Consider the following 72,089-nt stretch of genomic DNA (forward strand, 5'->3'; position numbering starts at 1 on the left):
ATCTATCAACACACATAGCTAACAACCCATGAGGCTGGTCGGGGACGTTACTGGATAATGCATGTGTGCATATACGTATCTGCACGCATGCATTCATGAGCATTTAAACACAGTGACACACGCACACAGTTGTTGCTAAAAGGCTGGATTTCCACGCAGAGCTCGTCTATTTACTTGTGATGAACCCCAAAAAAGTCCAGGATTGTAGATTTGAAAATCTGCGTGGAACAATTTATCCAGAAAATGTTCAAAATAATTTCAACATTTCCTTCAAGTCCTTTCACTTTTTATAGTGTAATTTAATGCAAGCCAGAAATATACAACCCGACACTGACAACGGTGCAAGAGGCCCTGCTTCTTGACATCAAACAACGAGTCTGCTTTGAATAGTCAGAGGCTTCAAATTCATTTTCCTGGTTTACTGGAAAAAGAGAATGACGAGGCCACGCCAGACCTAGGTGGAGTGATCCCTCCTCACTTGTTACAGAGCCCTTTTTCTTTTCACCTGTAATACTAACTCCGACCAAAAGAGGGCTCCCTCAACCTCTGGTGGCCCTCAGGCAGATTGCAACTGCAAAAAGGGGGGTGGGGGGCGGCATCTGAGCAAGCTGAGCTCTCGGAGAGGGTTTATCGGCTGGAAAATTTGAGTAGATCGATCAAGTGTATTCAAAGTAGGTATGTGCAGAAGCAGAAGAGGGAGAGAAAAGGCTGCAGGGAGGAGGAGAATGTGATTGCTTTTGCTGGGGAATAGACATCTGTATGTTGTGAATTAGTAAAGCTGAGGAAAAATGTAGTTTAAGCACGTTGCCATATTATAAGAATGTTAAATGTAAAAAAAACAAATGGCACCAAATGTGTTAAATACTGTGAAAAAAGCCACACACACCAACCTGGTCGTTTATGATATACTTGCAATTGCGCGGAGACCATTACAGAGGTCAGTGGCTGCCACCATCCGAGCAGTCAGTGTGCTTTAATGGCCCCACTGTTGGTGACACTGATCTGACACACCTCACATCCCTGTCAATTGGTATAACGTGGGGGTGGTGTGACAGAACATGTCCCCCCCCCCCCCCCCACCACCCTCCCCTCCCGCTTATATCTCGTTCCCCCAACGGCGCCATCCGACAGTAAGAGTCGCCGCTCCGTGGAGAGCAGGTCTTTATAATTGTAACCACATCTAATTAAGTTCCAATCCAGTCCCCTATTAATCAGGCCAGTGATCAGAAGCAGGACGCTGCTGCAGACCTGAGCGGGGAGGGAGCGCAGTTGCAGTTTGCATTCGCGGCATCATAAGGTTTTAGTTCATTTTTAAACCAAAATGAGTGTAAAAGTTTGAATACAAAAAAAAAAAAAACTTACTAAACATTGTGTGAAATAAACAGTTCTGTGCTTTAATCCGTCAGTACACTGTATATGTACAGTATACATGGTCTATTTCCTGAGCTGCACATCTCATTACCTCATCATGGCCGTTTGTGACCTTTGTTTAATTGCATAGTTTTCTCTGTCTGTGTTAAGTACGTTTATGGATGTGACAATCAGGTTGTTAATTAAAGGGGAAGTTCAGCAGGTAAAAATGAGATAAACTCAGATATGTTGACTTTCAGTGTGATAGTCAGCACTCATGTTATCACATTTCTCATTCCTGTCATCAACATCTGTGAAGTTTTGTGGAATCTGTGTTTATTTCTGTAGCGGCCCTTTGGCAAATGCCCCACCAGTCGTGCAAACACCATTACAAATATCGAATGCGTGTAACAGAGCGACCAACGTATCGATGCAGTTCCCATATGTAACCCCGCGCATCGGAAGAGTGGCAACTAAAAAGTATTGGGGCGCGGTAATAATCATAATCCATCGAGTGGATCAAGCTGATCTAATCCACACACACAGTTACAGTTGAGCCGAGAGCTGCTAAATCCGCATGCAGCTGCCTGCTGTAAAACAATAACAGAAATTAAAGTCAGTGTGGCCGTGTACCTTTTTATTTTAGTAATAATCCCCGTGATGAGTTGAAGTGTAGGAGAAAGAGCTTTTTGTTGTCGGACAGAGTGTAATCTGTGCGACAGTGGGGGTCAGTCACCCCATCATCTCTGAGGGAATCTAGAACCAGCTTTTGTCTAAACCGCCGTGCATTTATCACCTCATAGAAAGAATATCTTTTAATTTTTAAAAATTTTCAGTTAGATGTCAGATTCAGTGCACGAACCGTCACGCTTTTGCACCATCAAATGCAAAAAGAAAAAGCTATTTCCCAGTCTTTTTAAACCTAATTTATTTGATTTTTGGAGTTTTGTTGCTAGGTTAAACACCGAGAACTTAGTCAGACAAGGAATAAGTGCTCAGATTGCAAAGTAGCCGCACCAAAATGTGATTTATCAACACTTGCAGAAGCTTAACATGCTACTGATAAGAATGTGATGCACGGTAAGAAGCTGCAGAGGCCAACTGGGCTGACTCATGGGGTCCATTGTCACTCAGAATGTCAAACATGGATAAGCCTTCAGTCTGAACAATGGGTCGGGCCCCCTGTAAAGGCATCTGACATCCTTTAGCCCGGATTAGCGTGTAAAATATAGGTTATCCTCTGATTTAGGTGCCACGGCCACTCCATAGAGATGCGACCGGTGATGCCAATTTTACAAAGTGCCATTGTTTTAAAGCCCCCTCGACAATAAGGCTGTTTGTTTGTTTGTTTATGGACAATATGCAGGCAAGTGTGTGTGTGTGCAAATATCTTTCCCATGACCACAATGCATTGCAAAAATACCGTTTAGCGTAAATGCTTGTTACTTTAATTGTCAGGAGGTCAAAGGGAGCCGCCATAACAATAATAAATAATGATCTTGGCGCTGCTGGAAAATAAAAATATAGTAGTAAACCATTATATAATTACAGTTGGTTGCAACTTGGTGGGAACACCATGGCTGAGGCATGAATTAGTAGATGCACTAATGTTAAGTTAAGCAACCGGGCAGAGAAATTAATTTTCACCATTAATTGTTCAATAACTCAGTAACTGTACATAAAATATTAGCCTTGTAAAGTAGCTCTATTGTTTTACTACCCGTTGCTTTTAATTCACACATTTGCATTTGTGATATGGGGTAATTAGGATCTATGTATTATTCAAACAATCCCTCATAAAAGGCTAATGAGCATTTGTTTTGACGACAGTAAAAATGCAGGAGAAAACGATTTGTATTTGTTAGCACCCACAGGTCATTATGCTGTAGCCATTTGTCAGGGGCGTAGCATCCGCCGCTTGGTCTGAGTCGGCGGAGAGAGCTCGCTCATTTACTCCTCCTCTGCACTGATGCACTGACCTGCCCACCACGTGTCCTCTCACCACGAACGCACCAGGGATTCATTTGTCTGGTTCCACTTCAAGTTTTAACTATTTAACGTGTCATATGTGTAATCATGAAAACCAGCAAGCTTTTAAAGGAGCGAAACAGCATCCAAAAAAGGAAGGAAAAAAAAAACTAGAGTCAGACATAATTCGGCAAATGCTGGCGAGCACAGATCATCTAAGAGGCCTGTCAATCAAACACATTTAGAAATATAACTTCTTTTAAACGATTAAATATCTATTGAATCAAACTTTGACATCACCTCATGGACACTTTGTATTTGTGGTGCACATTGCTGCCCTCTGCACCACTGCTTTAACTTGCTCAGACTTGAACATTGCTTTACACACATTAAACAAGAAATTTGTTCTCAGTCCACAAACTATTGGTTGTTATATTTACTGAGTATTTCAAGGAGGTGGAGATTATTAGTCCCCTCTGCTACCGAGCTAATCCATAAGTTAGTTTAAATTTTCCGGAAACTGCGATTTGGCTGCACATTGGTCCAAAGGCTACACATTAAAATTAAGATTGTGGTTTCTAACTGAAAACTAAATGCAAATACTGAATATTTAGCTAGTTAGCCTGGTCAGTACAGTTAGCTTCAGGCTCTTGTAGAACAAAATCTCAGACAAATTTGAAATTGTTGAGTTCTGAGAGACATTTTTAGGTCTCAAAAAGAGGACATGTCCAAGCAAAAGAGGACGCCTGGTCACCTTAGATTTGCTGATCACAAGCCGTCTTACTGGGTAGCTCAACTTCAAACTGGTCAAAAAAATAACTGTGGCCCAAACATTACATGCTTTGCTTTTACAAGCAAAGATATGTAAATAAAAGGCAGGAAACACTTTATGTGTCACTTTTTTTGTTTTCAGCTAAATCTGCAAAAACAAACTATATAAAATGTGACTATATTACTCCTGTGTGTATCTCCACTGCACTGGAAATTAAAAAATGCTGACGTGCCTAAGTAGTAAGTTGTCCTATTTGGTGAAATAGGATTTGCATCTTTGATTTGATATAAAGTCCGTACGTAGCCTTTCGCAATATATCCATGTGGGTAGAAACCATTTGGAGTGATGATTGAGGGCAAATATCAGAAAAAGCTTCCCCCCTCGATGCATAGCCAAGACATTAATGGCTCAAAGGTCAGAGGGCGGGTGAACTAGCATGTCTTCACTCTCCCGGCGGACTGCCGGCCTTCACCTGTTCCCTGTCCTCTTCTCCTCCACAGAGTTTCCCTCCTGCCCCACAACAGACATCTTATCAAACGTGACTGATTGCTGTAATCTGGACTCTAGGCAGTCATTAAGCAAATTACCTGAATCATTGCGAGGATTAGTCTCATTAACACATGATTAGCATCAAATTAAAATAATGAGTGTTTAACTTGTGATGTGTTCCAGTTGTTGGAACAGCTTGATCAGCCACGCCAGGTTGACGGAGGGGGCAGCCCTGTGAGTCAGGGATCCTGAAGTGGCAGAAGTGCAGAGACAGACCTCGTCTGAACCCCAAAGAGTCAACCAGTCCAAGGTGAGTCTCACCCTCATGACCAGAAAATGTAAAATGTTGGGGTGTTATATTAGGCGTGAACATAAAACATGAGGCATCACAGAAGTTTGGCTCCAGTGTTTAAAATCTAGTTAAAACTAATCAATCTTCACCATTCATTGGAGAAAGAGGACAGGGTCAAACAGTTTGCCCCAATGACAACTAAGTATCTAGCTGTTTCTGATAAACACCCCGAGACCCCACCAGGTTAGAACTGAAGAAGCTACTTGGATGAAACATCTTTAAGAAACTCTACCAGCCTTTTTTTTTTTTTTTAATTTATTTATTTATTTTTACATTTTTGGATATAGAGCATATGCATTTATGTCACACCATGCCCCCCTGAGTGGCAAAAACACCAATGTATCAGTAAATACAGCGGGAAAATGTGGATTATCATACCAATCTAAGGACAAATGGACTCAACAATGATCCATACGAACTATTATGGATTTGGAAAAGCAGATTAGCCTTCAGTTAATTTAAGTTAATTTTAGGTCCTTTCATTATGATAAATGTAGCTAAGTAAAAGATGCTAACGCTAAGAGCTTTACTGAGAAGTAACATTAGCCATACAATTGTCATGGTTCTGTCTTTTATTTTGTGCCACGTTTTGTGTTTCCTGTTTTATTTTGTCAAGTTTCCTAGTTTCCTGCATGTCATGTCTCTTTGGGGTTTGTCATGTCTGTGTCATGTGTTCTGTTTCCTGTTTTATTTTCTTAAGTTCTGGATTTCCTGTCTTTTGCCACCTTTTCCCTCGATTGCTTATTGGTCTCACCTGTGTTGATTTTCCTCATGCGTCTCACCTGTGTCTTGTCAGCCCTGAGCTCTCTGGTGTATATATAGCCCTGCCCTTCCCTTTGTTCCTTGTTGCTTCGTTTTATGTTTCCTCCATGTTGCCACGGTCCTTGATACCATGTAATGTTTCATGATTTCTTTTTGTTTTGTGTTTTCCTGCCTTGTGCAGTGCTTTTTGTTGATCACTAAATACTAAATACTAAATACACTAAATACTAAATACGTTTTCACTTCGTCCCTCATCGTTTGATGAGGAATGATCGCAAAATGTTTATTATTTTATTTTTTTATTTACTGACACAAAATGTGAACCACAACACCAGGTTTTGAGCAGCATGGAACTGAATTTGGAAGCATGCAAACTTTAGACTTTAAACCCTGAAGTATGAGCTCTAGAGGATGGTCATTGGGTAAACATCAGTGAACATCAGTGTTCATGATGACGGCCACGAAATGCATTCTAGGATACTGTCAGTCCCTCTGTTCTTTCCTACTTGTTAATACTCAAACCACTTCACAGTCACTATTACACATCTACCCACTGGTTCACTGGGAGCAACTTGGGGTCCATGTACCAGGGATTGTGTGTGATGTGCCTTTATAACCTGACTTGTTCAGTGCGGATAACAGGATCACATGAGGCTTTCACCGTTGTCTCAAATCCCAGACTCTGCAGACATTCAGTAACATCTGTCAAACCATAATTAATCAACATTCACAGATGTTGCCGTCCTGCAACCTGTTGACATTACCCCAAAAAGCCTTTGCAACAGAGAACATCTGATTGCTTGAATAAATAGTAAAATGTTGTATCATCATCAGACTCGCAATCCGCCGTCAATCCCCGTTCACTTTTCTGAAAGTGAAGATGAGCAAATGGCCCGAATCAGCCAGGGAGTGAAGTGCACCTTCTGCTTTTATCTCAACAGAAGATTTATTTTAATGCCGCAAATGCATGTTTAGTAACCGTTTGTGTAGTTAAAAACTATAATGCTAACCTGCTGCTTGGAGATTATGGGCCCTGAATGGCATTATGCTTCATCAGAGGGGTGGGGGAGGTTGATGTGAAATGCTCGCCCAGAAGCACGATTTAATATCATACGCAGTGAGTACAGTTCCTTTTTGTACTAATGAAAACAATAGCAGCACTAAACACTCCAGCCCACATTTAATTTAATCTTTGAGAGATTATCTTCTTCGGCTAATGTCACAGTGTAAGAAGGCCCCGTGAATATTAAATACATTTCCTCTGCAGATGCTCCGACAACATCGGCGGGATAATGTCAACAGATTTTTTTCTCAGTTTCTTCATATGGGTGCAATTACTACATGAAACATTTATAGCCGAGCGTTTGCCTTTGCTGAGTTCTCCATTAAGCTTGAATGTCATGACACCAAGGGGTGGGGTTTGAGGACAAAATTTGTGTTAATGGCCTTGTGTTCCTTTGGCTTTGGATAAATTAAAGGGCTTAGCAAATCCATCTTAGCCGTGACTGTACTGCGAGGGGGAGAAGGGAGGAGAAAGTCACTGCAGCATATTACACTGTTGGATAACTATTCAGAAGGTCTGATTCTGTGTGCACTTTAAACTAAACTAATGCATGAATTTATTTATTTTAAATGATTAAACCCTTAAAAGGGTCCAAAGTTATTTTTTAAGCCATGAGAATCAATAAGTAAGCCCTGGTCATGATAAGCAGGAGTGTTTAGTTACTGGTTCTCAGCCTTCTGGAGGTAGATGACTCTGACTGTCTGTTGCAGATGGAATCCAGAATTGATAATATGAACGAAATGAAACATGGACTATCATGTCACAAAGACTTATTAGAGACAAAGACCTGAAAGTAGACGGTAAAAAAAACAAGACAACAGACGCCAGGGTAACTTCTAAGAAACTAAAGACCTCACTCACACTGGTTAAAGTAAATGTTCATGAATCCACAAATGTGAGAACACTGATGATCAGCACTGATTAACCATGGTGGTCCTGACAGAGAGGTGAGAACAAAGACACTACTCTCCAAAGCAGTGACAGGACAGAAGACTGTTGAGACGAGGTTTTGTGGATGGATGAGGCCAAAGTAGAATTGTTGTGTTTTTAAATGATAGGCGTCATGTTTAGAGATTAAACAACACTGCAGTCCAGCATCAGAACCTCATGTTGTCCGTGAAACGTGGAGGTGTTTGGTCCTTTATCATGTTTGGTCCTGTGAATTCTGAATCTCATCTCGTCTTCTGCTACCGCTTCTCCTCACTTGTGTCGCAGGAGCCTATCCCACAGGCGGTGTGCAGCCTGGACAGGTGGCCAGCCTATCGCAGGGCTAATACAAATACAAACAACCCTTCACACTCACACCTTGGGTCAATCAAGAATCACCAATTAACCTAACAGGCATGTTAGCCCCTATTTGCATGCTGACGCAGAAACCATGTGTGTGATACAAACACAACTACAAAGCTACAAACTCTGAAGAAGTAGATCATGGTAACATGGTATACAAAACAAGTTTACAACACCCTATCCTAAGTATAAACTGATAGATCAGATATAGAAACTATAAGGTACCCTATAGCATATTCACTGTAAAGATGGCACATTCTTGAACTGCATGCAGGTTAAGGGGTAGACATTCGCAGTAAAAGTAAAAGTAGTTTCAGTGATCATCATAAATTAATGAAATGAGAGAATATTTTAAAAACACTGGTTTGCAAAGTCATAGGAAAGACCTGGTAAGCCTGCTGTGTGTGCATGTTGTGTAACATCGCCTTTTACCCCTGATATTGCATATGCTACTTGACTGGAAAGTAATGCATCAAACACATGGCATTCCTGAAATTTAAACGTGCACCGTGCAACCAGATGCTGGTGTTGCCACCTTTACTTAAGGAGGAAATGAAGCACTCAATCAAGACAACTTAACATAACTCTATTGACAAATGTTAACATATAATGATAAAATATGGCAACCGTTTTTTTGTTAGCATGGGCGCCGCCATCGTGCCGTACTGTGGCCTGTGACGTTATGAGGTTGGTGAGTCCCAGATGTGGTTCCAGCTAGCTTGGCTTACCTGCTACAAACGAGGCGTTGCAGTGTTTCCATTCACACACCTTTCAGTGGAAAACGTCCACCTCCCAGCATTTAATGTCAAAAGTAGGCACCGTGGTAATACAAGACAGACTGCCGATTAAATGGTCCAGCAGATGGACTCTGGTTAACAATAGCCACTCTGACACCAGGTAGTATTGCCAACATGCTCTTCTCTCCAAACCACTTCTTCCACTCTTAGTGGTACCACTGCTCGGCATATCCAATAGGATTTATACTGGGCTCAAGATCCCTTTCCATTTTACTCTGGTCCATTTCCAGTGGCGTTCTGATGGATGCAACCAACCCAGTGACGTATTCAGTTACACAAATTTAATGACAATTTTCGCACCTTTTTAATATTTGACTTTAGTAAAGGTGTTTTTTTCAGATATAGTTTGCAGTACAAGGACCAATACATGTACGTTTACAACACATGTACTGGAGTTTTGACTGCCATCCCTAATAATAGACCCTCCATAGTCTGTTAATGGCTAATAAAACCTTCCCAGTAGTGCTGGCACTTGCTGTCAGTGGCCTAAGATTTCACCCAGTGGGGGTTCATCATTACATAATGTGGTGGTGATTACAAGCTGTTGTGTCATCCATAGGCATCAGCGGTGGTTGTACCTGTTGTAGAGTTTCAGCCAATCTTAAAGTAGCATTTGTTATTAGCTCCACTTATACAGGAAAAAATGCACAAGCATTTTGCTAGCAGCGGACAATAATTTCCCCACAATGTTGCTGTTTTATGTCCGTCTGAGCCCATCTGTGATCTCCGTAGCAGTGCACGGTGTTCCTCTCCAAGCACGCTGTTGTACTGGCGTACTGCTTTCCCCCCACTGCAAGTGAATGAAAGTCATCCTAAGGACATAGCGGCGCTGCCTAATTGCAGTTGATTAATAAAATACTAGCACAGGCAGCAGTTGGCAACTTCATTATTATGTTTCTCAAACAGAGTAATTGTGCTGAACAATATGAGCCTGCCACCAGTGATAGTGAGGCTTCGGATACAAAGGCAGTCATCAGGACTGAGCCTGGCTTACATTAGTCATTTTAAATAGCTCACTCAGTGATTACTCTCATGTATAATTTCGGTCGGAGGAGCAGGGACGCAGTGTTTTGAGCTTGCTGTTACTCAAAACTGTGAAATGCATCTGGTTGTTCTTTTTTTGATACGGAAACATTAACATTGGTGCATTGAAAACAGTGGTCGCTATATCAACATTAAGGAAAAGATATGTGATAATTTTTTTACACTGACAAAACTGACTGAGTGTGAGACCCAAATGCACATGTACTCATCTCACAATACAGCCTCTGTCATTTGGGGTGGAGGCTCAGACTCGGTTAATGAACTCGAGCTGAAGGGAAAAGGGGGTCCCTTTCTTCACGACAGCAAATAGCCAAGGGCAATAGCCGATAACTAATGTGTGGAATATTGCAATTAGCATGGCAAAGTACTTACAGGGATCAAATTAAAAAATTCATTAACGTCCGCACTTAATTAAGAAACACTTTTCGGTTTACATGATAAATTATGACACCTATTAAATCTTCCACTACAAGCTGTAATGGCCTTCTTTGCTCCTGGGTATAGACAGTGTTTCCTTTCAGGGTTCAAGGAACTCTCCAAGGACCTGAAGTATTTATTAAAGAGTTTCATTAGAAATAATGTTTCCCTGCGAGGGATACAGGAGCAACCATTTTAGAGAAGATGTTTTGTTTTTTCTTTTTTGCTGCCGCTCTCAGCATCTTGACTGAACATGTCTCCTTTAATTGAAACAGGACTGTGGACAGAAATGAATGTATTGTTATAAGGGGAATTATAAAATAAGAAATTAAGGGAAGTTGTATGAACTTTTAGCTTTTATGTTAAGGATGTAGCTATTATGAAAGTCCTGCGGCGCTTTTATAACATTACAGTATGCTTGTAAGCTAATTTTGCCTCTGTGCATGGACTTACATCACAACAATCTGGGCGGAAGTTTTGACAAACATCAATGATGAAGAAATACTGGATTTTCGGTTTGTAGTAAAAATGAATCATGCAACTTTTCAGCAGTATTCTGATATATTTTTTAATTAGTTTGGGATCCTACATCATGGGTGAAAATGTATGGATAACTTTGCTTATCTCTAATTCTTGACCATTTGGTGCATTTTGAATTGTAGTGATTATGATAAATGCAGGATCAGAGACGCCCAGAGATGTTTCTTTTCCTCGCCTTTTAAAGGAGGATTTCTGCTTACTGCTCTTCATTTCTGCAACCATATCTGTTATATTTAACTGCACCATTTATAAGTTAAGCTCTAAGAACTATCCACATCATCAGACTGTACATAAATATGGACAACGCGTCCCCACTTCCTTGCATTACTCATAACTGACGTTAGTTTCCCGGGGATACGGGTGGCACCATCTTGCAGTTTTTTTTTTTTTTAACCAACTCATTGTCCTACAGGATCACTTCGCAGAGTAGTTAGCATGGCAAGTCGTGGTAATCACAAACGGGAATTTTTATTATTATTATTATTATTATTATTATATTACCTAACTAAAATGACTGAAACCATTCTTGAAAAATAATTATTTTAAGCGTTTTAAGCGTTCGGCCCAAGTCCCATTGATTGACATGAAGGGGGTGGAGCTTATGACCTATACTGCAGCCCGTCACCAGGGGGAGCTCTACTTGCTTTGGCTTCACCTTGGAGGAGCAGTTCCGCCATCTACCATCTTTATACAGTCTATGATCTATGTGCATAAACGTAGCTGAAAGCTAGTTTGTCATAGTTTGTCAACAGTTGTTATTGATTCTGTCTGAAAAGGTTTTGTTTTGTTCTTTTTTCGTGTTCCTCTCTGCCAGAATATTGAGAATATATATCATAAATCTAAAATCTGCATACTGCACAGTCACATACGACTCATCACAAGTGGATTCAATCTCCAAAGTCTCATCCAGTTTGTTTGCGTGAAGAATATTGGAAAAATGGCCACAAATAAGCAAACTACGCCGCGTTGAAGTTTGCTCCGATGGTGGAGGCGCTGCTGTGATCGGAGACAGCTGTTCAAGTCCCTGAGCAGGGGAAGCCCTGTGGCTTTAATCATCTAATTTATATCCCAGAGACGATTCCACAGACCAGCACACATTAAACTGATCATCTCAATCAAGCCAGTAAATAAATGTGATCTGGTGAAGCAGCGTTCTACAGATGAACTGGCGAGTACACAGCAGAAGGAGAAGAAATTATATCAGTGCAGGCGCCTGTTGAGGCCTTAATGTGACGACACCGTGGTGACAGGCGAAGGGCTCTTGACAGGAGGCCTCTTGAACTTTGATTGGCTCAAGTGGCCATCCTGAAGGCCCTCTTTATTTTGGTAATTTTGGTCTTCTTCTGTCATATCCAAATTGCATCATCTGAGATGAGCCGCGCACACATTTACAAAGTGCAAAAACAAAATGATTCATAACAGAAATTCTTGCACAACTTTTCACTTTTTATGAATCTTCTGTTTGAACTATGTAGACAAGGTGAGATGATAATTCAAAGTAAATCTTAGCTAACTTTATTGAATTGCTAATCAGGCACTTTGGTCTTGGAGATTGGGTGTTGATTCAAAGTACTAGACAGAAGGTTTGGGGCTCTGATGCTGATATTATATGAGAGATTCTTTTTTCTGCATTTCCTGGTTTTGATAGCTCGTTTGCCGTCAAGCTGCGAGCAAATAATGTGACAAAATGGCTGATGGACAAGGCGTGAGCACGCACATCTACGGTTAATTTGAAGCCTTGAAGCGGGCCCTGACTCACTTCTGTTAGATTATTTAAAACAAGTGTCCGGAGCCATGTGCCATGAATAAATTATTAACTGTGTATTTCATAATGTTACTGACAATATGTTGTGTGTTTTTTCGCCTCCCCCCGCCGTGAACAGATGGGTCCTTTTACTTTATTTTCCACATCAAGTATGATTATTTCTTTGTGCCAAAAGCCACCTGCCGTTCCTTGGTCTCTGTTCTAATTATTTATGTTGCTAACACACAGCAGGACTTGTTATCAGTTGGATGGTATCTTAATAAAGGAAGGCACATCAACATATTGACATCATGTTCAAGGGGAAAATTTATCATCGCACACAAACGGGCAGATTGGGGGTACCGGAGAGGATCAGGCCCTTTGCCAATACCTCTAAAATCTGACCTCCTTTTTCTTCCCAGACTCCTGAGTTCCCTCTCCAGCACACATTTAAGGAAGTACGTGATGATAATTAGGTGAAAGCACATTAAAAAGTCAAATAAGAGAGAATACATTATCATTGAGACACCAAGACTAATTTGCTAATTTTCAGTTGAGTGTGACAGGGAAGGACACGGGGATCCAACAGCTGTTTGGGAAATAAAAACACATTTTACTCATTTGGGAAGTATAAAGGGTGTGATCACACCTTCATTCATTTCAAAGGGAAACGTATGTTGATTTTTATTAGTCGTAACATACAAATACCTGTTAAAAGAGAAGGAGTGGTTGTAAAAAATAAATAAATAAATAAAAGTCAGATGTTCTAGCAAATTACAATTGCTATTTTAAAATGTATACTCCATACCTAGTAATTCCACGCTGCCATGTTTCTATTATTTGTTAGCGTTGGAGCAGGATTAACAGACAGTAGAAACTAGCGAACAGTAAAATTTTCTTTCATTTTTTTATGACCGATTAGAACACGAGTTTTTGGGGAGAAAGAGGTAAAACTGGTAAACACCTCAAGTTTCATTTGGTGCCCATGCAGCCTCTCTTGCGTTGACAGGGTCTGGCTGTTAGTTCATATTGTCGGCCTCAGTGTAAGACAAAGACAAGACAAGCTACAGTATATGTAGCCGCTCTGACTCGTCAGGGCAGATACAGGCAGCTAATATTTAAATTATAAAAGTTGCTTTGTCAATTCCTTTTTGTGGGTGGAGAATTTAAATTTACAAACTAGGGGTCAACTTCACTGCTATACCATGAGGTGTTAAGATTCATGCCAACTAGTCACTGACACTGGCGTCCTTAGGCCTATTTTAGGGGGGCTGAAGGCTCCCTAAAATATACTTAAGCCCCCCAATAACTTGGTGTTGTTTTCTTTCTTTCTTTTACAAAAAGTGCAGACAAATTCAATGTAAAGTGGCCACATATATGATGAGTTTAATACATAATATATGAGTTTAAATAAATAATTATACATGAACTTAGCAAACAATTGTTACATTGTGAGTGAAAGTTATGGCATTAGCCTCTGTGTTGATCTGTTATTGCTACCGCTGGAACCGGTGTTTTTTGTTGTCACATGGAATGACTGAAATAATAATAATAAATAAATTCTCAGTCTTTGGTAGCTGTTTGTGCTCATGGGCTACGTTCGCTTACATCCTGTGCATCTCCTTGGGGGGCTAAGCCTCCCCTGTCCTAGGTATCTGCTAATGCTAGCAGAGGAATGGTCTAGATCCTCTGGACATCAGTCAGTTAACAACTTCACCAAACATCCTGTCAAAATTATTAGAGCTTTAGTTGCAGTCCACGGAGAAGGCTTCTAAGAAATACCAGCAACACATTCCTATCTAACAACACATTGTAGGGTACTATTAAATGACATTGATGGTGCTACCTGTTTTTATACATGCTATGCACCTCTGCAGTGTTAGATATGTAGCACATGAGCTGTCTGTATTCACGCATATGAATTAAGGTCAAGTATATGTTGCAGAGCGTTACTTCCTTTATTACTGACGTGACCAGTGATTACTCGTCTTTCATCACGTAACAGTCGACTTCAAAAAATCTGAAGATGTGCAACCTCTATCAAAATAAATTCAATGAAAAAAGGTACAACAGAGAGGCAAAAAACCTGTTCCACCGAGGCTTGTTAGGACACAGGGGAGACATGACATCAGCAAGTATTGAGATTGAGTCAAAATGTTGCAAATGAAAGTAGCAATTAAGTTAAGTATTCATGGCATTTCAAAGCGTCCCGTCATGGGGATAGGTCACTCTTAATCAGGGCCCCACTCTTCTAAAATGTAGAACACTTACAATTAAACATACTCGATGTTTTAATCCCTGGGAGCTAAAAATGAATACACCATAATTACAATTTGACATGTACAGCTCGACTCGTTTCTAATGTGACTGGAAAAGGGTTCAGAAATATGTCATTGATGACAGTCGGTGCATTATAATTACAGATTTCTCTATCCCGTCTAAGCTTTTCTATCCATCCCAGGCCAAATACAAAAGCTGACGTATTACCCTTACGAGGGCAGAGAGCCGCTGTTGCACTCCCATTACAAAGCCAGATTTAAAAGGGTTACAAAACCCTTATCTACCCATTTAAGAACATATATGGGCTCACAGTATCCACAAGAGTGGAGGGAAGCAAAGCCATTGTGCAGCTTAGACAATGCACTGACCATAAATCTATAATAGCCTTTAGGATTAAAGAATATGCTCTTTGAGTTTAATTACATATTGCTTCTGAGAGGTTTACCCAACTGGGATGGAGAGGCCGACTGCAGATGAGGGACAGACGGCCAGAAAATTAACAGAAGGATTTATTTAATCTCAACTAGTGAAAGTTTTTGACATTAATGCGTCCCAACGTTCCCTGGCATGCACATGGTGCGCATAGAGAGATGAAGCCGTCACGCACGATCTTCTAAAGAAAGATGTAAGGCTCACGCACAACTGTCACATCCAGTTTGTAATATAACTGTTGTTAAAATAAATATTTAATATGATTCTGGTTGCAACAACATAAAACTACGTCTACATCATATGACGTTCATATTTGATGGGTTGATTGGCTGGTTGATGCTCATTGGGTGAGGTGATAATTCTCCATTTAATGATGCAGTTCTACTCAGGTGAGAGCACTGATATACTCATGCATGCTACTCACATTAAATTAATAAACATGTAAACACTTGATTTAATGGCTTCTCTCTGACTGGAATAAATGCAACCCATTCACGCCATCAACTGTACGACTATGGACTACATGTGGTTGCACTGGTTAAACCAACGCTATTTTCCTGGGGATATGGGTGGCGCCATCTTGCGAGTTTTGAGCCAGAATCTGATCAGTACGGTCTGCGGTTGCCATGTTGGATGAGCTTTACTCCGCGCACACATGGATATTCCAAACATGGAGGGGTTGTGGGATTGTGTTGGGGCGGAGCTAAAGCAACCTGGACGTTGGGACCCGCCCACCCAACTCTCAGCTACCTGTCACTCAAAGTAGGAACGCCCTTAATTATGCCTTAATTTCTGTTATAACTCTCACTCTCCAACGGTACCGCTTTAGGGAGTGGATGGCATGGCAACCGGTAGTCACCATTATGTCACATCCTGTTTCCATAGGCTCAAATAACTCAAATGAAGCGTATCCAAAGAAATTGACACTTGAACGTACATCAACATTATATTAACAACCTAAAATGCCTAAAAACTGTGTATTTTAGTGTTTTAGTTTGGTCCCATCCACTAACATGGAGGAGGTGGAGCTTATGACCCATACTGCAGCCAGTCACCAGGGGGAGCTCTACTTGCTTTGGTTTTTCAGTAGTTCCACTGTCCATCTTTATGCAGTCTACGGTCCACAAATGTTTGCCCCACAAAATCAGTATTTTCACAAGGGATGTAAAAAGTAGCTAAACAACAAGTTTTTACAAGTGTTTACAAAATAACAAAGCTGGAATTCATGTAGGCAGAAAAAAGAAATTTACTCTCACTGAGCTGCAAGACAGACACCTGGGTGTGAAAATGATTTGTTTGAGCACAGATCACTTTTTAACAGGCATTCTCAAGCACTTCTGAATACCGTCGAGTCTTCAAGTTAGACAAAACCTTGATAGCGCAATGTCACGGGGAGGAATTCATTAAAACCCGTGGGTAGTTTGATTTATAGCGGGTCTTCGATCCCCCTCCTTTGAATTGTAAAGCCTTGCAATTAACAGATTGAAAGGACATTTAACCCTGCGCTGAGGGTGTGCCACGAATTACAATAAACGGAGCACAAGTTAAGAAGCAGGAAAAGTTTAAAACAAGCAGAAAAGCTTAGCCAGATGAACCAGACAAAGTTCCCCACAGCTGTAGGACAATAATTCAGTCAGTTATGGAAATTACTTCTATTGAGTACACTTCTTTGAAGAATATCGGGAAGATTATTACACTGGTTTAATTAGTATGCAAATGTATTTCTTTATGATCACTTTCCTTCTTTCTTCATTATATTTCATCTCTCTATTTATCCTCCAAGTAAGAGTGATTCAATTCACTTTGTCTTTTGTTGGAGTGCTAATTTATTGCACCGTAATTAATTTCAAATGCATTCCCCATTAATCAGACACATCTGTACAATTATGTGCTGAGAAGTTCTTTTCCGATGGCGGATCTCACCTGCCCACTCTGTAGTCTTACCATCTGACATGAAAAACCTTTAATTTGATGACTTAGAGGAGGTCAAACAAGTATTTGAAGTGATACTTGTCTAAAGCACATACATAACCTTTATCGTCAATCTTCGTCATTCAATTACTCGTCTTCTGAAATGCAGACACAGCAGACTAAACTAATTCACGCAAGCTGATTAACCTCACAGAGTCTTTTTCTGTATCATATTGTATTGTATTTTACTAGAGGTAGGAGCCAAATGCAGGATGAACCAGTGCTGTCAGATTAATTACACAACAGGAGACCAAAACATGCTGCAAAGATAAGACGGGATAATTGTCCATCAGTCCACTGAAGGGAAAATGTTACCCAAAAACCAAAATGAGTCAAAAACACTTGGAAGCAGGAGGTGTGGGGGGATCCACGAGATAACAAGAAGCAGGTGAACCTAATGAGAGGATGGGTAGAACAGAAGATACAAGGCTGACAAGATAAGTGAAGGCAATCATAGTGGAGGAACTTAAATTTGATACTAATCACTAGGAAAGAAACAGTAAATGTAAAGAAAAGAAACACAAATAATTAAAAAAAATAATAATCCTTACATGTATTTACATACTTTAAATTAAGGTCAACTTTAAATTCAGTTCAGCAGGGACAATGGAATGACCAAACGTCCAACTTTAATACTGGGTGAGTGATATAAAGATGATGTCCTGATGTAGGGCTGACTCCACCATGGTGAAGAATCCACGGCTCTCTCATACACTCACATTACTTTTGCATATATAAATACTTCAGGGACGGTGGACTGGCTCGCTCCAAAGTGCTCATCTCATCTCCTACTACCGCTTATCCTCACTAGGGTTGTGGTCGTTGCTTTGGCCTATAAAGGGCGAGAGGCGGGGTCCACCCTGGACAGGTCACCAGCCTATCGCAGGACTAATACAGAGAGACACACAACCATTCACACGCACATCTATGGTCAATTTAGAATCGCCAATTAACCTAACAAGCCTTTGTCTTTGGAGGTGAGAAACCGGCGTACCCAGAGAAAACCCACGTAAACACAGTGACGGCCATAGAACTCCACCCAGAAAGGCCCGAACCTGGACTCGAACCAGGAGAGGTATCAGTGTTAACCACAGAACCACTGCATCCTCTGGGAATCCTCTCCATTTAACAACATTGATGACTGGTATGAAAAATTAATTCACATTTTAACAGACTTGCTCATTGATGATAACTGATTGTCACTTGACCTGCTACAATAAATATATTAAACTCTCAAATTTAATTTTTCTTTTATTTGCAGAACTTTGTCAACTCATGTACATCATATCCCCACTCCCCAAAGATAAAAAGTAAAAGAGTTATATCTAAAATATATCATGACCTGAGTCAACCAACATGAAAAGCAACTATGGGACACTTGAAAATTGGATTGGGACGATGATCAACCGGATAATATCACAAAAATTACACTTTAAACACATTCATAGATCTTCAGTCTATTCAAGACATCATCTTTTAGAGTTCAAGGTAATGCCGAGTGGTATTGCCTGCACTGGTTACACAGATGTTTAAACCAAAATATGGGCTCGCGTCATTAAATCCTAAATTCTGAGTTGCCTCAAGAATCCACTGATGGCAATAATAGAGGTAACAGACTCAACCACAATAAAAAGCACAATGCAGAACATAACATGGGATCATTTGTCAGTCTGATAACATGAAGGTTGATCTTATTTGAATGGCAATAGAAAACCGCACCAACACATCCCCACCTAATGAGTGATGTAATGAAATATCTGGAATTACAGAATTAAAGAGGATTAAACAAGATTTAAAAAAAAAAAAAAAAGAAAACTCTGGTGCCCTTTTATAGATTTTACATGTGGTAGAGCGAAGGTTTGGACCAGAGGTAGGGTGTTAGGTCTAAGAGTATGAATTAACCAAGATACTGAAAAGCCTTACTCCCTGCGTGCGACACCTGCGACCAAAAGGTGTTTCCCTCATCACTTTGTAGCTTTAGGGCTCAACGGAGAGGTCTCTCATACCTTAATATCTCCATAGTTTATGCATGGCTTTATCTCCCACTTTCTTCTTACATAGATAATGTTTAATTCTCATAATCCATGAAACTGGCTCTCCTCTAAATTGACTTAAGCCTGTAGACTTCAGATAATACAGCTAATAATATATAACACATATGGCACGATAACCAGCACACGGATAAAGATATATACTGTATTTATACAGTAGGAAGGAGAAGGAGGCTTCCTTCCCGTGCTCCTCTATCGGTGCTACGTTTCCTTTTATCACAGCTGAATAATAATGAGATCCTACAGAGCATTCAAGCCTGCAATGAACAAGATCACATTGCGGCCGATCGCCTGCACTAACCTTCTGTCGTGTTACAGGGCTGTACAGTGACTGCTTCAATCAAAGCAGCACATTTGAATACACACAAGACCCTCCACAATAACCACCTCAGTGTGAGATTTATGCCCTCATTGAGAAAATTGCATTCACTCCCTGTCCTCACTGTTTGGCATCCATTACATTTCATTATTAGAAGCTGTACAGCTCTGTAATAAAAATTCAAAAAAAAGAAAAAAGGAAAAGCGGAAGTTTGTGCCTAGATTGAGGTATAAATTGTCCCGCCGGTTGCAAAACACTGGTCCGTGTCTAATTATTTTCCTTCTCTTCTATGGCCCGTCTTTCTTTAAGTCCAGACATGCCCTTAACCACAGTGGTGCAACCTGATTTTTTAATTTTTTTTAAAATTCTTTGTAAATTATTTTAGTTGGTCCATCACTTTGATGATGGGCTTGATTTGACATAAACAAACTACTTCCTACTTCCAAATGCACCAGGAAAAAGCATCAGCACAATAGTAGAAAATATGTGATTTAAACATAATTTTTGTCCCTACCCCAAGAAGTGCACACACGTGATGTGACCTTAGGTGTGGTTGACCATCTCCTATAAGTTAGCTAACAAAGACCTACTGTATTTACTTTATCACTCAGCACCAACACATGCTCGCAACAGCCCTAACCTTTACTATTGTTGCTATAGACGCCCCTTAAGTGGCAAAAACATGGTGAAATGTAGCAGTAAATACAATCAGACAATTGGACCTGACAAACTAGTATTGAGTATTTAAGTTATGATAAATGTAGCTAAATAAAAGACGCTAAGAGATTTACTGAGTAGTAACGTTAGCCATACAAGACGTACACTGCACGTACACTGTTTCCAGACATAAAGTAAACAAGCATTTTCTTCTGGTTCTCAGGGTTTATGTTCTCACGAAATTTCAATTCTCTCTTGTGTATTTGTCGTCGGGACTAGAGAGGGACATTAAAAAAAAATGTTTAGTGATGACAGTGGTTGGACCTAGGCTAACAGCTGGGACAGCCGTGGGAGCAGGTGATGTTAGGGCTCGAGCAAAGGCTGATAGCCACACAAAAACACACACACACACAAACACACACACACAGCCTCCTCCAACCTGCTCAGTGAGGAGTCTTCATAAATAATCTTCCAGCAATCTGCCTCTCCCTCCACTCTCTTATTAATTACTTTTACAGCCAAAATCAAACATCTGTCATGCTAGAATATACAAATTAATTATGCAGCTTCTCCCCATCAAGATCCATATAACATTGTTCCTGGGAGTCTGGCTCTGACTGGCTGCAGAGGCAGGACGAGGACAGGAGGAAAGGCTGTTTATATCTTCCTTGTTACCTCTTAATTTTTTCATAAAACATCTGAGATTTGTCTCAAAATAATAATAATAATAATAAAATAATAAAATAAGATAATTTATTGTCATTTCATTGAGTTTTTCCCATGTTCACTGTTCAGACAGATTTGAGGAGATTATCTGGACCCAGAAAGCTCAATATGATTATTATGTTTTTAACCTTTTATTTTTTTATTATTTATGCAGAGGAAAACAACTGTGGATACAGTTGACCATACAGTGGTATATGTGAACAGGTTGTATGTCTGGTTCAAAGATTTTCAAAATAAAAGAGCAAAGATGTCTTATTTCATATGAAATTTAAAAAAGCAAAATATACATGGGAAGTTGAGTTTTTTTGAATTACGACTACATCCTGCTCCTTAATGTCACACACACACACACACACACACACACATATATATATATATATAGCCCTGTTCACCATGTACCATGGCCTCCTAGATCAATGGTTACGGTTTATTTCTAAATATATGTAACCCAATATTTGTGAAAACACCACAATACTCATATTTAAATGTGATTTACTTGCGTTTTATAGTCTCAAATAGCAATCACAGTAAGCAATAAAATCATAGCCAAATCTTTAGTTGCATTGTTGCCCAAAATATCCAAATATCCATGCAGAGATTTTCTTTTTCCTTTTGTATAGTCCCCTATCTTCCTTCTATTAGAGCAAGTCTCCTGCTAAACGACTACAAGTGCAGAAAATGATGATCTTCCAGGTCCACCGGCCCACTGACAGAAGACAGCTGTCTGCCCATCCTCCAGCCCGGCTCTGAGGTGTCCTGGGACTATGCCTGCTCTCAGGTCAGGGCCCCAGAGGGGAGGCACCATTTGGTACCAGTTACTGAGCGGCAGGGGGCCGCAAGTGCCTTCTTTCCTCCTTTCAGTCAAGGTAATGCTGGCCAGGCGAAACCCGGCAGTTCCTGGCTGGGTGACTGGCTGGCACGGGCGAGAGCTACCCATCATGCCATGGTGGTGAAGGGCCCGTTGACCTTGACACACGGCGAGCTCCTCCCCCTCGCCGCGTGGCAGACTGCTTATAAGAGGATGGATGGAGCAGCTCAGCGATACAAGAGAGCGTTTTTACATGACTTACTTGATTCAGTGTTTATATTTCATAACACAAAAATATTAGTGTCTTACACTGAATGAAAGTGTAGATTTATTCCCAGAATAACACTGATTATCTCTTTGTTATGGCGCCTGTTAGTGATGTAATAGTAAGTGAACATTGAGTTGATTTGTTAGAAGCAGGAAAAAATGGGTAAGTGTAAGGATTTGAGTGACTTTGACAAGGGCCAAATTGTGATGGCTAGACGACTGGGTCAGAGCGTTACCAAAACTGCAGCTCTAGATCCAGGTCATGTGTGGCCAAGGTTCACTGATGCACATGCTGAGTGAAGTCTGGCCCGCGTGGTCCGATCCAACAGACGAGTCACTGTAGCTCAAATTGCCGAAGAAGTTAATGCTGGCACTAATGGAAAGGTGTAAGAGGACGCAATGCATCTGAGTTTGTTGCGTATGGAGCTGCATGGCCGAAGACAAGTCAGGGTGCCCACCCTGACCCCTGCCCACCGCCAACAATGCTGCAGTACCAGAACTGGGTCACGGAGCAATGGAAGGAAGTGCCCAGGTGTTAGCGCAGAGGGAACCTGGGGAACACATGACATCAGGATGCACTATGGAGGCAGTGTGATGCTTCAGTCAGTGAAACCTTCGGTCCTGCCATCTGTGTGGATGTTAGTTTGACACGTCCCACCCACCCTAAGCACTGCTGCAGACCATGTACACCCTTTTCAACGGTATTTTCTGATGTCAGCGTGTTTGGTTTGAAGAGCACAATGACGAGTTTGAACTTCCGGCGCCCAAATTACCCAGATCTTAATTTAACTGAGGATCTGCGGGGTGTGATGGACAAACATGCCCATTTATGGAGGCGCCACCTTGCAACTTAGAGGATCTCCTGCACCCCGATGGATCTCACCTCCATGGTGTTTAGGAGTGTCCATTCCCTGACGGGTCAGGGTTATTTTTGGACCAGCACAGGAGGGTATGATGTCACTGCCACCCAGGGCCACGCAGTGATCCATTTACCTCTCAGATATATGTAAAAATGACTGCTTTTCAAATCTGTTGGTTAAGTCAGTCTTACAACAGCTCTTCGCATTATCTGAAATTCAAGCCTATGATTCAAACTAATGCTAAACTCCATGATCAACTGTCACTTTTTACCACTCAGTGGCCGTAACCACGGAGACTTCGGGAGCTGTGACGTGACATGCATACCCTCTATATTAGGAAAGTGGTCATAATGTTATGCCAAATTGATGTATCTACTACTGTACTACTGCTGCTGTCTTGACTGAGAAATTCTCCCCTTGAAGTTCCTAGAGATGCTGAGAAGTTTCCATGAAGACTTATTCCTCAGCCTTGTCTCAGGCAGTTGCAGATATTGAGTACAGAAAAGAAGGACATTGGTTTAAACACCGTAAATACCTCCACAAATCTGTAGGACTAAATATGGAATCCATATTCTTTTGGCTTTTTATTACATACGTGAACATCAGTCTGACAATGTCCGTCAAGAAGTCAACTGCATAGACAAATACATGCGAGTGTGAGCCTATTGGTACGGTAATCTGAAACGCACAGGTCTTTTGTCTTTGTCATCAAACAGAAAACAAATTTTACCAATCCAAACAATTTATGACTGTTAAGCCTGGCAGCATATATTATGACAAACAACACATGCTCCGTTTTGCCAGCTGGTGTAATGATGTGGTAATGCCGGACTCATTAACTCCCGCACACAGTTTATAGTGGTCTTTTATGACAGAATTAATTGATTCACACATGCATTAAAACAAAAATAACTGGAATGAAAATGCAGTTGGAAGCTGGCCTCTAATCTGTCATAAACATTTTCTGGTGATAAAACAGGGTGACATTATTCATGTAAATGACTGGTCGTATACTGTACACAATATTCAACCTCAAGCTTCACTGCTAGCTTTGAATATTTGCAGACAATATAGTGGGGAATGCTTATCTAGCAACTATTAATTACTGTAGACAACTTCTTTAAGTTTATTTAATTATTCCCAGACATCCTGGATTTTCTCCAAGCAAGGAATATAATTGCCAGTGGCGACAACTGAATTTGTTGATGCTGATTTATACATTAACACAATTATTTTTTAAAAGCCAGATTTGTAGATTAACTTTTCAGTCTAACTCTTGTCAATATAGATCAGAATATAATTAGTCCTTTATTGATCCCTTGTGGGGAGGTTCTCTCTTTAGTGACTGAAAATAAGGGGGTTAAAAATGTGAGTAAACTGAGAAACATAGAAAAAAAAACGGCTTCTAAAATCCACTCATCCATTACAACTATGGGGCCAATATTTTTGCTGATATTGTAACACAAATGTTAATCCTCTTGTTTCAAAGCCATCTACATTCAATAGTAATAAAATGCAAAAATACCAGCAGCCTCTATATTTTCCAGTATTCAAATCCTATTACTCTTCTTCCTCCTCCATTGCTTTTCTTTCCACTCAAAACTTAAAGAGATGGGTTAAATGAAGTTTGACCAAACAGACAAAACTCATAAGAAGTCAAGACAATGGATTAACTTAAGTTTTTGATATTAAACTCAATTTAATAAGTTGTCAAAACTTCTCCATGGTGATTGGAGTTAAAGAGAAGAAATACGTTCACATGGCTTAACAGAGCTGTGATGTTTTAGAGTCTCTTAGCAGCCTGACAATTTTAAATGCTGTCGTCACTGAATCCAGTTACAGTAGCTAGAAAGCTCAACAGTCCAGCACCAACACTTTAGCAAAAACTTGGAGTAATCAATATCCTCGTTCAGGATTCAAGAATGAAAATAAGACGACGTATGAATCTGTTTAAAAGCTCCTTGCCACTCTTCTTCCGTAATCTTTTTTCTTTAATATTTCAAGCGTTTCATTGCTGCTTGGTTCGTCACTTGACCCTGGTCAGATGTTTCTAAATTTCTGCAAAAAAATGACTCAAAAACATCGTCACAAGTCCTGACAGCAGAGGAGGGAAACCCAATCAAACAAATGAAACAGAAATATGATGCTTGTATGTTTGTTTATTCAGGAAAATGAGGCAATGTCACATATCAGTTAAGATGCAAAGGTGAGTGCAGTAATCTAGGAATATGAATAAAACCAGAGGACAAGTTAGAGTCCGTCTGTGTATCCAAGTGTTTGTAATAGGTGTCGCCTAAAAAAATGTGTATTTGTCACAGTCTGATATTCAAAACACATGTTTGTGGAAGTTTCTTAGACTTAAAAAAATAAAAGAGTTGCTGGAAAAGGTTACAATACCGTCTTCCAAGACTTTGGAATCTACAAATCCAAAGACAGACAGATTGTGATAAAATGGAGGAGATTTCAGACGACTGTTACCCTCCTCAGAAGTTGTTGACATATACCTGCAGGTAATTGAAACAGAGGTAGAGTAGGTTGTCTACAAACCCACAACAACACAATCTTTCTTTTATTTACTTCTGGTGGGGTTTGGTTATGCAGTCAGTAGGATGTCATCTTTATATTTGTCACCCAGTAAATAAGTAATTCAGGCTATTTGGGAGTCTGTATTGTAGATAGATGCTGTAATAATAGGTATATGAACAACCTGTCAAGAGTTTTAGAACAGCACCCCAATAAGAGCTCATGCCTGATGCCTTATATTAACGGCAGCATTAGGTCTGTCGTCTTCATCTTCATCTTTTCTTGGAAACGTCTGGGGAAAAAGAGGATTTTCTTCCAGCATATGTGACAGTGAAAGTCTGTCATTTAATCAAAGATAGAGTCTGCATCAAAAAAAAAAAAAAGAGGAAGGGCTCAGGCTCCTTCACCAGATGACTCGCTGCCCGGCCATCGCCAACAATTTAAGCCATATGTTTAAGAATTCGCCCTCGAATCTCCCAGAGATTGAAGAAAGGATTTAGCCGGGTGTAATTTTCTGCGTCTACGTCGTGATGAGGGGTCACATCAAAGCGGTCCCAGTTCCTTATTGAGGAAATGATTTTCATCTCTTGGGCTGGACTTAATGGCAATTGTATACAAGCTGTGCTCTGCTCCAAACCCATGATGAATTCTTTAATCCGAATCTCATTGTTATGAACCGTGCAATTACTTACCCGGAATAAATAATCCATCTTTTGAAGCTGGGCAGATATTGGTTTTAGTAAAGGACACTCAATCAGTGGATTATGTGTGAATTGCTTTCACTGTAATGCTTCGCTCTCAGACTTCCAAGTATGTGTTTTTAACGGAGATGTATGTCAGATCAACCCTGGACATCTGTAGATGAATGTTAGCACAGACAGTCCTGGGACACCAGTTATCTAAAAGTCATTTTCAGAGCTTTCACTTGCATCTCTTGGTCATTATCAGTGGATGGAGTTTGCCTTGGAGACATTGTGTCCTATATGGGCGGTGCTTGTGGTTAATGTGGCTAATGGGATTGGAGGAGATGCTTTCAGCTCTTGAAGCCTCACGAAAAGATCTGTGTAAGAATGTGAAATTCTGACTTTTGATACATATACATTTATTTGTGCATTCTTTGTTTAAACTGCAAAGTTCTGATAGAAATTTCTGACACAAATTTATATTTTTTTTTGCTACACCAAGCTAATTAATGGCGTAGAAGAAGTCTGCACCTACTCCATGTGAATATAACTAGTTATATAAGTTATTTTTAATGTCTATTGAGGACAAATGGAGAACATCTCCCACTGCGTTCTGGTGGTAACACAGCTCAAGGAGGCACTTTGTTCTTCTACTGTAGCCGAGAGTACAAGGAACCTCAGCCAGTGTAGATAAAAGCCTCACAAGATCTTACGTCTGGGACAATCCTTGTCACAGCTTGTGTCACCTCACCGACAGATGTCAGCGAAATCAGCGACAGCCGATCATGCTGATCCCCCCCTGTAATCATGTGCGATGATCCCACCGTGACACGGAGCAGTGGGAAATATGTCCGTCAATACCACTGCCGCAGGCAGATGCACCAGCATCCCCCTGCCCATGCTCACCACCTGCCCCCTCGCAACTAGCCCAGCCCAGCCATCCTGCACCCTCCTCCTCCTTGTTCCCTCTCTCCTCAGTGACCTGCTGCCTTGATCTCTCCATTAAGCTCCTTGCCTCGTGTTGGCTTTGTGTGCTCAAATGCTTATGCATTCCTCTTCGACCCCTTTGACCCGTACATTTCTTCGAGGGCGTCGAGCTAGCGGACAGCATGGAGGAACAACGCAGAGGTTTTATGTGACATCCGCGCTGCTCTGTATTGTTGTTGTTTTTCTTTTGCTTACCTTGTGTTATCGGCCAGGTCATGCATGCCATGATGCTCACAGAGGGCTGCACAGCTGCTGTCCCTGACCAGCCCTTCCTGCCTGTGGCCCCGAGTTGCAGAGCTGTGAGAAAAGGCCACTACACAAACACGGCCTCCCTTAAACAGAACGTGGCATATGCTTAACTAAGGAAGCCGCATCAAACATTCTTGCAGAGCTCAGCTCTATGGGGCTCCTCTCTGTGAAGGCCCTGCGAGGCAAAATATTTCCAAACAATTTCCCGTTTTCATGTTGAAACCTTGCATTAAAAAAAAAAAGAGGGTGGGGGGAGCTTTGCATATTCACACATGCCGCGGGCTAGCACAGTTGCTGCTGCTAGACACTTTGTTTTCAGCAAAACCTTGACAAAGGTCACAAACAATTTATTGGATCCCATCATTAAGCAAAGCTTAAAATAAATAAATAAATAAATAAAAAATCTGCACTGATGATCACTTTGCCCAGCAGCTAGCTTCATCATCTGTAGCCATTCCAACATATGCTTGTGAGATGATAAAAAAAAAAAAAAAAAAATGTGGCATTAAACACAGCGTCAGATTGAATTTTGTTCCAGGCTACATATAGCAAGTCAAGCCTTCCCTCTGGAAACCTATTTAATATAAAGGTAGTTAATGCCACCAGTCATGATGATGTTTCTTGCATAATATAATTTATAGAGGGAAGAGGTCCATAAATGGGAGGCCTTGTAAAATATTTCCATTATGTGTGGAATGTCAGTGGGTAATAAAGGCTTTATTCCGCTTTTTATGGCTCTCAATCTGTTGTTGTTCCCAGCAATTTTTAAATCTGTTAATATTCAGTGAATATCTTATTGTGAGCGTGAGCGTGTTAAAGTGTGAGTCTTCTACAAAGGGACTCACAGGGTGCAACTTTTTGACTGGGCATAAAAAAAAATTAAAAATTAAAAAAAAAAAAGTAGAGTGAAAAGTGCATGAGCCAAACTCCTCCTTTTATTACCTCCGCTTCTCTTTTTTTATGCAGAAATTATACATCTTCCTTTAACAGTGTTGTAAAGGTTACACAGTCATTTAAGCAGCAGTTCAGACAGATTGATGTTTATGTCATTACAGCGGCGAATGAAATGTGCCTCTCTCCCCTCTTACGCCAGCATAAAGGAGAAATGAGCTTCATCCATTGATGACATTGGAGATACATTAGAGTCAAAGCTGACGAGAGGAAGACGGTAGTTATTACCTCTCAGTCTGTGGGCTATACCTGCCGCCGTTGAAACATAAAGTACACTCACTTTGACTTGTAAATGCAATCTTTGCCTCAACGCCACAATTTCTGGTGTTCTAATGATATATGTAGTAGTCTTGGATTTCTACTCCACTATCACTAATACTGCAAACAACATCACAGTCCAGCCTCCACGGCCCCTGTACCTCCAGTGTCTTGTTACTGACACAAACAATGAAGTCTAATGTTCAAGGAACAGAGCAGTGATTTACTCCAGCCAATTAAATTCAACATTAGAAAGCACTCAGTGTTAAATCACTATTTGACAGTAAGCCATTCGGATTAAGTACTCTCTTTGGCGTGAAGGAAAACCGTACCGTTGGTCTCAGGACGAACGCTTTAAACTTCAAACTCCTGTACTGGACATATTTATTTTCTAGATACGAACGTTCTATGTAATGCTACAGAAAAGTCTGTCTTTTCTCTGGTTAGTTTGCTTGCAGTGAAAAACGGGACTGGGACGTTCTTTAAACTCATTAAATAGAAATTGTGGGAGCTTAATAACAGGAAAAAAACAAATTTCCAAAATATGTTCCAGTATTAACAAGCATTCCACTACTGCTATAATACTGTGCATCCTACCTGTGCATCTTGTGTTCTTTATGAAGCTGTGATTTGAAATACAATACTTTTTTTTTTTTTAGATTTACCAGCCACATTAGTGCGTATTTACACAAAGTCGGTATCGGATCGGTATCGCCGATACCACCCTGAATTACTCAGTATCGCATTTGAAAGGAAATCTGTGGCACCGTATGTTTCCACACTGTAGATTCTCTCCCTTTCAGAATTTGACCTTATCTGATTATGGTTGTAGAGCTGAGTCTGAGAATTTAATATTAATCTGCCTTGATAAACAAAGGCCTAAACTTGTCTAGTTGAATCACGGCCTTTAGCACCATCAGCTTTCTGCAGATAGCTGGAGGCTATTCAGGGCCACTGCCTCCTTCCCAACACACACTCACACACACACACACTTCTCATCTGGCATTGTCTAAACCCCGCCCCCTTGTTTATTTATGGTTCCCAATATAATCTGCCCTCCCCAAGAAAGTATAATCCGCCCGATTGAAAAATGTGTCTCAATATGTTACAGTATGAGCTTAGCCTGTAAGACGCTGCAGCTCGACCCCGATAAACTCATTCACATGGCTCCGCCCACCGTCCCATACCCAAAAAAATATATACTCTTTAATAAATGCGTGATGTGAATTAAGCAGGATCAGGCGTCTGTAAACCATCTCTTTTAAAGTATGTCAATATGTCTTGCATGGTCTTTGGTGTTGTAATCCCGCGAGACAACATGCTGTCGGATCTGAGGGGAGTAGTCAGAATGGTGCGAAGTGAAGGTCTGCTCTTGTTTGTACACAAGAAGAGTGCGGAATAGGTTGTAATCGGGGGTATCATCGCGCGCTACGATGAAGTCACAGAGGAGGTTAAGCCCTGCCAATGAAAACGTCTCCACATAAAAGCATGACAGGAAAATCATCTTTTAAATAACAAAAGTATTTGCACCGAGGGCGACTATGGCTGAGTGGCCGTGCAACCTGGAGAGCCTTAGTAAGAGGTGGCAAGGGAACACAGGCGGGGAGGCAGGGACATTAGCGCGATCTGCAACACTAGTCACGGCAGATGGACATATCACAAGGCCCGGTGCGAAGTTGCTATAACACATAATGTTGTTTGTGCCATGTTTCCAGTTCTCTGTGCTGGGCAAGCGGCACAAAGGCCTGGATGCTGAACGGAAACAGCTTGACTCAGTGTAATGAAATTGCCTGGATCCCAAGTGCATCCTCCTTTCTGCATCACTGTATCGGAACCGGCGCCTTTGCCAGACGCAATCGGTAAAAGCTCGAGAGGACGTTGAAGATGCTTCTCTGCCTCTCGTGCAGTTTTGGGAGAAGATGTGAGAAGTAGTGGTAATATCCAAATGCATAAAGAGGCACACAATATTGCACCCCTCTTAACCCAACTGTCTGCGTATACGACCCCCACCCCCCCTCCTCACACACACACACACACACACATCCCACTTTCCCTGCACTGCATGGAGCCCTGTTAAAATGATCCCCTCTATTGTTTTCTGACAGTCAACGTCTGACAAAGCGGGTTTCACTTACCACTAGATGAAAAGATTATGAGCTCAAACATCACATTAGTTATGGGTCAATAGCTTTGTGTTTTAATCTGTTGGCCCCAAAAGTATACGACCGCCACCGCCGCCACCACCATCATCATCATCATCATTACCGAGAGGGATCAGAATTGTTGCACAGATGTCTTTGGATAATCTTTAGGGTGCAGACAAATATGCCAAAAGCATTTACTGTACAGCGATACGGAGATGCAGGAGACTTTGATTGTAATGCATCCCAACTGTCAATGAGTCAACACAAATAGTGAGTGTGAAAGTCACATGGACTCAAAGCTGTTATCCGCTAATGTCAGTCTTGCTATTCTTTGTTTTCATTGGTCGTTCTGGCACTCATCTGAAGCCAGTGTTCTGTAGAACTAAATTAGCAAATGCAGTAACAATAATAAGAATAAACGTGGATGTAATTTATTTAATTTTTTTTAAATAAAAATAGTCAATGTCTATAAATACTAGAAATGCTTTAAAGGTCACTGGTTGTTAATAGATTAATGGTCAGACTGTTCAAGTTTCTGATGGACACAACATGTAAGGGTTCATTGTGAGTTCCTAACTTTGTGTAGAAGTGTCTAAAAGTATCGATATCTGTACTGGGATATTAGCCTTGGTATCGGATCGAAACGAAACATATGCAGTATCGCACATCCCTAGTCTTCATCACCCTGGAGAGGCTCTGCAATCCGTCTGGCCTTGCAAATGTTGTGTAGCATTGCAGAGGCTAAGATGACTAAGCAGACTTTAGCACCTCTACGTTTAAACTACCAGGATACTCCGACACACTCTTTACATTTATTGTAATAACTGCATAATTCTCTATTGTTTGGGTTACCTGTTGTAGTTAAGCCACTGTATTATCCAGTCGGAGCAGATAAAAACATCTGTCTGAGGATCACATAATGGATTAGCATCTTTTTCTCAAATAAAAAGGAAGGACGATAGGATATTAACCTATGGTTTTCTGAAACATATGGTAGTAAGTAATAAGTTAAAGCCTTAACTGGAGCAACTTTACTCATTGGAAACCCTACATCCCTTTGAACAGAGCAGAGATGCAACAGTGTGCGATAAAGATTCGCTCTGCATCAAAAACAGCTGCTTCGGTGAGTGTCAAGCTAATGTCAAATATATAAATAAATAAATAAATAACTTGACCCTTAATATCCTGAGCAACAGAGAGATCTACAGTCAGAAAATTAAAAACGCCCTGCTTGTGATTGATGTGGGACAGGAGTGAAGGTCTGGACCTCAAAGTATCTTTGCCGGCGTCAGCCTGCGGGGAGAGAGTGATTCTTTGCGTGGCGATTAAACTTTGAAGTATAAGGCCACATCACCTTTTCTTCAAGTGATTTATCACCCGGTTCCCTTGACTGTGTCTGAAGGCTAAAGACACACGGGTGTGATTTATTGCTTTGGATTCATTCATTCAAGTTCTTGAATAAACATTGCGGAGAATTATATTAATATCCAGAACATAAAAAAAAAAGAAAGAAAAGAAGTTCTACAGTACTTTGCCTAATATTTCGAACAGGACAAGGGTCAATGCATCTATCAGATTAGAGAGCGATGGTTTCACTGTTTAAAGGGTCATCATTCAGAGGAAACTTGCAAGCTTCTGATACAAAATAGAAACTGCTTTCTGAAACACATTAACCTCCTGAGACTCTGTGTCCTCACATGAGGACAAGTTTTAGGTTTTATTGCAGCTTATTCTGCTTCATTTAAACCAGGGGTCTTCAACATTTTTCAGGCCAAGGACCAAGGGGGGTGATTGAAAGATAACATCTTCTGCCTCCATTTATCCCTTTAACATGAATCCAACATATTTTAGTAATGTGTCTTTAAAGAAATTTAAATTTGTGGTGGAAAATTAAAAAAAAATATATATATATAAAAATGTCTAATCAACCAAAGATTTTACGACCCCCTTGCAGTACCTCCGCGGACCCTCTAGGGGTCACGGACCCCCTGTTGAAGTCTTATGATTTAAAGCCTTTGTCCTCCTTAACGGATGCTCCAGTCTGCCATCTAGTGGTAGCAAAGGATCAATACACTAGTCGGTAAAAAACAAGATAGCGGGCATTTAATCAAATTCATTCTACACATGATCACAGGACAAAAGTGGACAAGGAACAAAACCCCATCAAATACTACGGTTAAAACGTATTTAGCCTATTAACGTTTCTAGTTTGATATGACCCGCAAATTGAACAAATTTTATCAATAGCAACAAGCTACAGTGTTGCTAATTAGAAAGTACTCGTTCGAGCCATGTTTAGGTATTAAACTGTTTTATATTTTGTCACACATTGGTGACTTTATTATAATATCAATGATGAAATAATCCCGGTGTCCACATATGAGGAGGCCATTGTTTCTTGTTTTTGTTTTTTCTTCTTCAGAAACTACTACTTTCTTTTTTTTTCTTTTTTTTTCTCCAAAAACTACTACTTTCTATTGGACGGTGGCGCTCAGTTTTTATACTTCTTAGCTCCTACTGATCCCAAATACCTTGGAGAAATTAAAAATGCATAGCAAACAAATGCTTGGGTCTCGGGAGGTTAAATACATCTCTTGACATGTTCCTTTGTTCTTTTTGTGTAATTTTTTCATTTTTAATAAATCTCAATTCAGTATATTAAGTAGAAGTAGATGTCACTGTCCTCACAACACTCTTGCAAAGTATCCTTTCATCCCATTTGTAATAGTTTGCATCGTCACTCTAAGAATCTCCATTTGAATAAAGCCTTGAAGTGTGTAGCATAACCTCTAACACAGATAAAGTTTTCCCTCCATTAACCCTCCACTTGACAAAAGCACTTCCTGCTCAGCTTGTTAAATGTTTATCAGCAGTGACTTTGGTCCAAGCAATACGTCAAATTAGTGTGGCAGGAATTTAATTAACGCTAAAAACAAAAGGCACTTGCTGCTGCTCACTTTGACAGTGCAGATATAAGAAGCGAAGTCTCTGTCCATATGAAGTAGCTCATCTCGGGTCTGTAATAGTGCTCAGGGATACTTGTCGGACCGTGTGTATGTGGCTGCTGGTGGGGCCCTCGGTGTGGAAAACAGCAGTCATTAATTCCATCATTAACATTCCTTTGCGCTGCACAGAAGGCTTCTTTAATTAAATCAATGAACGGCGCTGCAACAATAGCCATAAGGCGTGCGTTTGTCTGTAGGATGTGCCTGCAGCCACGTCCGTCCAGGCGCAGAGTCACGAGTTTGTGGGGCATATTTTCACATTAAGCTCATGGAAGAAACAGCTCCTCCTCATCACAATGGTTCTGAGCACGGCTGCTTGTTTTCTCAGTGATTCTTTGTGAGGGGAGCGCTAAAGTATTTTTACACAGCCTGCATCTCTGGGACTGAGCTGATAGCAAGTGTGAGCTGTGTGTAGTATTCCACATGTAAACTGGTTTTACACAAAGAGTTCAGCAGTTCATTTGTAACAATAATCATTTGATTTCTATAGAACCATCTTTTAAGAGTCACTTTAGACAAAAACAAAAGACGTAGCCAATGATGCTATATCACATTCGTCACAAGTATAAAGTATAAATAAAATGTGCCATTGATAGGTAACACTTAAAGTACATACACTTTAGATACATGTGGGCACCCATAGCTACAGTGGCTTTTTTTTAGGTTCAGGCAGAGCTGAATGCTATATAATATTTTCTTAATGAAAATACACTTGTACACAAAGTCTGCATTAAAATAAATAAATAAATAAATGTGCTAGTTTGGTTTCAGAGAAATATAAGCTGGAACACAAATGGTAATCAGGTTGAATGTTAAACTGTCCATATACTTCCGACCATGTACTGCATTTGACAGTGGAATAAAAAGGAGGAAAGCTTAAACAAAAAAATAAAATAAATGGTGGTGGCGTAGACAGTAGGCTGAATATAAAGATGGACATCTTCACTTCCTCCCATTAGGTTTGGTTCTCTCGTGGGGAACTTGGCCAGTGATGAAGAAAAAAACAACTGTGACACCATACGAAACCTACGCACACAGCCAATGTGAGCCATTTATAGTTGTGCGCTCGGCAGTCTGGCTCGCTCTGTAGAAACACCACCCAAACGCTAGTCCTCCGAACCGTTTCAGTTAACCTTTATAGATCCAAAACATAAACAATCACCTCAACAACTGCGAAGATGGAGAGTAGTTACATTTCTGGGTAGGTGCTTGGGTCTGTGCAGGGTCTACGTAGGCTCTGCATGGTCGCCACTGTTCAGCTAAGAACTGTTTTTGTCTGGGCTAGTTAAAAACATACAACAATAACGTGACAGTATTTTGTATCCTGAGTCACTTGGTGCAGTTTAGTGCAGAGCAACTTAGTTTGAAACAGCCTAGAAAGTTTGAGCAGTACATCTCATAGTCTGCAACTATTCCAGTCACACAAGCTGTCATGATGTCACTTCCTGTTTTAAAGCCTCAAATAATAAAAATATCCTAAAACGATAACATGCAGCAATGACAGAAAGCATCTTTGGAAAAATGTATGTAATATTTTATAGAGTTTTTTTTAGTTTGACTCAAATCCCATTCACTAACAGTTAATAGTGGGGGAGGGGGTTTGTGACCTACACTGAAGCCAACCACCAGGGGGAGCTCTACAGGCTTCAGCTTCACTGTTGGAGAGCTGTCACATCATGCATCTTAATGTACAGGCTATGGCATAGACAAAAAAATAAAAAATAAAATACATTTTCAGGAGAAAATGTTCCTGAAGTGTGTCACTGAGATTTAATGCTTTAGAAATTTTAGTCCGTTGAAGGGAGAATTGTAAAAATGTTTATTTTGCAGTGCTTTGGCAAGTTGTGAAAGTTTGTTCATCCGCTCGTTTTTCCACTTAAAGATTTGCTTCTGCGTATTAATGTCTAAAATGTCTTGAGCTCATACCTTATATCCTTCACACATTTATCTTAGTTGCTTTTTATTTGAATTAATATTTGTGTTTGCATGTGGAAAGAGCCTGTTCGGGTGTTTGCACCCACTCGTTGCATTTACGTGTGCCTGTGCATGCTTGCAGACACGCATGCCTGCACATATGCCGTTGCATCTGTGTTTATAATATGTGCACGTGCGTTCTGATAGAGTGGCAAGAGCACGGAAGGATTTCCCCAGAGTCCCAGGTGCCAGAGTGTGCGCTCAGTGAAGGGTGAGGACCATCTGCCGGGGCTGGGTGAAATCAGTGCAACATGCAGGTGCTGAGGTATTTACCCCAGCACGCGAAGCAAAAAAAAAAAAAAGCGGGGGATGGGGAGGGTCGCGACCCACAGAGAGCGGGGTGTTTGGCCTAGAAAATTCAGACCTCATGGTCAAGTGAAGCCTGCATAATTTACAGGTCTGGCACACCTTGTTGGACCTTGAGCGACTGTGGTGCCAATTCCAAATACTCAATAACCCGTTCTTGAAATATATTCGGCATGTGCTGTTATAAACATTTTTGACAGTTGTAAAAAAAAAAAAGAAAAAAAAACACAACTTTTTTGATTCATACTGAAAAAATAAATAAATAACAATGGTATTTGTTAATATTTGTTAATGGCGTTGACCATTTGAAACCGCCGCTGCAGAATTCTAACGGTATTCAAGAGGTCTCCAGCTTATGATTCGGACAGATAGTTGCATGTAGCAGGGAAAGACCTAAATGCAAGTCACAAGAAACAAAAGAACCTAAATGAAACTATCTAAAAAGACCGGAAAAGACTGTGATAAGCAGGGAACTTCAGAAAAACAAGCGTTCAACAAAAGAAGCAAGAAATAAAGACAGAACAAGGCAAGAGCAAGGCACAGACTGAAACGGCCTAAAAGATGTGTGGATCAATACTGAAATATCGATACTACCGATATCAAGAATTTATTCTCTAAAATCGAAGTTATGATTTCAAATACACAACTTTTTTTAGGTTTACCAAACACATTAGGACATATTCACCAATATTCGCCAATGTATATCGTCGATACCAGCCTGAATTTTACTCGGTATCAGATCGGAAAGGAAATCGGTTGCATCACTAATAAAAAGAAAGGCAGGACTTCATACACACACACGAAGAACTAATCAGGAAACAAGACACAGGTGGAACTGATGAAGGAAGGAGTGTGTACACTAAAGACAGAAGGTGAGACGGGTTAGTGTAATCACGTTTCCCTTTACAATGAAACTTCGCTGCCTTCTTTGCCCAACAGTATAAAATCTTAGAAGTAGAATATAAATTAGATACATATAATAAAAAAAATGTAAATTAAGGCATTTATAAGGCAGTATATGAAAAAAAAATACAAACAAATACAACAAAAACAAATCAAACTAGATGACAATGCATCGTAGATAGAGGACAGAGGCTGTTCCACAAGTTTACTCCTGTTTTTTAAACATCTTAGTTCATATCCATTTGATCCACTTTAGCATTTTCCATGACTTCAGCTTAATTTCTGGCAGAAATTCATAAACATAAGACTGGTTTTGCTCTACCTTTAACACTGTTCTCGAGTAAACTTTAGGTCAACCCTGGACAGATTCACCCAATTTTGTTTCATATCTTACATTTTAGTTGTTTTTTCATATAAAGTCACTTGTTAAAAAATTCCTTTGTTATTATTTATATGCTTGATTTTGTTTTTTTCACGTGGTTTTTGAAATAAATAAAAACTAAACCTAAAGCCTGTAAATCCCACCGCCCGATTGAGATCATTCGTCAAACCTGAAGCTGCGCTATACATTTTTTGTCGCGTGCAGAGCGGCCGCACTCCGACGGTATGCCATCAATACATTTAACACATGCTCATAGCATAAACCAATTAATCCTCCTTCTATTATTTATGATCTGCCTCGGTAGCTGGGGGACGCCGAGATGTTGAAATACACACAGCTTAGAGCCATCCAGTCTGCCATACATAATTCTTTCTGATGAATTGTTGTACAGATGTTTGCATGTTCTGTCTGCAGGCTGCACTACACACACACATGCAACAAAAACCAAACCCTTTCACTGTAATCCTGCATGCCGGGAGGGCGGGTGGATAAAATTAAACAGATATGCTTATCTAAACTATTTATTAAAGAACCATATCCGAGATATAATCCTAATATGTTATCAAGAGCCAAGGGGATTTCGGACGTACGTGCATCGCAGAAATCCAGGTGTACCGGTTTGTAAATCGGGGGATTAGCAGAAAGGTTATTGTAATTTTTTAAATAACACAAAAGCAGATTTCATTATTAAAAGGCTGAACGGACCATCTGGGAGGAGAAAAAAAGTACTTTGGTTTCATCCACTGCGATGTGCTGTACCGTGCCCACATACACCAATTATTTTTATTGTTTTTCATCAACCTGGACCACCGGGTCAGTTTAAATGAAAAGCATTTGCAAAAGTATATCTGATCATGTACTTGACTTGTAGTATGAGGACACCACGGCCTCTGTGAATAGATTACCAGACTGCACTAGTTGGAGTTATATCAGAATCACATTATTCACCGTGTACTATGGTTTTACAGGTGGAGCGGGCGGCTTAGCCTGCACAAATGAGGATACACCAGCGCGAGCGTCGGGATAGGGACTGTGCTGTACCGTTTGTCTTGGTTTGAGTGGGATATGTTTGGCTTTTCCCTGGATTCTAACCGGTGTATCTATTGACCTGAAGGTGACGAAATTATACAAGTGGATGCTACACATAAACGCTCTGAAACATTGACACTGCGTGGACATTTCCAATGTATTTAGGTGAACAAAAAGCTTGACCGCGAAGGTTTGACGTGATTTAAGGTAACTACAGGTGAACCCCATGAGTACCAAACACGCCAAAAGTGACGCTCCTATAGACCGCTTCATGGCCTACATCACTGTGACATCACGGCATTAGCTGGAGGCAAAACAGAGGGAAGTTTCAGGCTAACACTGTCACTGTCAGCCGTGAAAATGACATCTCGCTGTATTTTTTGGGGCCAAAACCAAAAAAGCAAAAACATTGACTTGAAGTTTTGTCGCATACCAGCCACTGCCGGTCATAGAAGACTTTGGGTGAACGCAGTTAAAAGAATCAGATAAAATTAATATCTAATACATAATCATTTTCGGCCTGGATAACATTATGAGTTAGACTAAATTGTGACTGAAACTACATTAAGTTAATTATTATTTGGAGGATTCTTGATACATGCTAATGCTAATGCTAACCGCGAGCTAACTCAACATTAGTTGTATGTTTCAGGGGTGTCCAGGCAGAAGTTGCATTTACTACTTTACCCTCCACAGTGGTTCCACTTGCTTCTTGTAATATCTTTGTTGGAGAAGCTTCACTTGATAAAGACAGACCAGACTATGTCCTCATCTCTGTCATATCTTGGTCATATCGTCCATCAAGTGATGGAATGTAGTCCCATCCCAAACGCTTTAGGGACAACTAAAAAAAAAAAAAAAAACACGAAGAACAGCACAAGGTGTTCCTCTAATGAATATAAAAACATAAAACACTGTTATAAAACTTCTAATTCGTGGTCACAGATCCTTGTTGTAATAATCTGCAGCCGATGCACTTTTGTTTCTTGTGTATTTGTCTTCAGTTATTCCTGTTAAATGTTGTTATTTGAGGTCACCATTCATTTCTTAACGTAATTTATTCTAGTTATTATTTATTGAAGGTCAGTCTAATGCTTTTTTAAGCACCGTGAATCTGAAGTATATCCACTCGATAGTTTTCCATTTTCTGTCAAACCAGAAATGGTCTATCGAGGTCAGTCAATCCTGAACACGAACACGACATGAAATCTAATAACGGGCATCGCATGACCTCTCACATTGTCTCAATAGTAACACCCCCCCCCCAAAAAAAAAAAAAAGTTCATAGCAACAAAGAAAGTGCTGACAGGTACAGACTCGCCGTACTTCACTGCTGTGCTCATATTCGTCACAGGCTCCCTCTGCAGACTCATGTGACACCAGCCACCTCGTTTTTGAACTGCGCTTGCAGCTTTCTGTGACAGGTACGCCAGCCAGCATCAACATATCCAGCTACAACAGCCGCAGCTCACGGCCCGCAGGTTCATCCGTTCTGACTGATATTTTCTGTTTGTTGCCCGAGGGATTAAAGGCCCAATGAAACAAAGGCACAAACATAATGTTTTGTGCTGGAGCTGTTTCTATCTCGTGTCTTCCACCGAGACAATGCAGTGGCGAGGATATTTTTTTCTCTCCCCCCTGTTTTTTTTGCTGTCTTGTTTGTGTAGATCTTGATCAAAGTGATATTTCTCAAACAGACTGGAATTATTCTGTGTTTTATGTAAAAAAAGGAGTTAGTTGCTGCTTTAATTAATTGTACAATCACACGACTGTCACATTTTAAAGCAGAGATTAATCTTTCAGTTTGTTTATTATCCAACTTGCATTCAAATGAGGTATTTCCACATGTTTCTTTTAAGACAATGTGCAGTTTAAACCAGGGGTCTTCAACCTTTTTCAGACCAAGGACCCCCAAACTGATGCAGAGATATCTACTATCAACTATATGTGTTCTATATTAAACTCAGCCTCATGATTTCTATAAAAATACATTATTATCATCTTGCAAAAAATAATACACAGGTTCAAATATTAAAGTCATAATTTTAAGTTTAAACAGAGACCAAAATATCCAAAATATGCTGGATTCATGTTTAAGACCTATGTTTTAAACCATTTAACATTTGTTGGTCCATAATGTAAACAGGTAGTGCTTGAGTTAGCCAACATTTGCACTTTTAATATTAACATGTAGTTGAATAAATATTACACATAGAAATGTTGCTTACAAATATTTCTTACAAGTGCATTTGGTTTAACAGTGTAAGTCAGGAGCATGAGGTCTTGTCAGGTGGACACCAGGGGTCAGTGTGCTGCTCGAGGACACCTAGTCAGGGCTCATTGCCTCCACAGCTGATCGAGGCCCGTGACCTTCTGCTTACAGGACACACTCTTTAACAATCAGGCCCAAGCTGCCACCACGCAACACGGTCAGGTCCCCCAGACTGCTCATTTCGCCGCGGCAGCGCAGACTGCTGGTATTTACAGCTGATGAGCACGCTCAGCGGGGGGCTGTACGTTGATGTATGCGGAGAGTCACTGTCATGCTTTAGCGCTGGTAAATTTAGAGGCATCACGCAGTCGGGGCTCTCGCAACCTCGGTATTGTTTAGAGCGAGAAGGAGGTCGGTGCAGAAGGTCAGCGGCTCCGCACACAACACAATTAAAGGGAGGCACACTGTGGTGTGACTGACTGCCTATCAGTACGGCTTTTTCAGTAAGAGCGGGGAAGAGACAACCTTTTTACAATGTAGAATACAAAACGTTTTCCAGATGTTTTAGTGGCACTCTATTTGTAAATATGATAATAATAATCTCCATCTACACTATATTTCCAAAAGTATATGTATAGGCACACATATATACACTTTAAAAACAAAAAAAAAGAAAAAGGAAATATGTACATTCTTAATCCATAGAGTTTAATATGGCGTCGAGCCACCCTTTGCAGCTAGAACAGCTTCAGCTCTTCTGGGAAGGCTTCCCACAAGGTTTAGGAGTGTGTTTATGGGAATTTTTGACCATTATTCCAGATTTGTGAGATCAGACGCTGATGTTGGACGAGAAGGCCTGGCTCACAGTCTTTGCTCTAATTCATCCCAAAGGTGTTCTCATCATGTTGAGGTCAGGGCTCTGTGCAGGTCAGTCAAGTTCTTCCACACCAAACTCCCTCATCCATGTCTTTATGGACCTTGCTTTGTGCACTGGTGTAGAGTCACGTTGGAACGAGAAGGGGTTCATCCCCAAACTGTTCCCACAAAGTTTGGGAGCGTGGAATTTTTCACTGGAACTCAGACAAGTACCGTTCCCCTGGTAACCACCAAACCCAGACTGGTCCATCGGATTGCCAGAGGGAGGATCGTCACTCCAAAGAATGTTTCTACCACTGCATTTGACACGTTGCACTGCACTTCGTGATGTTTAGTTTGGATGCAGCTGCTGGTCCATGAAAACCCATTCCATGAAGCTCTCTGTGCACTGTCCTTGAGCTATTCTGAAGGCCACATGAAGTTTCGAGGCCTCTAACTGTGGTATATTCAGTATTGAGAAAATTTCATGACTGGATTTGTTGCACAGGTGGCATCCCACCACAGTACCACGCTGTAATTAACTGACTTCCTGAGAGCGACCCATTCGTTCACATATGCTTGAAGAACCAGTCTGCACACCTAAGGGCTTGGTTTTACACACCTTCAGTTATTTGGATCAGTGAGTGAATACGTTTGGCCATATAGCGTGTCATAAGGCCTGTCCAAATTCACAAACAAACTACAAAGAAAGTCACGTCAAAAGGAACTATGAGAAGCTTCAGAACTGAGGGCTGAAGAGTTTCACCGAACAACATTACGAGTGAAAGGAATAAATTATCACCAGAACAAATGTCTACTGTCTTCCTCTGTGGGTGTATGTGTTTATGTTCACGTGTACGTCTGTTCTGAGTCTGACAGTTGGTGAGAGGACAGTTTTACACTTTTACATGTTGTTTTGAATCCGTCTACTCGTCCCCGTGGCTTCTTCTTTCTTTTCTTTTTTTTAATTAACATATTATAGTATTTATGTTACTGCTCAAATGTACTGAAACACTACACAGTGGCATTTTACTGAAGTATCTCATTCAGATATTTTTGTTAACTCATCATTTTTGATTTTGCAGTTTGTGATTCAGGTCATTTCAGTGCACAAAATACACCGATCAGCCACAACATTAAAACCACTGACAGGAGAAGTAAGTAGCGATAACTGTCTTGTAACAATAGTGTTCTGCTGGGAATCTTTTGGACCTGGCATATTATATTATATAAGGAAGGTGCTCATAATGTTATGGCTGATCGGTGTAAATAGAACAGTGTAAGTTCACACTGTGTGGTGCAAACTGATGCAAAGATACATCTGCACAAGTTTACGGATTTTTCCTGTTGTTTCTTTTTCACCTCATATAATATCTTTCTTCTACTGATCTCTCTGTCTAAAATCTCCAGAATTAAACGATCACAGAGTCAAATATTGTTAACATAAACAGACATGACACACATACAATGTGCTGGATCCAGACTAATCTTGCTGTGATTCACTTTTAAGGATTGTGAGCAAAACACAAATTCTTCATAAGACTGATTAATACCATTTTTTTTCTTCTTGTCTGTCCCTCTTTAGGCTCTCTTCCTTGCTCTTCACAGATCACTAGCAGTCCTCCAGCTCCAGCCCCCATACTGATGATGTAATTATTTCCCAGCGGCACCTGGGAGCCTCGGCCACCGTTCGGAGGCATCGCTCACAGCCAAGTATGCAGATGTTTCTAATTGCTTTCCATTACCAAGAATAACAGCTGTTTATATCTATCAGCAAATAATTCACAAGAGTTCCAGACTGTTAGGATAACATATCCCACCTGGTCATCATCACCAGTTGTCAACAGCCGAGTGTCGCGCTTGCCAGGCCTCTTGTTTACCGAATCCCCAGATAAGCACGGGTTCAGAGTCACCTTCAGTCATCTCGCTCTGCACCCCCAGGATTATCTTATCGTTATCATTCCACACACTGAAGGAAAGTCACATGTCGGCCTCACAGTGCCTTCTTACTGGATATCAGTAGCACGAGGGTTTCACATTTTACCCATGATTTATTATTGAAAGCCATCATGTTACAGTGATGTTGCTGAGCTTCTTTCTTTAATTCTCATTTTAGTTTCACAACACATTTACATACACATGTTATATTATGCCTGATTGGCGTGTGCAGTATGTATGCAATTCATCACTTTAGTCAACCATGCACCCAACCACATTACTCAACCTTCTCAACCATCGATAGATATACTTTAGAAGTAAGTTGTATTAATAATCCAGGGCTATATGGATTCACCCAATGTCCCATCATGATGTTACTACATTTGTTTGGTTTTCAGTTTCTAGGGTTAGAATTCTTGCAGCTGCCATTTTATTCATGAGTTCATTTTATTCAGTTCATGAGTGTTCGCAGGATTCCCAAGATTTTCCCAAGGAACAAAAGCCCTTAACTTAAAACTAGGGGTGGGAAAAAATATCGATATAGTAATAAATCGCGATGCTTTTTCTTCCGATACAACATCAATTTTGAATGTCTTAATATCGAATTTAAAAGAAAAAGTCATGTTTTGGGCCAATCATGAACGACTTCCGCACCTCCGCTCCACAAGGTGTTGCTGTAGCGCCACCTTGCTGCATGGAGTTTTCCTGCAGTGGTGAGTGAGGCAGTGGAAGAAGTGGACTGGCAAGTAGCAGATAGAGAGCATGGCGGTGGCCATCAAAATTTAAAGCTGACATTTGGAGGCACTTTGGCTTTCAAATGGAAGAAGGAACTAATAAGCTGAACAAAGAGTACGCAGCTTGAAAACTGCAATAAACTGCAAATGGATCATTTGAATTAATAGTTTTTTGATTTAATTTGTTCAGTGAATTATCACTGTCATCTGAGGTGCATATATACAAAAGCATTTAAAATTTCTCAGTGAACTATGTAGAATATTGCAATATATCATAATATTGCAATAATGTATCGTATCGTGACTCAAGTATCGTGATACGTATCGTATCGTGAAGTCCTTGCCAATAACCACCCCTACAAAAAGAGAGTATTTAAACATATTCATATCCGAGTGTCACAGATGATTACAGTAAAGGTAACATGCTGACTAGACTGAACACCATAGCCTTTCCCACAAATGAAGTCTGCCTTTCAAGAGCCATTCCTGTTGCCCGGTATTGCAGTATTGTGTGTGTGCTCTGTCTGACATGCTGGCTGTTGGGAATGAGCCATCTGAATGGGAGTGACTGCCAACAAGAGCAGAATGTCATTATGAGTGGAGGCTGCTGCGGGCCTGCCACCATCATAGGGAATTCATCACCACAAGTGATGATGATAATGGACTTTGCTGCAAATGACTTTGGATGAGCAGTGTTTTTGGCAAGCAGTGCAGGGTCTGACTGGGTTTTTTCCCCTCCTTATCTCAGAAACAGAAAAAAGAAGGCATTTGGAAATCCAGCTGGGATATGGGAATGATGCTGATGCTGATTTAGGCCGTGGATGTCTTATTGTCAGTGTTTTCTTGTCAGCGAGAAACTGAATTGTCTACGTTTAGTTGCTTATCCACTGCAGTGTTCAGTGATTACAGACTATTTTCCTGACCTTAACCACGCGAGCCAGTCATTCGTAAACATTTTCTACTTGGCCTAATGACATTTCCAACAACATTACAAGCGCTGATTTTCTAGCATTTAATAAATCACTCTCCATAATTGGCTATTTCCACCATATCCGCTACTGTGAGAGCCCTGGGATTCAAAAAATAATTGTCCAACTTTGCCAAAGTGCTCAAAGCAAAACTCATCAAGTGGTAAATTTAACCTCCTAGTATCGCCTCCACAGGAGAACGTAGCTGTTTGGGAGGTGGAAAAACTCTGACGACTCCATTATGATCTACAGAAAAGGAAATATAACGAGGCCGCGGCTCATTATAAAAAGTGACAAACAACAGTTAGTTGGGATCAGGGAGGTTTTGTCACAATTCTTTGACAGAATCCCTTTCTGTGAATATGAAATGCCTCATTAAAGCGGCACACTTGAAAGCTTGCTCAATTCCGTGTGAGATCAAAATGCAGGTTGCCATCAGGAGAGTGGACATTTCATGTGCAAATTAAATAGAAAGCAAAGCAGCTCGGCGGTAGACTGTTGACCACATAATTAGCAGTTTAGACCTCGTTTTTTTCATAAATGCAACATTCTGTCATGCATATTTAAAAATGCGCCCCGCTCTGCCATTTTAATTGGTTAAAGAGTTTCAACTGACAACAGAGAGGAGAGGGTGGCGGGCCTTTTTTTTCATTTTTTTGGCGACACTCTGGACTCGCCTGAAAGAGCCGTCAGTCTGTCTGTCATGCAAAGCATCTTTCAGGGTTTGTTTACCAGGCATGCAGCGGAGAGCGAGTACTCTCTGGCTGCTAATGTGACAGTTGCACTCTGGCTTTCAGTTCAGTGGACATGTTGTTTTGGAGAGAAAGCAGGAGGATGGTACCCAACTTATCTGATTACCGATGATGTACATCACACATCCCTGACCGACTCTGCAGTGTGAAGCAGCCGAGCGAGGAAAGAAAGGATGTTGGAGATCTGTAAACAAGGCTTGACTGACGTGGCGGCAGACGGTTTGTGAGGCTCAGCTGAAGAGCCGTGTCACAAGCACGGCGCGGGTCTGAAGGAGATCGGAGTAAAGGCGGCCACGCAACAAGACACTGTGGATTAAATTCGGGGCTTATACATATGACACCTGATGATGAGCTCTGTGGCACGGTTCTGACTTCTCTCTTGTGTTATTGGTATTAATTGTGGTGCAATTTTGAGAATGGCCTCCATTGTAATGCACATTTAGTACTTGCAGTGCTGACAAAGGAAATATTATATCTTAAAATTGTGGAGTTTCACACCGCTAAATCGGAAAATCTGGCACACTGACAATGATTGCAAGGCAATTTGTGATTGTTGGCCATATTATGCTAAAACCAGCCTCCGCTCTTTTCTTCCTCCTCCACCCGGTCTCTGCGAGGCCAGAGATGAACATTAGCATCAGTGACACTTTGGTGGGCTTCTCTGTGCACTTTCTTGGCCTCTTTGACTTCCACCAAACCTGAGACTATGGACCTGGCTTAGGTCACTGATATGTTGAAATGGAGAAAGGGCTTTTCATAACCTGTTGACCCAAAGTTAAGGCGACCTTCCCCCAAATGACAATCTTCTCTACTTATGTATTTGATCTGCACATGTAAATGTGCTGAGCAGTTGCAGCTGTTCTGGTGCAGTGACTGTATGATACAGTACAAGATGATTCCTTATGTCCTTGTATATTATAAGGGGGTTTTCTGAAACCAAAACTCAACTGTCAACTGTCACACATTGTGTTCTCATATCACTTAACATACCGTCATCTCTCTACACCTCTTCTACTGTAATTCTTTCATCCGTGGGTAACTCGTAATTCTTTCGGCATCATGTTCTCTTATTTTTAAATAATGCCACGGGCGCTGTGCTAGCTGTAACCAGCCGTAATCTCAATTTGCAATGCATATGTTTCGGAAAAGAGCCCCACATTTAGTACACAACCTCCCCCCCATCCGCCCACCCACCCACCCATGAGCACTGAGGCAGCGACTGCTGTAGCAGTGGTCCATTAATATGCATAGCTTTGCTAAAAGCTCCAAAGTGACCTACATGACAAGGTTCAGTATACACTCCAACTGTGTGCTACACTTGTGGGACTTAACTGCCTGTGTTACCTTAATTAGTGTCTTCTTGCCATGGGCGGCTTTTTTCTGGAGAGGCTGTTGAACTTACCACACACTTGTATGCTGGGGTCAGCGCAGGTCGCCCGGGTCGCTCTGAATACGTGTTCCTTGACAGCTTGGGGACCTCTCCACAACCAGCAAAATGGCTGCCATTAGCCTATGGAGGACGACCGCTAACATCCCCATTAGATGCACTTTAAACTCCTGTAGAGTGTCCCGGCTCTCCGATGATGATACTCAAACTCTTCCAGGTAATCCCAGAGGCACTCCGCCGACAGGATGTATCAATTAACAGATTTGTTTGCTTTCCTCTCATGCCACCTCATTTGCATAGCAGCCGGCTAACGTAGCGCTCAGCTTCAAGAGCACCATTGACGTTGTGTTTTTGTGTTTTTTTTCTTAGTATCGAGTATCAGAGGAGACAAAAGCTGAGAAATTACCATGGATATTACAACTCAGCTGCTCTGCTGATCCAAACGTATCCAACAGAAGTGCTTCAGAGCACAGAAAGTTACAAGATGTTAGCAACGACTCCAGGGCAAAGCATTGTTGACACTCATTCCTGTTCAGTTTTTGTCAAAGGGGAACTTAGCATTTCCAATGCTAAAGGACAGCTGTTGCTGGCAGGCCTCTTTCTCACTGTTTAGGGCGGTAATCTGTCAGGGCGGTATCATAGCCAATGTGCTGTACCCCTAGGTGGAAGCAGGGAAATGTGGCTCGGGGGCTCTGTGCATAGCAATGAGGCCAGACAGATGTAAAAATCCACTGTAGTTTTACAGCCTCAGTGCTCTGTGTGTGCTTGCCTGGATCCTCAAACATCAACCTTTTGAACACATCCATTCCCATGATGCAACACTGTTGCAAGGGCACATTTATGCTGCATGAGTGGAGGCCTTCAGCGTGATCCAGAAACTTTTTGGCATCACTGGTTAACATTTGTGGAAACAACACATCACAACACATCAGTTCGGGTCACGGTGAAAACAAGACACAGCTAAACTGAGTTTCAGAGTTTTTCCTTTTTTCCAGGGAAAAGACATTTTAAAGATCTTAAGTTGTCAAAAAGCACAAACAAGGGAAAGGCAGTTTTACAAGTTGAGTTTAATTTGAGTATTCCTTTTTGGTGCTGGTGTGCATCTCCTTCAGATAATCACAAACTTTGTGCCCACTTTGTCCACAGTGAGTTCATGAGAAATTGAACCAGACAGGAAATGTACTGGAAACACATCTGAGTTTACTTTAGCAGAAATTCTTGGGAAGATTATACATTTTTGTTTATTTGAGTGACCTTTTCCTCCATAAATCTATGAGGCTCCACCTACTTGGGCTCTTGTAGTTTAGTTTCCTAAAAAAAAAAGACCTTGGGACTCTGTTCCACATTCTTTAAGTGAGTTTGCAACCAAGTGTAGCGTTTCGAAAACAAACATTAAACCTTTGCAAATGCAAGATAACATCACCTCCTACCCAAACTCTAAAACTTTGAGCACTTGGTGCTCGAGTAGGAAGTTCAGTCATAAATTGAAAGAAAAAGAAGCCACCGAGGCAGACGGTCCAGCAAGCTGAAGGTCAGTAACTCACTGAAAGTGACGCAGAAGAATATGGAAAGGATGAGGCCTTTGGGAATTATCTAAAATGGCAAAGAAAGCTGTAAATGACTAAACTGCAATACACCGATCTGCCACAACATTATGACTACTGACAAGAGAAGCCAATGGCATCTTTTGCTGGGAAACGTTTGGACCTGGCATTCATTCGTGTGGATGTAGCACCCACCCAGACCAGACCAGACACCCCCACCCCACAGCAATGACACTCCTTGAATACAGCAGCCATCCCCAGCAGGATGCAGCCTGACACAGACACACACACACAAAAACAATGTAGGAACAAAACTTGACTCACTAGATCCCAAACTGATCAAGTATCTGTGGGATGATCCACAGAGACCCTTCCTCTCAGACCCCCATAGGACCCAAAGGCCCTCCCACTAACAGCATCCTGTTTCCAGACACCATGGGACACCCTCAGAAGACCTGTGTCTATTCTATGATGAGTCACAACTGTTTTGGAGGCTCAAGGGTGACCTACACAATATTAGGAAGGTGGTCCTAATGTTATGGCCTAACTGGTGTATATTAACTTCCATCCGTCTCGAGCATTTCTAAGCAAACTCATGAACTTGGTTATAAAAGATTATGAAAATTTCGAGGAGAGGGATGTTCATCTGGACATGTCTCGTCAACGCGGCAAATACGACCCTATTTGAAGGCAGCAATAGACTTTTTTTCACCGTTGACACTTTGACTTGAGTATTAATGATGTTGACGTTCATACAGGTGTGAGTTCTTGCCTTTGTGCATTTGGGTTTACTGTCGTGGAAAACGCCTGTGACAGGACAAAAATGGCGGCAGTGAAACCGTTTAATTGTAGATGTGATTATTTAGGCTTCTCAAAAATACAGCCGTCTTCTACAGTCAGAGATGATTAGCAGAAGGAAAGACACACACACACACACACACACACACACACACACACATTGACAATCCCTTAGATAATTATCTGTACCACTTGCATACTGTTTCCCTGATTAGGTGTCAAAGTTCAGTAGCTGATAATGATTGTCACCACACATCATTTCCCGGCTCTACAATTTGTGGTTAGTTGGGAATCAGCACACTCAGGCCCTGTAGATTTAGAAATGTCAATCACAATGAACGAGCCGAGGGAAAGCGAGCGAAATGTAAACACGGAGAGAGTTTTTTCTTTTTTTTTTATCAGCACCACACATGAAGACTCGAGGTGAAATTAGTCAGGAAAAGACGCTGTAAATATGGAGTCTACCCTCCTGCTTAATTTAGCTAAATATGCTAAGGTCTTCTTAATTATAACCGCAGCAATTTTCATCACGGCTGGTGCTGCTGCTAGTTTAACTACCAGACACAGAATTTACAACTTATTTCACTATACTGATGTTTACAATAATATATTTTTCCAACTGGGCAGTTCTTACTAGTGATTAGTCATTAATATTAGTTAATATCACTTCCAGTTTTGTCTTGAACAGAAGAAGTAATTAAAGAGCATGCATTTCCTTTTTTAAAAACAAAGCAAAAATCCACTATAACACAAAGATGTACTTGTAGTTTTTTTTTTTTTGTATCATAGACAGTATAAAGATGAATTGCGGAGCTGCTCCTCTAAAGTGAAGCCAAAGCAAGTAGAGCTCCCCCTGGTGTTTGACTGTAGTATAGGTAATAAGCTCCACCGCCTCCATGTTAGTGGATGGGACTTGGGCCAAACTAAAGCACTAAAATATTTGTCAGTGTTTGTTCCAAGGATGGTTTCCGTCATTTTATGCACTTAATATAAAGCTGATGCATGTTCAAGTGTCAATTTTTTTGTTTCGTTTTTTTCTTACTTATTTGATGCTAAACGGTATATGACAAAATGGCGACCACCAGTACAGTAGATAATCCAACATCCAATCCAACTTGTGAAGGATCAGCGTGGCTCCACTTTCAGACCGTACTGCTAAAACTCTGGCTCCAAACTTGCAAGATGGTGCTGCCAATGTTTGGTCTGGGACCCAAAAGAATACACGTTTAACAGAATAAAAGATGTGTGTTGCCACTTTTTAGGTTTGACTTCCTCTTAAGATAATTGCCCAAATCATTTTTCTTTTCTTTTTTCAGAAAACACAAAAAATTAACCAAATATTGAATATATGACATTCAGTATATATTATTGAAAATAACTTTGTCAAAAAAAGTGACTTAGGCCATTATTTTAGGAAGGTGACAGTCACTATCGAGACCCTAAAATGGGAAAAAAAGATAAGAGAGCAAAACATTAAAAAAAACCTTCTGACAACATATATACAACAATATTTTACTACCAAATATGTTCAAGTGGAAAAGTAATTCATCATTATTCACTTTTTTTTTAAATGTAGGACATAACCACAAAAAACAAATAAAATAAGGAATAAGACGTAGAATGAGATTTGTTTGATCCATTGTGGTCATGTTGGGGGAAGTGACAGATAGATTCCACATTCTGTAAATAAATCACTTGTTTATTCATGCAGTTTTGGTCTGTAAGACAGGCTAAACTTAAAGAAAACTAAAAGAAAAACTGATAAAAAAAAACTCTCAATGCAGTCAGTTTCCTATGAGTGGTCTGAGAGTGAAAATGTATCATTCAGCCAGTCGTTTTCAACATGTGATGTAGTTAATTTGTTCTTGACATAAGACCGCCCAGAGCCCTGTACCCACAGGTCTTCAGACTCCTCCCTCCCTCTCCTTCCTCTGTACAGGTAGCGACGACGCTAGCGAAGCCACGTTTTATTAGAGGGACAATGGGATACACATGAAGGGAAATGAAGCAGCCCTGTAAGCTGCTCTGTGATTGGCTCTGAAGGTTCACAGGCATCTTTACACTCATGGAGAAAATCACAAGCATCCAATGACCCCTTTAAATAAAGCTTTGAGTGAGACGTCAAAAGTACAAAAACAATTGTCTGAACAAAATCCAGTAGAAAACTGGATAAAATAGCACAGTGTTGGGGTTCTATTTATTTAAAGAACCTTAAGGTGCATGTTGAGTCTCTCTGGATCTTGGCTGAGTCCCCAATGAATTCTTAGTTTTTCTGGTGTAAGTCACACATAGTGTGTTTTCAAGCCTCTTATCAACACTTCAGATTAGCAGGCCTGCAGTTCACACATTTTAGTTCTTGGCCTGTTAGGATCCTCGGAAACATGGTCCTTTGGACATGTCACACTGCCAACAGATGGTGAGAGCATCTTTAGGCTTAGCGGATGGAGAAACGACAGCAGAGCAGAGCTGAGCGATTTCGCTTAAAGAGCCCCAACCCCGCCGACAGAAAACTCCTCAAGACGGTGACGGGAAATGTACGATCCCCCCGAGGCATAATTAATGTCTGTTTTTAAACTTTCACGGGACCACTCAGGGATGTCCGTAACTAAAGGAAGACTCTGAAGGGAGACTAAAGATAGGCTTTGCCACAGGGTCAATGCAGAGCTCAGCTCAGGGGTTCAGTGATGAAGAAGGTGCTTCATGGTTTTTAAATCACACTCACTCTTGTTTGAGCTTATTCAGATAAAAACTTCTCGAAAAATCATCTCTTCTGTTCATTTAGGTACAATGTACTGTTCATTTTTTAGAAATGGAGATTCTAGTGTTACATCTATTATTCATCATAATGCAAATATCTTAAAGTAGATTGAAGTTTAGGGGTCACAAGCCGTCCAATTCAATCTCATGCAGACCCGGACCAGTGACATATTAACATTTAAAATCCTAGAAATAATGGCAGCTCCAAATATTTCCCTTTTTTACCCTAAAAATAGCACATATTAAAAAAAAAATCTAACTTTTTTTGTTTTTGTTGTGATGGCATCGCATTTTTTTTTTTCCGTAAAAAAGAAACACAAGAATTGGATTATTTTCAATAATCTAAATGCAAAGTGGATTTTTCTTGGGGGATTATTAGAGCCTTGTCAATGATTAATAGCAACATTGATTTTGATGTGTTTTTATTTTTTTGTAGTGACAATTCAAAAAGGCACTCCCATCAAAACCCATTGAAGCTCCATTGAAGCTCATTCTCTCTGTCTTTCAATTAACAGGATAAAAGGTAAAGTTCAATTACATGCACACATGCATGCAAACACACACACTCACACAGACACCCAGGTCAAAGCAGAGGTCACTATAACAACGTCCTTTCGTTCATTCATAACAAACTTGGGAGCTGCACATCACAGTAGGGCAACAGTAAGATTTTAGTTTTAGTAAACAAACATTTCAAACATTTTTTTCCTTTCTACATTTTATGTGTCTAAATGTCTTACGGAAAAAAAGTGCAATTCTGACAGAACTGTCTGTTTAGTTGCATGTTTTGTGTTCTGTTGAGAACCTAGTGCACATAGAGTAAATTGTCACTATAATCCCAGATATATTTAACTTCCTTGCTTGCTCAGGTTCGTTTTTTTTCCCAAACTAGTCCAGGTTTATTTCCAGTTAAGACTCACCCAAACACGAGCACATCTTTTAGTCACGGCGACTCGCGACGCGTCTAATGAGACATCAGGATGACGTATTTTGTTGTTTCCCGCAACCAGATGGATGTAGGCTGTGATTAAAACCAATTAACTCTTCCCCCAGATCTAAATAACTTTTGTGTCATTAACGCACATATTTTACACCTCATTAGAGGCACGGCGATTGGAGGTTGAAAAAAGGCAGGAAAAAGAGGAGTCATTTGCATTTTAGATTCACAATATGCTCAGGACGGGGGAGAGAAGACGCGCATGTAGGGAGGAGAAAGAAGGCGAGACGAAGGGGAAAGTGGTTTAAATCACTCCAGGCCACATCTGTGCGAGCTGAACGAGTTTCAGGGGGTGACTTCTTCTAATTAACTGGAAGCTTTTTCTTTTTTTTTTTTTTTAAGCGTTGTTGTGTTATGAATGGCCATCGCAATAACCACCTCCCCCTCCCCCAACCAACACAGACACACATATATGCACCTCCCCCACCCCCGCCCCCCCCCCCCCCCTCAAACCCCTCTTCCTGCGCCGAAATGTGCATCGTGGGGTGAAACGGGCAAGATGTTAACTAATTTTATTTTTAATCTTCCCTTTTTGCCGCCGAGCGTGTCGTTCGGGCATTGCGTCTTCTGAAATTTCCTCGCCTCTTTCATGGAAACATATTGGGGCAGAATTCGCCAGCTGTCGGCCTCTTCTCCCTTCTGCTGCCATTATCCTCAGGCCCCACCCCGCCTTATGGCCACCCAGCCTGCCAGGAACCAGGGCCTGTCCAAAATCAAAAGGTGGCTCTTTCAATTCAGGCCATCATCATACGTCGCCACCCCCCCTCCCAAACTGTTACCCCCATCCACCCCGCCGCCACCCCCCCCATCACCCTTCACCCGCCACCCTTGCATGCAACTTACATGCTTCAAAAACACTCGACCCGTGTTTGTTGCCACAATGCATATTATGCGCAGGGCAGGGCTTTGGCTCTCAAACTTGTGATAGTGCCTCTCATGTGACCATATGCCAACCTCTCCTCCATCCCCCCGTCCCTCCGCACACCCACCCCTCCACCTCTCCTCCTCCTGCTACCGACCTCCTCACCATGACATCGTGTCTGTCTTTGCGTAGGGATGCACGCCACCTATAGAAGGAGCTTTCGCGAGCAAACACCCTCCAGCTTGTCGTTTCCTCCCCCCAGAAGGCCTTCGCTCGCACGGATGTTCACCGCGGACCAGATTGGTTTCTGCCAAGCGGGGCTTATGGAAGAATGGCATCTATAGGCCGCGTTCACTAGTGCAAAAAGATTTATGTAGATGTAACATGTAAATGTAACGCAACTAATTTATAGACAGAAATACCGGAAATCCTTTTGGGTTTAAGTAAATTATATGCACACTACCTCTGCAGTAACATGTCAATGTATAATCTCTTTACATCTTCCACGACGGTTTGGAAAGTTTCAAACATTTATCGCGGAATTTTTCATCTTGCTGTTCACATGCGCCTTAAATTTCCCCCCCAGAGGATAAAAAAAATAATAAAATCTGGATCTGAATCAAATCAATCTGTCTAAATCCTGGGGACTTGGATGTGTTACCCACCTGCAATGAAGTGCACTGTTACGAAAACTAATCACTGGTGGTCCCTGTAGGGGGCAGTGGTGAGTTGAGAAGTGAGTGGCAGACCCGGCGTCCTCATTTGGGGACATCATGTCTTAGGTGTGTTGCAGCTTATTCTGCTTCATTTGGACCTGTTGTCCTCATAAGGAGACACTTTTGTCTGTCATGTACTGGTGGCGAAGGGTCAGTGCACTTGTTTGTTTATGTTTATTAACTTTTCTAGTTTAATATGACATGAAAATTTAACAAATTCACAAGTACACGTTTGAGGACGTTGGGATTTCATCGTTTCCAATTGCGTTTTTGCTTTAAAATAAACAGTTTTATGTTTCGGTTCACATTGGTGACTTAAGTTGTAATATACAGTGAAATAATCCCTGTGTCCACATATATATTTTTTTTTATTTCAAAAACAACTTCCTGTTCAAAGATGATGCATACCTAAAGATCTTAAAGAAAGTAAGATGCATTCACAGGAGGATAGGACAGGTGTTGAATTTATGTAAAGTTGACAAAAAGATTGAAATTTGAGTCATTTGTTGTCTGGGTTAAATTCCTGCAAATTTAAATTTATGAAATCTTGGTTCAGTTTAGAGAAAATTGTGCATTTTGTTCAAAAAGTAACATATTTGTCTTACGATTTTGTGTTTCCTTAAGGGTTGTCAACCTACAATAATTTATTTTGTTCAATAATAAACTGGAGAAAATGATGATTTAAGGTAAATAACCTGACACTCATTCACAAATCTCGTTCTCTCTCACTGTCTGTGTTATAAATGGAGGCAGGAGATGTTATCTTTCAATCAGCACTTCACTCTTCATCCCATCCGGATCTTCAGCGTCCTCTTCTTTTGGCGAAATTTTGGTGAAATTAATCGAAAAAGAAACTGTGTCTGATGAAACTCATCTTACCCTAAAGGATGAGTTTTAGCAGCTTTAGCGTTAAAGAAGACATTTTTACTGTTGCACACTTTATCGGAAGGAACTTTGACATAAATTAATGTATTACAACCTGATTTAAAGCGGAGTTAAGAGGCTTTAACAACTCTCTTCTTCCGTCATTGATCAATTAATCATTATCAGCACTACTCTGAGCCTTCGCTGTCATTTATGAAGTCAATAGCATTAATATTATTGCAGTGGACTGTTGTTAATACGTCCCTCCACGTTAAGTGAGTGTGTCTCTGGCGAAGCTCGTCCGGTGGATTATGTGAGGCTGAGTTACTTCCTCTGCCCTCAGGCTCCGCGTTACATGTGGCTTCAGGACTGCGGGGAGTTGAGAGCCTGTCCCTGTTGTTCTCTAATGGAACCCGGGTTCCACTGAGACCTTTGAGATGTTGGTTTATAATGTTACTACATGTCAGTTTAGAAGGCCTTGTCAGGGTGATGTAAAGAGACTGTGATTCGTCTCAGATGGCTTCCACTGGTTCCTGAGGTGACTCCGGAGGAAACTGAGTGTGAGGACTGAAGTGATCCAACTGAAAGTATTAAGGTTTTGACTTTGGTTTTGTTATTTTATTAACAAGTAACCAGCAGCAACTAGAGATGGTGAACATAAATTCATAATTTTCCTTATAGCTACTATGAGAAAATGCATGCCACGTAAATATGTTTGCTCCTGGCTTACATATGTATATATTCAGCTCTTTATCTATTCACTACTTACAGCTGTCCTCATCTCAAGTGTGCTGGACTCGTGGCATACTGGCATAAAAACCTATAAATAGAGGAAACTCCAAATATTCCCCCTTTTTTTTAGTGCATAGAAGTACAAAAATTTACAAAAAAAAGGCAATTCTGACAAAATGCCATCTGCTGTTCAGCAGTTTTATTTAAAAGTCCACTTAACGTCACTTAACGGCCACACAAGACACTTCACCGGGCCGATTTTGGCCCCCTGGCCATATGTTTGACACGACTGTTTATAACCCCTGGTTGATATGCATATCAACTATGGTGTAGGATTTGCTTAAGAGGGTCAATGTGCTCAATTTGCCAAAAAATTTTTATATTTTCAGTTGAAATAAAGTGATAATGTGTGGTAGCTGAGCAAAACTCCAACACATTATTTGTGCGACAACAGCATCTCTAGTTGGTAACGTGAAACGTCACGTTCTACTGGTCCAGAGATCTGGTCTCGTTGAGTAAAATAACATCATCTTCTCCAGCCGCACTGCAACCGTCTCTCATGTTTCACTGCACAATTGCGGTAATGCTCCCTCAGCTATGTTACTTCGCAAACGAGCCGTTTTTTCACATCACTCAAAAAAAAAAAAAGAAAAACTCTAAATAACCAAATTTATTTGAACGGCTAAAAATGAAAAACAATGCAGCTCTTTTGCAGATGAATCTCTGCCAATGATCCCAAAGTTAAAGTGCTAAAAGCTAAACTGTGGCTGTTTTCCTTTGACTTTTAATCCAGAGACAGGCATTTAAAAGCTGCACTGAACGCGCTGGAGGATTTGCACGGGTGCATGCAGGTGTTCCCAGTTCAAGGCCAGCTTTGTGAAGTGTGTTGGGATGACGGAACGTAGCTGGCATTTCCTCATTAGGATATTGGTTAGCCTCATTTTGGTGCTGTCACAGACAATCTCTGTTACATCTCTGCACCCGGACCTGCATCGTTTCAGAAACGGAGAAAGGACCGAAACAGAGTCCGTCAGAATATCTCAATAAATACTCTCTCCTCTATTCAAGGGCTCGGGGCTCATTAGTAAACTTGAAGCAATTGTAGAAGGAAACTCAGGTGGTTACTTATTTATTTATTATATTTACTGATATATGTGGTATTTCCAGCATCTTAACACATATTTTGGTCTTTTCTAGTGTTAGATACTGCACAAAAGAGAGCAATTAATCTTATTTATACTCGTCTGTGGTGGCATCTCTCTGGCTCTGAATCTGGCGTTTCCAGTCCGATACATAACTTTCACTTTGACAAATCTAACATATTTAAGGTGACATTATTAATTTCAGGGCTCTGTCTGGGTCATTCTGTCAGCCTTTGAATGTGTTTGTGTGTGTTTGTGCATGTGTCGCAGAGCAAGCGGTCTAACGAAAGCGCTCATTAGGCCTAATAAATCCTGTGACTTTGCCTTGTTCCACTGGAGCCTGACCTTTCTCCGCGTGCTGCCCGTAAAAATCTCCTGCTAGGATTTTCACTGTTTGATGCCTCCGTTAATTGGGAATGATTTGAGCTTTTTCTTCTGCTTTCGTCGCCGGTCGAATTCAGCATGGAGCTAATGGCAAATGTCACTGTGAATTGGCTGCTGCATTAGCTGGGAGAGCGCGTAATTTTTCTTTTTTTTTCTGCTTTTTTTTTTTTTTATCCCCCCAGACGATGTGTGTGCATCATCCTAAAATCTACATTCATCCTCATTATTAATAACGGAGGGGATTCCTTAAAAGCAAGCTATGCAACAGTCAACTGACACGTCACGGGATCATTTTAACCTCGCTAGCTCTCGTCATTAGCCCCGCGTCCTCCACATCTTAAACTCCTCTAATGAACAGCGGCGATGAGCAGCAGCAGAACGTTGGCCTGGCAGAGATTAAAAAGCAACAGGGTGATCACATCTAATTATGCTTGTACACCTCAAACAGCATGGCATTTGGCCGAAAGGTCAAGAGAAATCCCCGGCTTTAATCTAGCGAACCTGTGCCTTCCAGCCTCTTGGACATCGGCTAATAGCATCTAGCTAGACTTAACCCCTGAATGCAAAAATAGTCGTGGAGTTTTCCCGCGCCTTGCAGAGGTGGTTATATTTCAGATTTTAAGGTTGATTTACACGCCGATCAGCCACAACATTAAAACCACTGACAGAAGAAGTGAATAATATTGATCATCTTGTGACAATTCTGCTGAGAAACTTTTGGATTTGGCACTCTTTCATGTGGACGTTACTTAGACATGTAGCACCCACCTAGACCAGACCAGACCAGGCACCCATAGCACCTCATAGCAATGACACACACTCAAAAACTGTTTAGGAACAACAACAACAAAAAAAAAAACCATGAAAACCAGCACAAGGTGTTGACCTGGTCTCTATATTCACTAGATCCCAAACTGATCAAGAATCTGTGGGATGATCCACTGAGGCCCCTCCCCCTTCAGCTCATCGAACCCAAAGTAATTGTGTTTGCATCTGTACTTGTTTAGTTTTATGTTTAAAATGAAAAAAATAAAATAAAGAGAGTTGAAAAACCAACATGAAAGACATGTAGAAGAGAAACTGTAAGAAAAGCATCGATCTCATCACGCCAGAATCGATCCGATACCGATACTATCGATATTTAGATCGATACGTCCATCCCCAACCACAGGACAGAAGACCCATGTCCATTCTCTGATGAATCACAGCTGTTTTGGAGGCACAAGGGAGATCTGCACAATATGAGGAAAGTGGTCATAATGTTATGCCTGATCAGTGTACAGTTTACCTCGTTAGTGGCTAATGCTAATCTAGCTGTCGGCAGCATTTCCAACGTGAGTGTAAAAATGGATTTATTTGATTTGGGAAAAATTACCTCCTCATGTCGGTTTGACTCCTAAGTCCCACTTTTCATTTGACTTGCGCTCACGCTGCAGCTCCTAACTTCATCCCTCAGCTCAACCAAATAATGTGCTTATGTCCCTTATCTGCACACTGCGGTCTTCCCTCAAATTTCATTTTGTTAACAAACATGAAAAATAGCAGGCGTCAGATTGCAGCCATTCATCGACGCGCGCGCACGCACCCTTGAGACCGTGTCCTCTCGGCTGAGATTGCCTTCCGTCCCAGTGGGTCTATTTGGAGATTGAGGATAGGGACGGGCCATTTTCAAAATGCTATACTCACCCATCACGCGCTAAAAACATAGTCTGTCATAAAACTGATTATATTTTTTTTTTTGCTGTTAATGTGCATTGTGGGGGAGAAAAAAAAAAAGGATGGCAGCTAGTGAGATGGAAGGGAGTGAGAGGGAATGATAGGGAGAACCTTGATTAAAGTAAGATGCATGCACCTCTATGAATCAGAAAATATAAATCAAGTCAATGTAGCAGCGTGGGTCTCAGCAGGCAGCGAGTAAACAGCCCATTAGATTTTACCGAGCATCATCATGCTCCAAAGTCCCCCCTCTCTCCTCTCACTTTTAGCAGCTTTCTTGTCTGCGCCTTCTGATCCCTTAATGCTTCAGCAAACTGACTTTCTGCTCGACTTCTATAAATATGCGGCACTAAATTTGCTGCGTTATACATACTTGAGTTTCCTCGGGGGAGAGGGAAAAAAAAAAATGTGTTTGTCGGAATAGTAATCAAGTGCAATCTGACAGACTGTGCAGTGGCGGAGTTTCCCCTCTGTGTTGGGTGTCTCTTTGGCGCCTCGTCTTCTTTAAACGTGATTCACCAGCGCGGTAATGGGGCGCTTAGGCGTGCTCCGGCTTCTGCTTTTTCCCCCGCGCCGACTTTGTCGCATCACTTTTAGCGTTCTGCTCGGGTTGAGGCTCGGCCGCGGCAGCAGCTGGGCGACGGCAGACGCGCTTCTCCGAAAAAGAGAAGCAAGCGTAAATAAATGTGTGTGGGGGAGAATGGGGCAAGGATGCACCATCGGAGGGGGGGCAGTTCATCTCTGCTACTTGTCTCGTCTCGTCGAGCGTCTTCCTCCCGTTTCCTACAAGCAGCAGCTGAGCCAGTCGGCTCGGTGGGGTCCGCGCGCTACCCGCTCCACTCAGCCTGGCGTCCGCCGGCTCAGGGGCTGACATTTCCAGAGGTGCTAAGTCACTCAGCATCTTGTTACTCTCCCTGACAAGTCGAGCCGCATCATAGCGAGCGCCAGCAGACTTGAGCCGAGGCCAGGAGGAGAGGCCTCTTTCGCAAAGTCAATGATCTTCCCCCGCTGGAGGTGCCGAGATCTCAAGGTGTTTACAGAAGATCGGGCAAGGTGTCAATCACGCTTTTGGCCTCGCACGCTTCCCCCGGTGCCAGTCAGGTGTGAGGAGTGGTGCAAGGTCGAGGGAGGAGGGAGGAGGGGGGGGGATTGGTTGATGGAGGGGAAGGGCATCACAGTGACAGCTCCGCGGTGTCAGCGGTCAGATTGCCCAAAACCAAACTTCATGGCAGATTTTCTTGGGTGCCATGACACAAGTTCCCCCCCCCCCCCCCGCCCCGGAGGTAAAAATAGAAGCTTGATTCACTTGTCATTTTGCACAGAGTGCAGTCGCAACACACCATGAAGGAGTCCGGGATCATCTGCTCATTCGGCCTGTCAGCTGGAGAGTTATTGGTGGGGTTTAGAGAAAAGGTCACTCCACTGCTGAACTGACTGTTCAGTCTTTCAGCGAATGAGATGTACAGAGGAGTCCTCGACATTGTGCCGCGCAGCCACAGCTACGGCTGCACTTTCTGCATCAGACCGTAAAGATGTTAGACCATGAGCCTTCAACAAGGGGTTCGCGGCCCCTACGGGTCTGCAGAGGTACTGCAGGGGGGGTTGCAAAATTTTTGGTTGATTAGACATTTTTATATATATATTTTTACCCCACAATTTTCCTCCTCAAACTAGTAAAAAAAATGAATATTTGAACCTGTGTGTTACTTGAATAGGAATGCAAAATGATTTTTTTTAAAAAAACTGTACATTTATAAACAGCACTAGGCCCAGTTTAATATAGAGCACATATAGTAGGTAGGTGGTTGAGATGCATGTGGGCTCAAAAATCAAATAAAAAAAAATTAAATCAAAGTCCGCCAGTTTTGACTTCAGATTTGATCTCTTTTCAGTCGTTTTCAAACCTGTTGACTTGATTCACGGCACCAGAGACTCGATCCGAGCAAAACGATCCGCTGTCGTCGTTCCGAATCAACGGGTTCGAGCAAAGCAACACAACAGATGTAATTTGATGGCTCCATTTTGAATTCCTTTGAAGCCACTGAGACAGCGCGGGGAGACAGAGGACCGGCTTTCTATTATGCATGTGTTGCCATTACCCGGTGAAGAGCCCGGCCTGACAAGATGGCGTCTCCCATCATGAATTAATCACCGCGCGCTATTCATCAGCGGTGACTTTGAAATTTTTGAACATCGCCAGTTTTTTTTTTTTTTAGGTTTTTTTTTTTTAAAGTTTTTTTTTTCTCTCAATTTAAATAATTTATTCAACGCGGGGTTTACATGCCACATTATCTGTCACGTCTAGGTGTTTAATTACCAATATGCACCTCTGAAGGACTCCAGAGTGTGTTTAGGAGCAGAAACACAAATAAAAAATGTTGATTAATAGTCTCGTTTTAATTTACTGATTCAATTCTTATTCTGAGAACGTTAACGGCCCCTTGACGATTACTTTAGGCCATATATGCTTTTCTTCTAACTGAAAGCAGTTGCGACAGTGAACAAGCGAGGCCTCTCTGATAAGTCTCTCTCTTATATTGTAACATGTTCTACATGGCTGATAATAATACATGTGGCGTGGACTACTAATTAAGACAGCGGGATAAAAAGAAGGGAAAGAAAGTCAAATTGAAAGAGAAGGTGAAATGACGACTGGTGTTTAAGATAGCTGGTTTTATACTAAAGCTGATATTAATTAATTAATTAATAAATGAATATCTTTTAGTATTAACGATATAATTTAAATTTTGACAAAACGCTGACCTCAGACTCACTCTTCTTCTGTGCTGTCTGGATTATGCTGCTGTCCAAGTCTTTTCCGTGGTTACCTGACCTTCCTGACTCTCAACCATATAAACCTTTTATTAGTTTTTACTAGTTTGGCCTGTGGCTCCGTAGAATTTAACAGTTATAAATATTTTGATGTACTGCATGCTGTCACAGGTGCCGTCTCAACATGCAAATGTTACGTGATACCATGCAGTATTTGCACAGACCTACTACTACTATTGCATTTTCTCATGATTTGTGTCATATTTCTGAGACTTAAGTGTTTAACATGGTCACGAAATACAATGTCATTTGGATATAATAATATCTACATGTGTGTGTATGTATACACCAACAAGCCACAAGATTATGACCACTGAAAGGAGACACAAATAACATTAACAGTTAAAAAGTTGACATCTTGTGACAGTTCAGTGTTTTACTTTGTAACTTTTTCAGAACTCGTTCATTGTCCTTTCAAACCGCCATGTTTCTGTCATTCTTTAGGTTACCTGTTGATGCTACAGGGGCAGGGAGAATGTCAGGTGACCCCAGATAAGTTTTTTTTTTAAAAAAAGTGACCTGAATAGACTGAGAGGGATGCATCCCTTCTGCAACAGTAGCATTTACACTAAGTAATAGCAATGAGTCTAATTAACATATTACTGGCATTAACACGATGCATGTGCAAATTAGCATGTGGAGCATATGTGTGGTTTTGTTGACACACTTTTTAGCTGCCCTCTTTAGCCATTTCCTTTTCTTTAGCTATCACTGCAATACTAGAACGTCCACAGGGAGCCCACTGGGACTGACGCAAACTGTTAGCATGTAGTCCACTTTCAGTCAAACAGGAAGGTGTTTGCTTAAGTGTTTACACGCTGCCATGTTCTCAGCTCAGAGCCAAGTTCACTAATGGGGTAATTACTTTAAAACAGTCCTGTGACATTACGCGTCCTCTCCTAGTTGGCTGGCGTTCAGGTTTCGTTTTTCATCTTTATGGGACTTTGCGTCCCTCGTCCTTTTTCTTACGTCTTCTCCCGCCCCTCGCCACATCTCTCTCCGTCTTTCTCTGTCTGTCCCTCTTCCTCTTTCCCTCCGTGTCTCTGAGAGAGGTTCAGTTTGGGGAGAGGATGTGGGGAACAGCTGGGCCCCATCACTTCTCATTGTGGGCCTGGGAGAGACATAGCTGACAGAGTGATGCACAGAGCCTGTCCTTGCTAATGACTGCGCCATTCTCCATCATTATCACCATCATTAGGAAATTACGGGGACAGAAGGTATTTACTGTAAACCTGCCACCTCCCAAGGAGAGATAAATAGAAACTGATAAATGCGATCGCATGACGCTGCCTGTCTATTAACCTTCCCATTTTCCGGCTCCAGCATATGCACATTTAACAATCATTAATATTTACTAATTGGGCCAGGTTTTAGTGAGGAACATACTCTTGAAAAAGAACACACGCAACTGTTGGTGCTTTGATTGCTGGTGTACATCACGCTGCAGCTAGTTTTTATTTTTTTTTTTCCAGTATTTCATTATTCCATATGCGATGGAACAACTTACACCAATAAAAACATATGTATTTAAGTTTCTATGGCTTTTGTATGAGATTTTACCAATTTATCTGCACAGTTTCGTCAATTATAAGCTAATGTACGGCTTTTTAGCAGCTTGGCAGCTCTTCAGACGCTGATTGTTTCGTGTTGACTGTGTTACAGCTGGATAGCAGCCGGTCAGGACTACTGTCAAGGGCACGCACGCAGACAAATCCTCGTCAGTCTGAAGTGTCACAGAGAAGATTAGTCTGTTCAGCAAATATCTGCAGCCTCTGTGTTTTATGTGGATGCATACTGTACTGTATGAAGTGCACACACACGCACACATATTAAGCTCGGGGCAAGGAGACTCTGTACATTGTCGGGTAAAGTAGCCTTTCACAACCGTTTAGCTCTGTGCTTCCAGAGAGAGATGTGTCATGGGTTTTTTTTACCTTCTGGAGAGCAGATTGTTTAGATGCTTTGTCATTGCCGTTCAAGCCCCGTCCAGACTGCATGTGTCCTGAGTAGTGATCCTAGTAACTAGCCAACAGTACAGGATGTGAAGATCCAGCGAGGACCAAGTTGAGATCGGATCACATTCTGAGGTGTGTCCTGGACAAAAAGACGGGAGTCGTCCTGGCATTAGCAGAGTTCCGCCACAATCATTCAGAAAGACGTGCAACAGTAAGATTTAATTTCCCCTTAAAGGGACCCCGGATGCAATGGACCTCAGCAACTATTTACCTGATACCCATTTGCTAATCTCTGTTTTTCAGTCTATGCAACTGCATAATGTAAATGCTTGTTTGTTTTGTTTTCTGTTACTTTTTCTTGAAAAAGTATATATATATATATATATATAAAAAAGAAAGACGTGCAACATTTAATATAAATGACAGATTATTGAGCCACAGGGGAAAGTGCTTGTTCATATAAAAGACACTCAGTTAAAAATATATATGAATAGAACAAAATATTCTAATATTTCAGTGAAAGAGAGGCTTACATCTCATTTCAACTTGTGGGTCACACATGTTAATAAAATATCCGGCCGTGGCCTTAGTTTCCCAGACAGTGTTGTATTAGTTTAATCTGCTTTGTTTTGTACTAAATTGGCTGCTAAGGTTTAATGTTGATCCCTTTTTTCTTCTTTGCATGTGGTACTTATCTAGGGAGGTCGAAGAACACTGAGTATCTCTTTACATTTTTTAGTTTGCCTTGACACAAATTAAGTTTCTTTAAAAAGACTGATTATGGCTTTTACTGAATCCACGAAGGCATGAGAGCAAAGAGCTATTTCATAAGAAAATAACTTGTACCTTGTATACAGTTATTTGAAACTAGATTTTTCTAATTTTCCAACTTGATTGCAGTCAAGCAAAAGTCATTATCTCGTGACACCCTTATGGCGTCATGACCCTGAGGTCTAGAGCTAATGCTACAGTAATGCTAAACCGTGCAAAGTAAATAAAAATACCATAAATGACGATTCTGTGTCTTCAATATTTGGAAAGATTTTATACTGAACTCAACACTGTCTGAATGTGAATCAATGTGCTTTAACTTGTGTGGTGTTAATCTGATTTGCTGTATTTGTTTGAAGTAGATATCATTTGTTTGGCACTATGCTAAGAGGGGCTACCAGTAGGTTGACGAGGGAGAAGGAACAGACACAAAACGCCCTCCTCAAAGGCCTTAGTGGACATCATCAATGCAGCTGATGAAATTAGATAACGCGAGTGTAATTTTTTAATGAAAAACAAAAACGCTGATGTGCATTTGATGCAGCAATTAGAAAGTGGGGATGGGGGATGAGGATGGTGTGTGTGTGTGTGGGGGGGGGCTCCCTAATGATGATAATTTGAGTTTTAATTGTGAACCCACTAGTGACTGGCTGAGTCTATCAATTACTGCATTAAAACAGGCCCCAGCTGCAGCAGCCACGGCAGCCGCCTCCCAAATTGTCGTCTAAACTGCTGTCGTCTCTTCTCACATCGCTCGCCGGCGTAATTGCAGCTTAACAGTTCATCATAATCACACAACAGTTTCCCCTCCCAGTAGTGCAGGGATGTGATTTTCAATTTCAACATTGCGCGTGCAGATGGCTGTTTACGTACAAATGCATACATACGGCATGTGATCACCATGTGCATATGTCTGCTTCACACCGCTCGGACACTAGCAAAACACCAACATACATATGGAACACGCACAACTTCTAGGAGTCAGGAGACGGGACATTTTCCTCCAGAATCCAGACTTCAGTCTGAATAATGTTTCTCTCATGCATGTTCTTTTTGTGGTTGTTTTTTTTGCGTCTCGACCACATGCCACTTAGCATGATGAGCATTTCCACCTCCAGCTGCAGGCAGGAAGACAAACAGGGCGAGCGTGTCACACCGAATAAGAACAAAGGCAAGCGCGATCCTGCATTCTTCCCTTAATAGCTGCAAATAATGTTGGTGATCTGTAAGATGAAGCTCATTCTGCTCTTTAGGCTCTGTAATTGGCTTCTGCTCAACAGAGGGGGAAAATACCCATGAAGTGTTGTCGCTGTGCACCCTACAGCAGCAATTTATTGATGACAAACAACCAAACCAACCGGAACATTCAGAAGACGTGCTACGTGTGTAATCACGAGTTGTGCCTTGTTAGCTGGAAGGTTAGCCACCAATGCAGTCAGGAATCACCTAAATTTAATATTAATGGATTTAAAAGCAAGATTGTTTTCTGCACAGGTTTAAAATATATATCTAACTTGTTGTACGGATGCTCATTTTATAACTCTAATTTCCAAATAGGCTACAGTGGTGATACTTTCACTGTAGTCTGGCCTTAGCTTAATGTTGTTTTTGTAAATCTAAAAATGTCTCTAAAAGACATTTGAATAATAGAGAGAATAAAAAAATACAAAAACGGTCTGTGGTCTTGTATTTACACCGATCAGCCACAACATAATGACCACTGACAGTAGGAGTGAATAACACTGATCATCTTGTGACAATTCACTGTTCTACTGGGAAACGTTTGGACCTTCATTCATTCATGTGGATGTTACTTAGACATGTGGCACCCACCTAGACCAGACCAGACACCCCCCACGCCATGGCAGTGACACTTCTTGATGGCAGCGACAGACACACACATAAAACCAGTTTAGGAACAACTAAAAAAAAAAAAAAAAAAACGGCACAAGGTGTTGACCATAGTGATGGTGCGGATTGATACCAAAATATCAATACTTCCGATACCAGGTCTTAATGCTCTAAAATCGATTCTCAAATCAAAATATAAGTACTTTAGATGCTTCAGTCATTCAAGATAATGTAGGAAAACAGGGGAAAGTGACTAAACTACTGAGTTGTGGCAACACACAAATCTTAAAACACAGAATATGAGGCATTTATGATTAGGAGGACAAAGGAGGAGAGAACAGTGTCAGAATTAATATGCAAGTTTTTATTTTATAATAGTTCTTAATAGATAAACAATAATTTATTTTAGTGGTTTTATTATTTTACTTATTTTCTTAAAATAAATACATACATTTCTCCGATGTCTTGTTTTCTTTATGAAGCTATGATTTGAAATACACTCATTTTTTTATTGGTATCGGTATTGGATCGGTATCACTGATACTGACCTGTATTTTACTCAGTATCGGATCGAAAACGAAATCGGTGGAATGAAACATCACTAGTTGACTTAATGATGTCTCTAAAAGACATTCGAATAATAGAGAGAATAAAAAATACACACATGGTCTGTGGGTTGAGGCCCCTCCCCTCAACCCATAGAACTCAAAGAACCAGAACTGATTTGGAGGCACAAGGGAGACATAAACATTACCAGGAAGGTGGTCATAATGTTATGCCTGATCGGTGTATGTAGCACTTTTCTATCTTTTGGTACTCAAATCACTACGACATGTGTCTCTGGTTCATTGTCTTGCTCAGAGTAGTCCATATTCTGGGGATTGAACTCTTGTGGACAATCCACTCCACACAGCTCAGTAAGAAGGTAAATATGGTCGTCTGAGTTCAATCACGACATTTAGCCAATGCAAATTTGATGCAACACAACATATTAACATTGGCCACTGCCACTGGTGAATGCGTTTCCTCGTTTGCTGAACAGCGATGGCGGTGCCCATGGTATTAATAGGGTCCGATCCATCTTCCTCCGTGTCTCTCCCGCCTCGCCGACAGACCCAAGAAGCTCTCGCTGCGCCGTTGTGACGTCCAAAAGTTTCCAGAAGAGCAGACGAAGAAAGAAGTCGGGAATGCTGGATCAGCTGGCCTGTGATCTCCTGCGCGAGCCAAGCTGTCTGATTGGCTGGAGGGCAGGAGGGCCATCTTGCCTCCCTGGCAGGCAAGTGGCTCAAGCAGTTTGGTTGAGGAGGTGTGTGTATGTCGGGAGGTGTGGAGTGTGCGGTGAACATGCATGGGTGTTGCCATCTTGGGAGGGGAGGATTTCATGACTGAGAACTGTGAAGGGGAAGAGATGGCTTTTCAGGATGCTTGTGTGCGACGCAGCATATGTGCGTTTGACTGAGAGTATGAAGGATATGGTTGTAAAACTCAAGAGGTTTCACTGCTGTATAGAGGCTGATTTTATTATATTTTTCTCAGGGTGTCTATTTTGTTTCTTTCCTTTGCATTTTGCTCATTTACATTTTTAATCTGTATATTATGTGTGTGTGTGTTTTTTCCCCCGATTTTTCTGTATGCCCTGCACATACAGGGAAATTGACAAAAAAGAAATCTTGAATCTTGAAGGTTCTTGCTTCTTCTCTATGTCCCTATTTGCAGCTGCTCGTTTGCTCATATTATTTATGAGGGTATCTTTATTTCTTGACTAAAACCCAGTTTAACTTCATTAGTCACAGCATTTTGCATGGTATTTTGAGTTGTTCCTAAACCGTTACTGTGTGTGTGTCTGTGTCAGGCTGCATCCTGCTATAGGGGATGGCTGCTGCCTTCAAGGAGTGACATTGCTATTTGGTGGGGGTGCCTGGTCTGGTCTAGCGGGTGCTACATGTCTAAGTAACATCCACATGAAAGAATGCCAGGTCCAAAAGTTTCCCAGCAGAACACTGATTTGTCACCTGTGAGTGGTCATAATGTTATGCCTGATCGAAGTATAAATTACTAAAGCCTAACAATCAGTGCACTTACATGCACAGCTTAATGCTACAGAGATGCAACAGAGAAAATTAAATAACCGAATGTGTTTACATGCACTTAAGTTGTCCAGTTAAAGTCGGATTAAGGCAATAATTTGTTTTTTTCACGTGCATGTTAACGTACTGAGCGATGGTGGATCCTGGGTCCTGGTTTTATCAATGAGGACTTTGTCGTATTGACACAAGGAAGAGGCAAACTCCTGCTGGAAAGATTTATCTTTATTAGAAGTGAGGGACCAAAATAAAGAAGCGTGTTTTAAGGATGAGTTCAAGAAGCTCCTCCTGGGAGTTGGTCTTGTTGCAGCCTTAGCAGTGTGCAGCGTTGTACTGGGTTGTTGTGTATCAGAAGGAGCTTTTGACTCTTGACTGTACAGGCGGTCGCAGACAGCAGGCGGAACGCAGCTGTTAACCTGAATTAATGTTGATTTTTCTCATGAGTCACCCCCGACCTTGAACTGTTTGCTAACAGAAAAGAAGCGATTTAATCATTTTCACCGCGGACTGAACCCTCTCTACAAAGCAACCCAGGAGCAACGACGCGGCCGCCATTAAAACGTACACATTTACTATTTAACATTTCACGTTCTTTATCTGTGCTGGTGTGAGTGTCTGCCAGTGGTTTGTGTGTGTGTGAGTGTGTGAGCGTGTGTGACATCATCCAGTGTGGCGCTAGGTTGCCGTGACACCCATGGCCTTCTCGAGCCCAGACACCCCCTGTGGAGACCAGAGAGACATGTCACCTTGATCAGTGTGTCCCCAGAAGACACCACACACACACACACACTTTCTCTCTGTCTGTTTTTAATATTTACATCACTGTGGTTTAGGGTGACTACGTTCTACTTAGATTAATCCCCTCATTTTGACATTTACCTGTCATATGACTAACAATCCTATAATAAACCAGAAATCCGACAGTCTAGTTTTTCCTTTGCTTTGTCTTTCTTTATATGGAAATAGGGAAAAAAACACCTTTACCTCTATTTTATTTTGTCAAGGAAGACAAGATGAGCACCGCATCTTAGTAAATATTGACAGATTAGATTATAATCCCTATGAGGACAATGAACAGGATTCAGGAGGCGATGCAATAAAAATAAAAGTAAAAAATAAATAAAGAAAATAATGTTGGTTATTTACGCATATTTAAAAAGGCAGCTTTTAGCTCAACAAGATCCGGATGACGCCACACCTCTAAAATCAATCAAGCCAGAAGACAATATGGACGGGGGATGGCCAGTGGCTGCAGCCGTCCCGCTGGGGAAATCTTGGTTTCCACTTTCCGAGCGCTTGCCAGGACGGTTGTGGCGTCTCGCAAATTTGGGGTTGGAGGAGGGCTTTGGGGAACCGAGGTGGCGGCGGCGGCGGCGGCGGTGGTGTGCGGTGCTCAACAGAACAGCCGGTTTCTCTCTTGTGACAGGTGATAAAGTTTGAAATGTCAACCTAGAGCACTGCGGGCGCAGGTGTGGAGAATATGTCTAGGAATAGCCGAGCCCTCTGTTCACAAGTCTCTTGACACCGCTGCGACAAATATCGCCCCCGCTGAACAACCGTTGGAGTGGAGACAATGATATGTGTCACCTTGGCTTCTGTTGTTTTTGCTTGTCTTTTTTCTGGGGAGGGGGGGACAGTACTTCTTGTTTAAATTTATTTATCATTTGGAAAGTTAACAGTTATATTGAAAATATTTTGAATCTTTACTAATTATCAAATTATTAAATTATTTAATATTGTGCCATTACAAAAATATATCAGCATGTGGTTAATTATTGATGTTGACGTACAGGAGGTGCATGGAATTAAGCCTTTTTCCCCAATAATGACCTCCGAGCTCCTAATCTGAGCTTTGTGTAGGTGAGAGCGCAGATAAATCAGTATATAATAACTTAATGTGTGCAATTTCAATGAGAAAAACTTCACAGCTTGTTCGAAAATGTGCATCATTTCCCCATGTCATGACTCACACCTATGTCACGATGCACGTGCAACAAACAGCTGTTCATTATTCTGATACAGTGGTAGCAACTTATTATAGACAGCAGCTGTTATATAAATGATGTAAATGTTTATTTGCATATGAAGCATGAAACTGAGATTGCATCTCAAGTGGACGCATATGAAGACATGTTTGAATGCCAGGTGTGACCACGGTATTATTATTATTATTATTATTATTGTTGTTGTTGTTGTTACGGGAAGGGAAACCAGTACATGAACTTGCAGTCCATCTTTACTTGCCATAGTTACACAGGGTGAGCATAGCCAAAACAATGAACGACTAACCAACATAATGACTAACTAAACTACCAAACCAATCCAAAATAAAATAGAATAGGGTCCTTCTCTGACTCCAGGGGCATCACTAGGTTTTAAGAAGCGGGGAGGCTTAGCCCCATGCACAGGATGTAAACAAACACAACGTGAGAAGTCACAAATAGTAATGGATTGGATAACGACACACAGAAGAGGCTCGCTCTACCTCACACTATGAAGTGAAGGGAAACAGACAGGTTTATTATCATATGTAATTATTTATTTAAACTTATATTCTAGCCACTTTACATTGAATTTGTCTGCACAAATTATTAAGAATATTTTAGGTCTGGCCTATCAACCCCAGTTCCTGACTCTCCGACCAAAACCTGGAGAAAACCAGGAAAACAAAACTGTCTCCTCACCTCTACTTGGCCGGGCCGTGGTGCTAAAGATTCAACCCTGAAGAGTACAACACGCTCAGAATATCGTTCAGCTTTTGATTGGTCACAGGAAAAGACTGGAAATAACTTCTCCAGTGAAAGCCTTTTTAAACTCCACCTCATCAGGTCTCCTCCAACCACTGGCCGGCCTACAGGAAGCTGAAGCAAAAGATGAAAAACAGC

At 41.2% G+C, this 72,089-nt stretch overlaps 1 long non-coding RNA gene across 1 annotated transcript; it reads left to right on the forward strand.

Annotated features, from left to right (window-relative positions):
• Positions 1-4,819: 4,819 nt before the first annotated feature.
• Positions 4,820-52,821, forward strand: LOC125012368. The gene is made up of 3 exons (XR_007113273.1): positions 4,820-4,889; positions 43,006-43,133; positions 52,735-52,821. It is a non-coding gene; the product is annotated as an uncharacterized LOC125012368 (long non-coding RNA).
• Positions 52,822-72,089: the final 19,268 nt, after the last annotated feature.

Source organism: Mugil cephalus, chromosome 8, assembly GCF_022458985.1.
Source record: "Mugil cephalus isolate CIBA_MC_2020 chromosome 8, CIBA_Mcephalus_1.1, whole genome shotgun sequence".
Taxonomy (NCBI): domain Eukaryota; kingdom Metazoa; phylum Chordata; class Actinopteri; order Mugiliformes; family Mugilidae; genus Mugil; species Mugil cephalus.